At 35.6% G+C, this 72,089-nt stretch overlaps 1 pseudogene; it reads left to right on the plus strand.

Annotated features, from left to right (window-relative positions):
• The first annotated feature begins 18,528 nt into the window (after positions 1 to 18,528).
• LOC116665536 lies at positions 18,529 to 24,309 on the plus strand (annotated as a pseudogene).
• The last annotated feature ends 47,780 nt before the right edge of the window (positions 24,310 to 72,089 follow it).

Below are 72,089 nucleotides of genomic sequence, written 5' to 3' on the forward strand. Positions count from 1 at the left end.
TTCTTGTTTGTTTGTACAAACCCCTAAAGTGAAATAGAAGAATGATACTGGAAGTCGGGGGATTTGCAAAGAAAATTGGTTAATATGCAGGGTGCACTGGAAAACCTGGTCAGTTACAGCTGTCAGTGATTATTAACCCCAGCGTTTTTCTCCTCAGTGGGCTTTTACCCCAAACATATTTTCCATTAACATGCACACCCCTCAGATTGACACACAATGAAAGCAATTATCACAGACTCTTCTCTCATTGCTGAATCCTTATCTAGGTCCCTCATGCATAGTGTCTGCAAAGAAGCTCATTGATTTTTTTCCCATTACAAAGAATTAGGTTCCACCCCATTCTTATAAACTAGGTCTCTATATATTGATCATGATAAACAATTAATAATCATAGAATCCTAAACTCCAAATGGCAAATGCCTTCATTTCTCCCTAGTTGTAGTTCTAGGGAGCATGTGATCTAAATTCTCTCCAGGAAAAAACAAAAAACAAAAAAACAAAAAAAGTGTTTCTTTCTTTCTTTCCTTTCTTTCTTTCTTCCTTTCTTGCTTGCTTGCTTGCTTGCTTGCTTGCTTTCTTTCTTTCTTTCTTTCTTTCTTTCTTTCTTTCTTTCTTTCTTTCTTTCTTCTTTCTTTTTCTTTCCTTCCATCTTTTATTGATTTTCATTGAAGCATGGTTGATTTACAAAAAAGATATTATAGTTTCTCAAACTCTGACACTTTTTCTAATCTTTCTTTTAAACTTTAATATTGTTTGCTATCAGAGACCATGAACTTTAGACAATGAATTTTCTCATATCCATGAAGTTATTTACTATTATAACCTAAACTCAAGACAAATAAAAGGGGTTTCAAAACTGATACCAGTTTCATAAGCATGAAGCTGACCAACTTCAAAGTATGTATTTATGATAAAGGAATGCACATTTTTTAGATATTCACTTCCAAATTTGACAATTTTTTAAACTGCTGAAAATTTCCCATAGGCTTATCATTAATTCTTAATAAATATTAAAATATTTAGCAGGCTGCTAAGTCTATACTCTACTGACATTTGCAGATCATCTCACACCTGTATCCTTCTTGCTCCCTAGGTTCTAACTACTAGACTCTTTGTTTCCAAACCATAATCTCTGTTGATACATGATCTTTGGACTTGGTATTCTTTTTGCCAAGAATGATCTTCCCACTCATCTTCTATTTAACTTTTCCTTTCAGATTTAAAATACTCATAAATTAGGATGTCGCCTCTTTAAATTGTTTATAAAAGTTGCATGTATATGTAGATGTATTTTTAAATATATATGTATACATACCAAACTAATTTGCTTACTAATATCCTATTGAGTATTCTGCACGATGTTAGATGTAAAGACACACTGATGTCCAAAGACAGCCTGATACCTCTTTTCCTGATGGTTATGTATTAGGAACAATAGTTTTCTCTAATTTTTTTTTAATAAAATCTGAATTGGAAAGATTGCAGATCACTTCTCTATGAAGCACAGCTATACTTTGACCTTCTGTAAAAAAGAAATTCTCCCTTAAGTAAAGTAATCAACTAAGAAATTTAAAAATTTACATTTACAAATGTTTTAAAGATTGCCATGGGTTAAGCATGGAAGTGGGGAGTGTAATTCTATGAAAGAGTTTGAGATTCAAAGTTAAAATTTATAGTTTTAGTTTTATTTCTGGTATATTGTAAGTATGTAACTGTATTTAGCCAATTAATCATTCTGTACTTAAGTAAAGTGGAATTAATTATAATGCTCACCTAATACAATGTATTTCCAGTTATTTCACAAAATATACATTGAATATCTACTATGTGTCAGATGCTGTACTTGGAGGTTAAAAAAAAAGACAAAATCTTTGCATTCATGGAGTTTTCTTTATTGCTGTGTTGACTGAAATAAATGCACAGCCTAAAAGTTAAGAGTTATGTTTTATTTGGTGGGAAGACTCGAGCCAAGATGACAGCCTCTCAGATCGCTCTGAGGGACTGCTCCAAAGGGAGGGGGGCGCTAGGATATACAGGAGCTTTACAACAAAGACCAGGTAGTTGGAACAATCAAAGATTACTTGTTATCTAAAGAAAGGCAGGCATCTCAAGTTAAAGAATTTAGCACTTTTCTGTGTATGAGAGGAAGAAAACACTTGGGCTCATTAAATTCATCCCTTTGACAAGCACCTAGCTACCTAGGGCCAGGATCCTGTCCTTTCTTATTCTGGGTCCCCTCAGGGTGCACCATTGTGAGTGGCTGCAGAGGCCGGGCTGCAGGCTTGTCTTCACTGGGGGGTGGGGGCAGCCGCTAAGGACTTGGTGACTTCAGCATTCTTTGTTTACTGGTATGGTTTGCAGCATTTTTCATTCACAGTAACCACAGAGCCTATTCGATACAGGAAAAAGTGTGGGAAATGAGAGGATGGCCATGTCCTAGGTCTCAGTTGAGCCCCTGGGATGTATCCTGCCAAGTGAGGGCCCTTGGCTTCACTCAGGAAAGAATTTAATAGTGAGCCACAGTTGAGTAAAAGCAGATTCATTTTGAGAGATGCGAACTCCACAGAGTGCAGGCCATCTCAGAAGGCAAGAGAGAGTGACTGTGAGGCGTGGTGGTGCTAGTTTTTACCTGCTAACAAGTGACAGGATTATTCCAAATACTTTGTAGGAGGGAGGAGGATTCCCAGGAACTGGGCTACTGCCCTCTCTTTGACCTTCCATGGTCAGCTTCAGAACTGTCATGGTGCTTGTGGGTGTGTCATTCACCGTGCTAGTACATTACAATGTGCATAATGAAACTCAAGGTCCCTGGGGGTTGAATCTCCCTCATCTTGAGCCTTCAGGTCTATGGGGGGTCAGCTTTCCCACCATCTTGGTGCTAACTGCTGTGTCACTCCTTTAATGGCTGTGTTCTACCCCGTTCCTTCCTGTCTCACATTGAACTCCCCGCTTTCTTGCTGACTGGGAAGTTCAAAAGTAAGCTTTTTCTCCTCTACCTGAGGTTCATTCTTTGAATTTTGAGCTCTCTGACTTTACTTAATATGTGTTTCTATGAAGCTTCAGTAAGTCACCCATTTTGTTCAAGAGAGAGGAAAACGTGGTTCCTGGTGTCTTAGGACTGTCACTGGGCCTTTCATAATTAAAACGTCACAGAAAAGCCAAATGCAAGGTAGGTCCTACTTGGCCCTTGCACCAGAATCTTTTGTCTTTCTGAGGAAAAAAAAAAAAAAAAAAGGTGAACATCTAGATAATTTGAAATTATAATGGCCATTCTGGGAAACCTTGTTTTATATAAGTCCACTTTAAGGGACACACTTAAAAGAGAATACCCAAAGTCTCACAGATAGGGAATCCATTATGTGATTGATATGCAAGGGCTTCTAAAAGACAAAATGACCTCAAAATAAACCAACACAAGCAGCTCCTAAAGAATTCTTATAGTATGCCAATAAAAAAAAAAAATCCATTTACTGGAAAAACAGTATGGATCTAACTATTTCTCTGAATTTTGTACCTGAGACATAGAAACATTTTTAAAAACAAAAACTGTAAGATCTTGATGCCTGCCTGTGTGTAGTGTATGTCTATGTGTGTATGTCAGGACTATGATATTTCTCTACCTCTAGATGGTATTGCCAAATTTAATTTGTAAAGAGCTCTACTTCACTGGCTTAAAGAAATCCTAAATGTTTATATAAATCTGGTACACTCTTAGAAATAACCCACCATAACTCAGAAACTAACCCAAATGGTTTGTAGAAGAGAATAACCTTTGTTTTGCTGGAGAGTTACAGGGACACCATGACCTGGCCCACGGGGACCATTGCAAGAACAAAGAATGCCTGCAGCAAGATTACAGCAATCAACTACACCTCCTTCCTTATTTTCCCTCCCCCTCCCTTATTTTTTGTATAAGAGGAGCCTGTGTTCTGACTAGAGCAGGATGGTTCTCCAGGACTTTAGTCTGCCATCCTCTTGGTCTGCTGGCTCTCCAAAAAAAGTCGCTATTTCTTGCCCCGACACCTCATCTCCTCATTTACTGGCCTGTTGTGCAGCGAGCAGAAAGAGTTTGGACTTGTCAACAGTTTTTCAAGTTCACATAATCTGAGATAATCTTTGATACACAAAATCTAGTTTAAATTTATTGGTTTAATGAAAATAAGCATATCTTTATGTTGTGGAAAGACCACCGCATCCTTGACGAGCCAAATAACCCGGAGACAAGGCCTTGGAGCTGAGAAGAGAGGAGGCAATTTTATTGCTTTGCTGGGCAAAGGGGACTCACAGCAGGCTGGTGCCGTCAAAACTGTGAGCCCGCCTTGGGGGTGGGGTGGGGTGGGGTGGGGTGGGTATACAGCCATATCTCAAACAATACAGCACCGATAACCATCAACAGAATCATTTTCTCATCAGAAGACTTAGAATGGTGACATGATGTCTCCAGGCAGCCAGTTCCACAAAGGCCAGCAGTTAGATCTCTTTGTCTTGTAAGCACTCAGGGTGTGGTCTTCTTGGCAAGTCAGGCTATTTTGTAAGGTTACAGTCCTGTGACTTGGAGAAGGACCCAGAGACCAAGCTTATTACTTTCAATGACTGGAATAAAGTAGAAACAGTGAGATAAATAGCTTTAGTTTTAGTAATGGGCCTGGAACTGTGAGTAGCAACCGGTCAGTCCAGTCATTTGACTGTTTTAAGGGCAAGCATAAGAATAAACAATCTGTTAGCCTACATGCGGCCATTTTATAAATCCACCTTCATTTAGAGTTACCAATACTGAATGTTTTGCAAAATAGAATGCAAATATAGAACTTTTTATACCTGAGTTTAGTGATCAAATGAGCTCATGATATTTCTAATAGGGAATTTGTCAATAAGAAAAACAACTTAAGATGATGGTTAGCTGTTTAATGTCTAATCCAAGCATAACTGTTAAAAAGAAGTGTTTTAAATAAGTGAAAATAAGATAAAAGTTTATTCTAAGTTAAACTAAATAATGAATATTCATGGAATAGCTAAATCATTTCCAAATAAGATACACATAAATGCTAAATGTAAGTTTATCTACTTTTAGCTTTTTAATTTTTACAGAGACAAAAAAAATTTTGCATCTATTAATAAACATGTTTATACTGGATCAAAAATTTATTATGGGAAAATATACTGCTAAAAATGTTTGATATCTTTATAAGTTTGTTAATCTGCTGCAGGATGCTAATATAGGATAGACAATTCTTAGTAGAAAGCAAACATTACAAACAGTTAAAAATGTAAAAAGAGCTGAGAATATGAAATAAACCCAGAGAAAATGTCAAGACATTTAGAGTCATAAATATAAATTAACTCCGCATGAACTGTGTGCTTTTGTTAGATAGTTATGTAAGTGGGGGCACCAGGTAGATAAGGCGGAGGAGAGGGAGGATGGTCCGGAAGATGGTGATATGCCTGCCTTGAGCATAAAGTGGCTTTACTTCCTCTAAATGAGTGCAGAAAGAAACTGGCTGGACCCCGAGGGCTGTAACTGTGCAGTAGTGACAAGGACCTAATCAGACATGACCCAGGCTCATTATAATATAATTAGCATTGCAGTTTAGCCCCTCCCCCAGGTTTTTCTGTGTGCATCATAGGTAAGGACATGTGCAAAAGGGGACAAACATGACTAAGCACTCCAGGGGCAAGAGCCGTCAATCAATCAAAACATCACCCCTAAGTGAGGATATGAGAGAAGAGGGTAAACAAAGACCACTGCTAACCTTCCTTGGATCAGCCCACCTCCCAGTCTTGAAGGTGTACTTTCCCTTTGCTAAATAAATCCTTTAAAATCTTTTACTACACAGTGCTTTGTCTCTTGTCTGAATTCTTATGTTTTGATATGACAAGAACTGCGGTCTTTTCCCTTCACTTTTTGGGGTAAAACTTGATGCTGAGAGGTTGCAGGGAAAGCAGCAAATGCCTCTTTGGAAGATAAGAAGAAATGGGGAAAAAAAAAAAACAAAAAGGAAGCAATTGAACATCCATGAAAGACTTCTACTCTGGGAACTCTGGGAGGATTTACTGTAACTTCTTGTTTTTCAAACTGTGGTCACAGGCTACTGGTGAGTTATTGTTAACCTTTATTTAAATAGAAAATGTACATATTATGTATATTTTACACAGAGATGTGAATACTATATATCTCATCTTTATCTATAATTTAGAGGTAGATTATAGATATTTATTATCTATATGTAAATAAAAAAGAATAGTTTCATAAAGTGCAAAATAGAATTTATGCATGATACACACTGAAAAGAAAAATATGTGTCAGTTTATTAAATTTGTATTTCAGTTATTTATATGGTTTTACATGTGTAGGTGTGTGCTGGGCCATAATATACACTATATTTCTTACTTTGGAATGTTCTAAATGTTTGAAATCCACTGTTCTCATACCACACAAAGTTGAGCACCAAAAGCGTCTACGAGGCCGGCCAGCTGAAAAGGCCAGTACAGGAATAACCACTCATTCTGTCCTGCACACACACACACACACACACACACACACACAATGGTAATTCCTCAAGGCCTGGGTATAATCTCTCTCTGATAGGCTCATAGTTTGTTGCCTGGTCTTTCCAGATCTGCAGCCAGGAAGCCATCTTGGATTAAAAGAACTGAATACACAGTAATTCTCAGCACTTAAGAAGAAAAAGTTGTCCAGATTAGAAATGTATTTTCCATAGATTATGTGCTGTTTAAATTTGAAGATGAATGATGGCTTCTGCCTCGGAGGCAAAAAGTTGGAAAGAGCATTGAATAAAGTTTGAATAAAGACCAAGCATACCTTTACTTAAACCCATCAGGGAGCTGAGGTTACAGATTACGTATAAAGGATTCTTGTGTAATACAAACCCCACATGACATATTAACAGAACAAAACATATAAATAAAATATCCAGACCCATCACTGACTCCCATTTAAATCAGTGCAGTTTAAATTATTAAATCCCATTTAAATTATTGTTTTGCTTTATTTTGTTTTGTTTTAATTGAAGTATAGTCAGTTTATAATGTTGAGTCAATTCCTGGTGTAAAGCATCATGTTTCAGTCATACATATACATACATATATTTTTCTTCATATTCTTTTTCATGATAGGTTACTACAAGATATTGAATAAAGTTCCCTGTGCCATACAATAGAAACTTGTTGTTTTTCTATTTATATATACAGTTAGTTTTGATTTACTTATGGTTCTACCATCTAATACACTTTTAAATAACAGATATATTAGCATGTGAGTGCATCTCTACCTGCTGAGGTCTTAAAAATATTTTTGATCTGCCACATTCCTGAAATGTAGCAGACAGGCATCACTACAGCCTTCAGGGCCCTTTATTTCATTATGTAGATTTGAATTATGGGCAATGGTAAGTGCAATGTAAGTGATACACTTTTAAAATCAGAGAATAAACATTAAGCTCAAATATTCATCTAAAACATAACAGATATGCTCGTGTGAAATGTCTAGTTCTAAAGATACATATCAGTGTAGAACTATACAAACAAAATGAGAGTACGCCCAGTTTATGATCATTAAGTCAGGCAATGGGGTGTAAAAAGCAGAGAGAAAGCCTATGATTTCATGTGGAGATGTTAGAATTGTCTTCTCTGTTTACAAAAATAAAGCCGAGGATTAGGTCATATCAGCTTTCAGGCTGGTTTCCTTAGGGAAGAAACAGAGTGTACCTCTTATCTCGGTTTACTCAGAAGTGGCAAAGCTTAGAGCCACATAATGTGTCCTTCTGTCAGTGAAACTCCCACCCCCTGAAGTAAGCAGAGACCCTTGACTCCAAAACAAAACTGTCAGAATTGTGGAGGGGGCGGGCAGGCTTTGGGCTCTCTTAGCCCTGGGCTTGCCAACGTGTGAGTTCTTCAGCATAAATTGGGGAATAAAGCTGGCATTTATGAAGGAATATCTTTCCAGGTAAGTTGAAATATCTTGTATCTCTAGATCCCCTTTCCCTTAAGTATGTCACAACAGTGAACCTGCCAAGCTGGTTCTGAAACTGCTTTTGGACTGTTCATTACTGAAAAATACTATGACAGCACAGAAGACAACCCTACGTCACCTTTTTATTTAAAATAATTATTCAAACTCCATTAATATAAATGTTAGTTTTTTTTAATTTGATCATTTGATGTGTTCATTTTAAGAAAGGCATTTCACAAAGTATTATTCTTTGATAAGCAAAACTGTTTCATAAAATAAAAAGTAAACGTCTTTGCCAAAACCCTGCAATGATTAGTTCTAATAAAGTTTTGGAGAGACCAATTATGCCTTGTAAGGACGAGATAAAGGTATAAGAATATTTAAAAACTAACCTCCTTCATTAAAAGGAAGAAGATAGTGTCAATAATTCATAGCCACTTTCTTCCTACAAATGGGCGTATTCACACAAAACGTGTGAAAGGGTAATTGTTCCACCTTATTCTGAAAGCAATGGAGTCCATTTAGTCTGCGGGCTGGGGTGTGGGAGGGAGGGTGTCTTCAGCTATTCAGAGTCCCTTGGTGTGGAATGGGGTCCACTGAATTTGTCACAAATGTCCCGTCTCCTCCCTATATCCTATATACCATCACACCGGCTCCCACAAATGATGCTTCCCACTGACTGAAATGTATCAGCAATGAATGCCTATTTAGTTACAACTGCAGGATACAGAGACATTGACGAACGTTCCTTGTCTACTTTTGAAGATTATTTCCTGTCAATAAACTGGAAAAAGTAAAATCTGATGGCTAATGGGGCAATTTACAAGATCACTGAAACATCCACTATTCTCAATAAGGTCTGTTCTACACCATATAACTCTCTGAGATCTATTCTTCAGTGATTCTTTACAGCCAAATTGTTTCCCAAGAACACCTGACTTATATATTGATTCGTGTAGTCCTCATTAACATGTCAGCGATGCAAAGAGAACATATTAAGCTTCCTATTTTATAGATGGAGAGACAGAGCAATATAAAGTTTAGCCAATATCAGAACTCACGCCCTCACAGAGTTGGACTTAAATTCCATGACAGGTTCCTGTTCTAACTTCCATTACTGGTTCCTACAAAGGTTCTAAAGTGTTATACAGACTATTAAATCTTCTAAGGTTTCTATTGAAGTTCTTAGTATTGTATTAATTCCAGTGTAGTAATTTTGTAAAGTATTGTTCTTATATAAAGATGCCACATACAATACTGTAAAAATGACTGTGAATACAGAGTTTAATAAACTGGGATTAGAAATAACTGATATATAATGCCACTGCATCTTAGTTCCCAACTTTATTTTGGCTACATTTTAAAATATGAGTTAGATAACAGTAAACACTTTAAAAATAGATATTCAGGCATATCTGCATGCACTTGCAGGTGCTCGTTAAGTAAACGTGATATTTAACAGATTTAGCTTTTTTGCTGATTGATGAATTAGCTACATAGATAGATATGAACTGCAAGTTCCATTAAAAAATGCTTTGCAAACACCGCCTTACTGAGACCTGCATCAGTAAGTCCCAGCCCCATGAGTCAGGCTTAAGGGAATGGGGACTCAGGACAGGGAGTGGGAAGTTAGAGTGGAGGGTTTAAGAAAAAAAAAAAACAGAAAAGTAGGTTCAGACTTTCTCACCTGCCTTCACAAATTTCCCTTGACTGCATGTTTCATGGAAAATGCAAAATTTCCCATGTACTCAGGAGGTATATTCCTGTAGCTCTGCGCAGAAAACCAAAGTATCTGCTGAGAATTTGCAGCTGAAATAAAGAACTCACAGAAGGATGTGGTGGAGAATCCCCGCTGTGCCAAGGAAGCCAGGCTGGAGACAATCCAGTTGAGACAAGGAGCTACCGCCAAGTTTTAATTAGGCTAAGATCACAGATGTAAACAGATCAATGCTGTAGATGTAAAATATTGGCAGTAGGCAGTTTATAACTCCATGATGACTGGCATGGCCCAGAGAACAGGACAATAACCTGTAATCAGATGATGGTCTATGGCCAAATCTTTAGTTGTAGGTTATTTTCTGCTAGTCTTCTTCAAGGCATTCCCATCGATATTTGCTTCATAAATAGTTGTAACTTTCGGATGCCCGCAGGAGGAAGCGAGCTCAAGGTCTTCCTTCTCTATCATTTGGCCACTTCTTTGGTAATTTTCAAAATTTAAATTTCTAATTGTTAATTACTACTAATATTGTGTAGAAATATAAGCAAAATACATATTAACTTCCATTTTTGTCTTTTTTTTCAATAAACCAATACTTACACATTTTTCATTAGCTTTACTCTTTAAATTTTGTAATTAATTCTTCATTTCTGCTATTATTTGTATTCTGTTCTTTAGTTTTCTTTTTATAATTTGTTGATTTATAGGCTTTATTCGTTAATTTTCATTTTTGCTTACTAATGCAAATGAATACAAATATTTAGGTCAATGAAATTTTTATGAGCAATGAATTTTCTAAATCCTTAAGGTTGTTATCTGTAGTCTATTCATTTAATTGTTTATCAAATATTCTGTAATGTCTTCTTTGAGATTTTGCAAAGTATTCTGTTAGTACATTAAAATTGGGTTGATTTTTTTACATGTTTGTTTCTGATTTAATATTTGGCAAGATTTAATTTTAATAGTAGCAGTTTAGAGGGATGCTGGTTTAGAATATCTGCTTTTATTATCTAATATATGTTAACTTTTTTAATGGTTCTGTAGACACTTGAAAATATTTGTACTATATGTCTCAGTGACATAATGATGGTATATAAATACATATATGTAAGTTATATTTAACTTTTACAGTATATTATTTGTTGCCTCTATTTTCTTAATACTGTTGACCAATATTTGAGAGGGATGAATGTGTTTGTCTCAGTTTCTTTCTGAAATATCTCTCTTCTCAATTTATGAATGTAGATACCCATGTTATTTTGTGCACAAATTATCCATTGCTGATTCCAACTTTTATCATTTTAAAACACTCTTCTTTCTCTTGTTTAAAGATTTTGGGCACTTAATTCAAATCCATGTAATAGGAAGATAGAAACAATGGTCTCTCTGTGTTCCTGCTTTCAAATTCCTATTGATCAGCTCAGTCAGAGCAGATAAATTTCTTTAGTTAGAAAACATGATAATTTCTAGAACCTTATTTCTAAAGAGCATGAAAAATTAGAGACAGCAATAGGGAGACTTTAAAAATAGTCCAGTTAGCATCTAGTGTTTGAAAATGAGTTTTCCAGTTTTTCAATCAACAGAAAATTATAGTTTGACTGCTGTAGGGACTCAAGTATCCTCTCTAGACTCAAACTAACAGACTTGATGGCCCAACAAGTTCCCTAAAAGTAAAAATGTATTTGGGCTTAAACAACTCACCTGCACAGAGCTGCATTGCTTCCAACCAACCCTCAACTGACAAGCTGAGACTTGAATAAACTGATCAATCTCGTATACTTTTGTAATGGTGATGCGTTGAACACTCTTAAGGTTTACCCTTGTCCTTATGTACTGTTCTCCCAGGGCCACGCCCCTTCACATATACCTTTAAGAATAGATCTTCCACAGTCTACATTCTCATTTGTGACTTCTTTACCACTTAATCTGAAGACAGTCTCCTTTAGGAAGGGCCTAAATCTCGTGTTTCATCTGCCTTCTGCTGTCTTGCCAGGCCATAGACCCCACAAGATTCTCACTCTACCTGTGCCTAGAGTTTGGCTAACTAGAACAAGTCCCATACAAAGGGAAACAGATGAAAGGTAAACCTTCCTTTCCCCAAAATTATAAAAAGGAATGCCTCACACAAGTATTAAAATCAAAATATCACCAAGAAGAAATGCATTGAGAGTTGTTTATATTTTCTCAAAGTAAAATTTCAAAACACAGAGTGGATCACTTTTCGGCAAGGTCAATTTAAAAAGAAGGTATAAGTCAGTAAAGATGAGTGAAGAGTAGAATTTGAAAAACCTATTTTCTTCCTGGTCCCCTCCTGACTTCATACAGTAAGGGAAAATGAAAATCAGTGTTGCCCTTTTTTTTTTTCCCCTTGTATAACTCAATGTCATTTCTATCTGATTAAAATGGAAGACAAATGTTATACATACATCAACATTTGAAAAATATCACTATCTTATATTCTAATAATCATTAAAAGTGTGTCATCAGAAAACACTTTTGAAAGGTTTAAGTTAGTAAATTATTATTTATCGTGACTTCTAATATTTTTATGACTATCAGTACAGACTATTTCAAATATGTATCTCCCTGTTTTAAAACCCCCAAATGTATGATTATTCCGTAATTTTTAAATTACTTTGAAAGTATTGTAGAAAGTCTTTTTGTTCAACTTGCCACAAAATATTGAGATTTTTCAAATATAAATCCACTTATTTCTTAAAGATGCTACTTTATACTTATACCTGCTCCAGAAGTGATTTAATTTAAATTTAGTCTAATATAAAGTTCAAACCAGAAAAATATTCACTAACTTCATTGTGGAACTTATACTTAGCATTCTCTGACAACCTCTGAGAATCTAGATGTAAAATAATAAATGAAGGTCTATGAAGAGATTAATTCTCCAAACTCCCCTTGTAAGCATCACAGCAATTTACTAAATTAAGAATTCTGACCTGTAGTAATAAAGTTATTAATGTATTTATAAAACTCTTTATGAAATATTAATATCAAAAAATTCTAGCAGACTGGCCTTGAACTACAGGGTTAAAATTATAATGAAGCCACTGGACTGAATGACACCTGAAAGAGATGTCAATTACTTTTATTACATCAAAGGGAAAGATATTATTGATTTACTTTAAAAGTTGCTGATTTTTTTGTACACTTTTTGACCTGCAAAATGGCAATGTTATGTGGTTCAAATGTGTGACTCTATGAGGGCGTTCACATAGGTTGAGTTGAGTCATGGGAGCCTTCTCTTTGGGATTGGTCAGGTTCCCATGTGTCAGGGGGGATGTGAGTTGCAGTGCCTCCCACCCAGAGTCAGACAGCCCCACACAATACACGCCAGGGCTGTCTCTTAACTGACCTGTCCAGCGTGGAGAGATTCCCTGCTGACTGTCTGATTACCCTGATTATGACGCTCATGTGAACAATGAAAGCATCTCAGAGAGTAATTCCTGTTGTTCCACTGGCCTGCATTGACTTCTCACCTTTCCTCTTCAAGTTTAATTCTGAGATACTGTTGGGCCTGACAAAAGATTTGCATCTAGATGGAGGGAGAGATAAAAGGGCATGCGTTCTGCCAAGGTGAAAGTCAAACTGTGAGGGCAGCTCCACACTTGAACTAAACGTTTTCTCCCAGAGGAGTCCTAGCAGATTACTTTCTCCTGTATCTTGAGATGCATTAAGCACTAAACAATGCTGACTGGCATAATGATTACCTTAAGTGCCCCAAGTGTTAGATCCTCCATATTTTAAGTAAGAATTCTATTTACTACAAAGTTAGGTGATGTGTGTTGACCTTCAAACCTTCTTTCAGACATTATTTCATCTTTTAAGGTATTTTGTGAGCTTCCCACATTTACACTGGAGCAGTGTTGCCAGAATATAGCACCAACTGTATTATTACTGAAGTCATAAACTTGACCCTAAGAAACTACTTCAGGCAGATGTCTTTTAAATGTAAGAGTTTATCTGAGATAGTTTCAGCAATGCATTTCATCAAATTAAAAAGTCGAGCCCTTCACCATAATCATGGAGCCATAAGAATAAACCAGATTGAATTAAATCCACAGTTCTGTGTTATGCTGCCACACTCCCCTGTTGAATTATTCACAATAGTTTTAAAACTATAAACCAAATATTAAAAGTAATGCAAGTGTTATTTTCTTGTTTTCTTTACCTGTTTCCTAGTTTTTTTGAAACTTAACATAATTTTCCTCCCCAAATCATATTCCATTTTACATTTGAACTGAAATCCCAATTTCTCCAAAAATGCACATATACTGCATACTTTCTAAATATGCAAAAACAAAACAAAACAAAAAAAATAAAAATAAATAAAAGGGCAATTAATTTTCAATTTATAATCACTTAAAATATAATTTTCTCATTTAATAATGTATAATATTGAGTGATTCATTATAAGAAAAGAAATTGTAAGGAAAATAAGTTATAATTCTCCACGTATTTTCTTTCAATATAAATATTTTTTCCAAGTATTAGTCAAAATCTTTCTTATTTTTTTAAAAATATGTAGATGTTTTATTTTATTATCAATTCTTTGTGATAAAATCTACTTATATTCCACTTAACATATAAAAATATAGTATTTACATCTAGAATCGGCAATCATCTAAATATAACTTTATCAAAATATATCTGAAGTATGAAATCATGGCTACTTTGTTAATCAAAATCACTAACATGCTTTGTCTTTTAAAGTCAACCTATGTAGTTAATGTTAAATTAAATTTTTTCTTGCTCAGAAGCCTATTCATTTTATTCAATTTTCTCATATACTCTGCATTCTAAACCTCAGTGAAAATGATTATGTATATAATAGGCTGTCTTTTATAAAACTAGCTATTTTTGATGAAGCAACTTATTTTATTTAACAAACACAGTGTGGTGAAATTTGTTTAGCTTATTTTTTCCCTCCTTTTGAATAGTAATTGCAAAATATCTTAGTAAAATTAAAATCAGTAAAGCTTATGGAATTCTTTCAATAGTTAGATTTGAGACAAGTGATAATCTACAGTACTATATTTATCTGTGGATAGTAGTCAATAAAATTTTTAAAACATCAAATTTATGGATATATTTCAGGAAAGTATATTTAAGAGATAAATTTCCCTTGCTAAATTAAGGCCCCCTTTGACAATGACAGAGTTGTATGTTTTCATTCATGTCCAGTTCCTGCTTTGTTGGACATTTTTAAGGAGAGAATTTCCTGGAATTTAGTTTCTTCATGAATTCTAAGAGCAACACCTGTGTCATATATATCTTTGATTTTTACCATATAATTGAAGATAAGGAATTATATTTGAATATGGAAGAAAATGAGAAGACAATGTTAAGTGCATTTTCTTTGAATTGGTCAAATATCCTGGGTTGAGCTGAAGGTTGGGTAGCATATCAGGTATATAAATGCATATTCTTAATCTTAGCCGCCTTACATAGATATTAGTGGATGCATTTCTAGTAAAACATCTGTATGTCATCTTAATTTCCATCTTCACTCTTTGTTCCCCTTATACCCACCATTTTACTAAATTAATTTCACAGAAATAGAACCAAAAAAAGTCTACAATTTATATGGAATCACACACACACACACACACACAACCAACATATACAAAGCAATCTTGAGAGAAAAAGAACAAAGCTGGAGGTAACACACTCCTTGATTTCAAACCATATAACAAAGCCATAGAAATCACAACAGCATGGCATTGACAGAAAACCAGATACACAGATTAATGAAACATAATTGAGATTCCAGAAATATAGCCAAGCCTATACAGACAATTAATTTAGGACAAGGCAGCAAAGAATGTACAATGGAAGAATGATAGTCTCTTCAATAAAGAGGATAGCTGCGTGCAAAAACTATAGAAGACTGTATCACATCATACAGAAAAAAAAATAATAATTCAAAATGGAAGGTTTGAATGTAAGAACTGAAACCATAATACTCTTAGAAGAAAACATAGGCAGGGCAGTCTTTCACATGGGTCTTAGCAATATTATTTCTAGATATGTCTCCTCAGGTAAGGGAAACAAAAGCAAAAATAAATAGACCTGACTACTTCAAACTAAAAAGCTTCTGCACAGCCAAGGAAACCATCAATAAAACCAGAAGACATCCTACTGAATAAGAGATGTTTTTTGCAAATTATATATCCCATAAAGGTTTAATGTGAAAAACATCCATAAAACTCATACAAATCAACATCAAGAAAAGCTTAACAACCATATTAAAATATGGGGAGAGGACCTGAATAGACTTTTTCCCAAAGAAGTCATAAAGATAGCTAACAGGCACATGAAAAGATGCTCAATATCACTAATCATCACGGAAATGCAAATCAAAAACACAATGAAAAAAAAAAAAGCATAAATACAAAACAGAAATAGACTCATAGACATAGAATACAAACTTGTGGTTGCCAAGGGGGCGGGGGTGGGAAGAGACAGACTGGGATTTCAAAATTGTAGAATAGATAAATAAGATTATACTGTATAGCACAGGGAAATATATACAAGATCTTATGGTTGCTCATAGAGAAAAAAATGTGACAATGAATATACATATGTTCATGTATAATTGAAAAATTTTGCTCTACACTGGAATTTGATACAACATTGTAAAATGATTATAAATCAATAAAAAATGTTAAAAAAAAATAAAAAAAAACACAATGAGGTATCACCTTACACCTGTCAGAATTATTATTATCAAACAGGCAAGAAATAATGTGCTGGTGAGGATGTGAAGAAAAAGGAACCTTCATACACTGTTGGTAGCAATGTGAATTGGTGCAGCCACTATGGAAGATAGCATGGAGATTTTTCAAAATATTAAGAATAGAAATACCATATAATCTAGCTATATCACTCATGGGTATTTATCGAAAGAATGTGAACATATTAATCTGAAAAGGTATCCGCACCCCCATGATCATGGTGGCATTATTTACAATACCCAAGCATGGAAATAGCCTAAGTGTCCATTAACAGCTGGATGGGTCAAGATTATGTTTTATGTGTGTATGGTTTATTACACACACACACATACACACACAAAATAGATTCACTGTTTAGCCATTAAAAAAATGAAATTGTGCCACTTGCAACAGCACAAATGGACCTTGAGGATATTATACTACGTGAACTAAGTCAGAAGGAGAAAGACGAATACTGCGTGATTTCACTTATATGTGAAATATAAAAAGTAAACAAAGAAACTAAAAACAAAATGAGTAATCCAAGCAGAATGAAAACAAACACATAGATACTGAGAACAGAGTAGTAGTTACCAGAAGGGAAGGGGCGAGGTGAGAGAGCCAAATGGGTAAAGGGGATCACCTGCATGGTGATGGATAAATTTATGGTGGTGAGCACACGGTAGTGTAGACAGAAGTAGAAATAGGAGGTTGCACATGTGAAGTGTGTATAGTGTTATAAAACAACGCTATTTCAATTAAGAAATAAATTAGTCCCTATCAATACTAAAAATGAGGGTCCATATCTCTGTAGGACACATATTTTAAAGAAATACACAAAAATGTAAACATTATTTTCACTCCAAATAAACCCAAATGCAAAACGATAGTTATCCCTGAATGACACTCACACCCCCCCCCCCCACACACACACATAAAAAATCAGTTCTTAAAACATCTTAGTTACATCTTTTTATTCATTTCTTGGCCACTTTGGCTCAGGCCCTATATTTCCCTTATTTGAATTTACTCCCACATTTACTGCTACCAAAGTAATCTCCCCAAACTACAACTTTGAACTCAACATTTCCTTACCTCATAATTTCTTTTTTTTTCTTATCTCATTTTTCTTATCTCATTTCATTCATACTCTTTTCATTCTCTTTTTTTCTCCTTTTTTACATGTCTACACTGCAGCCAAGTTTTTTTGGGTTTTTTTGTTTGTTTGATTTGTTTGTTTGACTATGCATGCCCTCAGTTTATTGACAAGGGTTTTCTTTATCTATAATTTCTCCTCCTCTATGATTTTTCAAAAAATTACTAATATTTCATCACCTAAAATTTAGGCTTTGAATCAATGAGTTCTCCCTCATAATTTTTTTTTTCAGATTCTCTGATGGAAATGATGTTCCTCAAGACTCAAGTTTAGCATTTCTTTGCATATCTGTTTTAAAAGGCTTTTTGTTAAATTACTGATTTATTTATGCATATGAGTTTTCTTCTACTCATTACTTAGCATACTTTTTTGTAGTAAATCCATGACTTTACCCCGATTATACTCAGGCATACAGTGTTCTCAGTACATATTTTTGATTGATTGAATTAAGGATAGGAAATGGTTTATAATTTTATTGTACTCCATTTAATTTTACATTTATCTCCTTGTGTAGCAAAGTGGAGTCTCTACATCAGAGCTGAGTGTAAATGTATACTTTTCTCATTGAAAATTTAATAAAATATTTATTTTATCTGAAACTTGAGAGTAAAGACATTTCATTTGGATTTTTCTCATTTTACTGGTAATCATATGACATATAACTTAAATCTCTCCATTAAGAACAAATCACACATTTTTGAAGAAAAATAAAGTTATTAATTTGTAAGCATATACATGGCTTTTGGGAATCATAGTTGTCAATCTTTAAGAGATTGTACTAAAATAAACAAAAGACTGGTATTCTCAGTACTCTTTAGAATAATCTCAATTCTTATTTACACATAATCTTCAAAGTGTTAAATGTTAAAAGAAATTTCTTCTTAACTAAGCATGACTCGAAGAGTTTAAACCATTTAATCAATATATATTTCAGTATTACTAAACCTGATTAACAATGAGCAGAAACAAAAGTGTTAGGCAGTTAGATAAGTGGGAGATCCTGACAGATAAGGTGGAGGAGAGGGAGGATGGTCCAGAAGATGGCGGTCAGTATGCTTGCCTCAGCATAAGGAGCATTACTTCCTCTAAACGAGTGCCAGCAAGAAACTGGTTGAGACCAGATGGCTGCGACTGTGCAGCAGTGATAAAGACCTAACTGGAGATGACCCAGTGCTCATTGTAATATAATTATGATTGTGGTTTAGGCCCCCTCTCTGTGGGCTTTTCTGTGTGCATCATGAGTAAGGACATGCGCAAAAGAGGACGAGCATGACTAAGCGCTCCAGAGGCAAGAGCCGTCAGTCAATCAAGAGACCACCTCTAAGTGAGGGTGTAAGAGAAGGGGGCAAACAAAGACCACTGCTATCTGCCCTTGGGTCACCCTGCCTCCCTTGCTTACAGGTGTGCCTTCCCTTTGCGAATAAAATCTTTAAAGTCTTTGGCTACACAACACTTTTGTCTCCCATATTAATTCTTCTCTTTTGAGTGAGACAAGAACCAATGATTTCCCCTTTCTGGGTAAAAAATATAATCTCAATGCGTAATTAGACCATTATAAAAATATGCAGGTACATTGGTAGATTTCCCTAAATACATTGTAGATAATACCTTTCAGAAAAATCAGCAAATAAAATCTTTTATTTTGATTTCTTCCAGAAAACATTCAGAAAATAAAGACAATCTTATACATAATTGCATAATCTTAGTTTTGCTGTTATATTTATGAAAATATCTTGTTTATGCAGCCTTGTTCTACAGACTCTCTTTTAAATTCTGGTGAAGTTCACATGAGTTTTCAAGAACTCTCTGTTTTCTCTGGATTTTTAAAAAAAAATTACCAGTATTAACCTTATAAGGAAGTCAAAAAGGCAGTCATCATTGATTTGTTATGTTGAAAGTGGAGCTCCCAAGATTAACTCTTGTGATCTAAAAGAGCTTTCTTCTTAACCTCCCACAGAGCCTAAAACCTGGCTTTTAGAGAATTACATTGTGGCAGGGCTCTTCTTTTATCCCGCATCGTGTTATTTCAACAAGTCTGTGTGTGTGTAACAGCAGGCGAAGTGAAGGCCTCTGAGGAAAAGCCTTGTTAAACTCTGCGTATCTTTCAGGGAAGTGGTGGGCGCCCCATTAGGGGCCACTGCCCACTTGCCTGGTTACTGTGTGGACCTGATCCCTGCGGTCCCTGCTCCCATCTGTGTCACATGCCTCTTTAAACTGGTGAAGAGCTAATTAGACCTTTGTAAAAAGGTTATGAATAAGTATCCCCAAAGGACTACAAAATAAGAGAATCAGGTTTTGTGTGTGTTTAAATGTTTATGTTTATAACCTTGCTAAATCTTGTTTTGGGCACAGGTAGGCAAAAAGTATACTAACTGAGTAAATTTATAGGGCGTATTCCGTTTCCCCTAATGTGCCTTGGTGTTCTTAGTCCATTGGGAGTTATACTTTAACCTTATTTTATTCATTCTGTTACTCGCCCAAAAAAGTAAATACCCCAGTTCTTGTCATACTCGAAAGATGAGTTTATAGTGGAGAGATGGTGAATTGCGTGGTGAAAGATTTTAAAAGATTTATTCAACAAAGGAAAAGTACACCTCCAAGAATGGGAGGTGGGCTCACCCACGGGAGGAAAAGTGGTGGTCTCTGTTTGCCCCTTCTTTTATACCTCACTTAGAGGTGGTCTTTTGATTGATTGATGGCTCTTGCCCCAGAATGCCCAATCATGTTTCTCCTCTTTGGGCATGTCCTCACCCATGGTGCACACAGAAAAACGTATGGGAGGGGGCCCAAACCACAATGCTAATTACATTATAATGAGCATTGGGTCATGTCTGGTTAGGTCCTTGTCACGACCTCACAGTTGTAGCTGTCAGGTTCTAACCAGTTTCTTGCTGGCACTCATTTAGAAGTAAATTCTCTTTATGCTGGAGGTGAGCATAACATTATCTTCCAGACCATCCTTTGTCTCCTCCACTTATCTGCCTGGTGTCCCCCGCTTATTTAACTACCTAACAGGTCCATCTCATGTTCCTCTCCTTCTGAAGGACTCACCTTCTGGAGAATTAGTAAGAGTCAAGAAACAAAATCCTCTTCATTCTCAGATTTCACCAAATTTCCCTAGAAGTTGTGTCATATCCTTGCCCCTTTGACAATAAGGCTTAAAGGAAACCAGTCACAAAGACTCTCAAACCCTCCAACAGCATCTACATCTATTATATATGGTTTTTAATTTCCTTTTTCCCTTCACAGTCTTACAGATTGTCCTAATCCTTAGCTAAGAGAAATGAGAATTACACCAACATGCATTTTTATAAACCCAAATTAGAGAATATATTTGATCTATTGATATAGAAGAGCTAAAATTAAGAGATGCAAAATATTATCCCACAAATAATCATTAAAACCATCAGGAAGTTCTTCAGGGAGTTTATAAAGACAGAAATGACTATTTTTTCACCATTTTTCTCATGCTTCTGTGACAGTAAACCCAGAGTGCCTTCATTGCTGCTTGATATAAGACTTATGAGGAAAAAATTAGTAAGAAATAAAATCACATCTATTCATAACTGCAGTTAAAGCTGGTTACTAAAATAGCATGTGTTTGTCTCCATTCTATTTTCAAATCCTACTATTATGATTATTATAGAATAAAACTAGTATAAATGGATAAAGACACGGAGAATTTTGAGATGACCACAATAGATGAGTGATGTCAAATTAACTGTTTATGATGCTCTGCAGATGGATGTGTAATAGCTGACTTAGGATTAAAGCTTGTTCTTTTTTTCTAATGAGAATATCAAGAAAGTCAAAGTATATAAAATTATGTCAGAAAATTCAAGAATGTCTTAAGTATTTAAGCAATGGTGTCTTTGGAAATGCATCATTTAATGGGACTAAAAAGATGAGAATTGGTGGGAAGATAATTTAAGTTATATTTGGATTCCAAATGCACTTTCTCCAACCTGAATGCTTAGTGATGGCCCACTCCACAGTAACAGAAGACAGAATGTATTATTGTCAGTGGAGCTTCAACAAAAGAAGTCCTGAACTACAGGAAAGCATGCCGAGCTGAAAGAAGGGAAGAAAAAAATGTTGAGCCTGTAAATTGAAAGGTAAGAACCCAATGGTCTTTCTTAATTAGCTTCCAAATTGCTATCTGTAAACTTCAAACTCCTCTTAATAAAACCCCGCTTAATAAAAGAATTCCTTCTGGAAAAACTGGCAGCCCTAAAAGACAGACACTACCAACCCTAATATTTGAGAATTCTTTAACGAAATGGTCGATTCCCACTAAATCACCTTAATATTAGACACCATTAACAAACCCTATGAAAGCAAAGACTCTCTCTTAAATATATATTAAAAAAATGAGCATTCCAAAAGATGTTGCAAACGACAGAGACAAAAATACAAATAAACTAATATATAGCTGAGAAATATAGAGAGCAAGATAAAATGAAAACATGTTTATGTCATACAGCCAATATCCTCAACTATGAGACATTATACCTGTTAAACAAGAGTAGGGTGTCTTGCAAAATAAAACACAAAGCCTCAGAAGTGAAAATTATATACATAAATAATAGTAAAAGTAGGTATATTATAACACTGTTAAAATATGATAGAAAAGTTGAGTTTCATTGATGGTAACATTGGGGCCATTTCCTAAAAGAAAAAAAAAAAAAAAGAAGAGAAAGGAAAAAAATGTAAAATTGAAGACTAGAGAAGCAATAAATTAGCAGATCTGCTGGGAGGTACAATATTGAAATAATATAATCCCTGGATGAAAGAAACAGAGGGAATTATCAAAGTAATAATAAAAGACCGAAGTGCTGAAGGAGCCCACTGAGTCCACAGCAATGTGAACAAAAAGACCTCTGACAAAGCATATCATCATAACAGTTCAAAACACTGAGCATAAAAAGAGAATAAGAAATTGTCATTCCAGATTTCCAGTCTCTACAATATAATATTTTGAGAGGATCTATTCATTGTTTGCGTGGATAATCACTTGTCTTCCCTGACTGATAGTCTTGTGCCAGAGGGCTCTACTGGAAACCGATCCAATATGCAGGATAAATTAATTCTTACCTTGTGCTTTGGGGTCACCACTTTGGTGGTTGTTTAGATAAAATGCTCTGCTAGCTATGTTTTCTCGGGCTAGATTTTCGTCCTGAAATTTCTCATTCATTTGCATAGTGTCACAAAGCAATTTTGATTCACAAAGCTACTTTTATCTAAAGTTTATGCCACAGTTTACTATTTTTCAATATTTACTGAGCATCTCATCAAGACTAACCCATTGGTAATGTGTATCTGTCAGTTCCAAACTCCTAATTTATCCCTTCCTCACCCTTTCCCCTTTGGTCACCACAGTTTGTTTTCTATGTCTGTGAGCCTATTTTTGGTTCGTAAGTAAAATTTGTATCATTTTTTTTAGATTCCACATATAAGTGATATCATATGGTGTTTGTCTTTCTCTGTCTCACTTCACTTAATATGACAATTTCTAGGTCCATCCATGTTACTGCAAATGACATTATTTTATTTCTTTTTATGCTTGAATAATATTTAAGTATGTGTGTGTATATATATATATACCACATCTTCTTTATCCAGTCATCTGTTAGTGGACTTTTAGGCTGTTTCCATGTCTTGGCTACTGTAAATAGTGCTGCTCTGAACACTGGGGGCTGCGGGAGGAGATCTGTCAACTTCAACTGCCGGAAGCTGGTGGCCTCAATGCCACTGTTTACCAACGCCGACCCCAACTTTGTCACAGCCATGCTGACCAAACTCAAGTTCGAAGTCTTTAGGGGGACTACATCATCCGCGGGGGCACCGTCGGCAAGAAGATGTACTTCATCCAGCACGGTGTGGTCAGGGTGCTCACCAAGGGCAACAAGGAGATGAAGCTGTCCAACGGCTCCTACTTCGGGGAGACCTGCCCGCTGACGCGGGGCCGGAGCACTGCGAGGTGCGGGCGGACACCTACTGCCGCCTCTAATCGCTGAGTGTGGACAACTTCAACGAAGTGCTGGAGAAGTAGGATACCCCATGATGCGGCAGGCCTTCGAGACTGTCGCCACTGGCCGCCTAGACCGCATCGGCAAGAAGAACTCGGTTCTTCTGCACAAAGTGCAGCACGACCTCAACTCGGGCTTGTTCAACAACCAGGAGAACGCCATCATCCAGGAGCTCGTCAAGTACGACCAGGAGATGGTGCAGCAGGCCGAGCTGGGCCAGCGCGTCGGCCTCTTCCCGCCGCCGCCACCGCCGCAGGTCACCTCGGCCACCGGCACCCTGCAGCAGGCGGTGGCCATGAGCTTCTGCCCGCAGGTGGCGCGCCCGCTCGTGGGGCCTCTGGCGCTTGGCTCGCCGCGCCTCGTGCGCCGCCTGCCCTCCGGGCCCGCGCCTACCGCCAGTCCACCGGGCGCAGCGGACCGCACCCTACGGCGCGCCGGGCTCCCCTGCTGCGCCCCGTGCCGGGCCCGCGCTGCCTGCGCGCTGCCTGAGCCGCGCCTCGGGGCCACTGGCCCGCCTCACGGCCCTCGCTGCCCCATGGTGCGCCTGGCCCCGGGCCTGCGGCCTCGGCGCGCCCAGCCCGCAGCTCCACGCCGCGCCTGGGGCCCACGCCCACGGCCTACTGGGCCGCAGCGCCCAGCCCGGACCGCAGGGACTCGGCCTCGAGCCGCTGGACTCTGCGCGCTCACGCCTCTCGTCCAACTTGTGACCCTCGCGCGCCGCCCCCTGGGCCCGGGCGGGCCTGGCGGGGCTGCCATCCAGACCAAAGCCATGCCACTGCGCAGCCCAGGCCGCCCGCCCCCGAAGCCATAGAGGAGACGTAGGTAGTTGTAGTCGGACGGACGGACGGGCGGCCTGGGCCGGCGGACAGCCCCCTCCACCCCCTCGTCGCCCTGCGCCCACCCACATCGCCCGGCCCCCTGCGGCCTGCGTGCCTGCAAGGGGGCTCCCTGCACCTCGGTGCCTCAGTTTCCCCAACTGTGAAACCGGGACCGGGACCTGCCTGTGGCTGAGGAGATGGCTGTGGAACCCTGCCCACCTCGTCCCCGTAGGTGGACCGCGTCCGATGAGGACTGTTTTTTAAGTGCAATACTTGGCCCCCCGGCTTCCCACTGCCCCCGTCGCGCTCACGCAATAACCAGCCTGGTGCCTGTCCACACGCGTCCGCGGTGACCTCCCTGGAGCAGGCACACCTACTCCTTCAGCACCGGAGGACCGGCAGTCCTGGCCGTGCCCGGGGCCACGACATTCGTCGTGATGAATGTACTGGCGAGCCGAGGCAGCAGCACCCCCACAACCCACCATGCCCCTCTCACCCCCACACCCCCATTCCGTGCAATAAACAACAGCATTGGCGCCCGCCCAAAAAAAAGTGCGTCAGAGGGGAGCGTAGGAGGCGGTCCCGGTGCCGAGACGTGAGGGGAACCTGACGGAGGAGGAAGGGGCCCGGAGTCAAAACGTGAACCGACAATGGTGAAGCCCTCCCTGAATCCATCCCGTCAGCTCCTGGGACCCTGCCTCACTTCACAGAGGAGCCAGACAATGCTCATATCATCAAGAGCAACCCCATCGCACTGAGGGACAAAGCTAGGCCAGCCATGCAGATATTCTTCAAATGCAATGGCGAGTGGGTCCATCAAAATGAGCGTGTCTCTGAGGAGAGTCTGGAGGAGAGCTCAGGCCTCTCCATCCCACGACAGCGGAGCTCGGGCGCATCAAAGATACTCTACCCGCACCGGGATGTGTTGATGTGGTGTTCTCTCTCCTCCCTTACTCTGTTCAGAGTAGATCATCCATTATTTGTCTCAAATCAAAAATATAAAATATAAAACAAGTCCTTATCTCTATGGCCTAGTTCCTTATTTTTGTTTGTTCGGTCTTACTTTCAAACTCCCAATGTGGGCACCCCACTCCAGTCTGCTTTCTGTCCTAGCCTTTTTTCAATCTTTATTCTCTTTTTCTCTGATAGTCTCTTTTTAGCTGGGGTACAATGTACACGTTACTATATATAAAACAGATAGACAACAGGGATGCTCTAAATAGCTCAGGGAGCTATATATTGTTTCTTGTAATAGCATACAATGGAAAAGAATCTGAAAAAACAATATACGTATATGAATGGCCGAGTCATTTTGTGCTATACCCAAAACTAACACCATAAATCAACTACACTTCAATAAAAAATACAATTAAAACAAATGGAGCTGTTGGTACTTCAGGCCCCCGTAGTTGATATGGCCCTCTACCTTATTTAGTCAGTTACTACTAGGACTTCTAGTACTGTTACTGTGGGAAGAAACTCTAGCTGTGTCACCACTGTCATTCTCCCCTTCCTACTTAGTAACAAGATCCTTATTTCTGTGACAATGTGTCCAGCTAAAAGATGACATTTCCTAGCTGTCACTGCAGTTAGACAAGCTTATGAAACTTTTGCGCAATGAAATATAAACTGAGTTGGTTGTGTTGGATTTCTGAAAATGTTTCCTAAAATTGAGACAGACAGCCAAGAAACATTTTTGTTTGTTTGTTTCTGCTCTTCCTTCCGACTCTTGCCTAAAATATGTGTGTGACATACCTATTAAAGAAGTTTAATCTTTACTGAAGAACTTTCTCTCCAGGGAAACTTCAAGCCCAGAATATTTCACTGGTGAACTTTATCAACCAATTAAGAACAAAATAATATCAATTCTACCCAATTCTTCCAAATAGTAGAAGAAGAATGAACTTTCCAACTCATTTTGTTAACACGAGCATTCACTTAATAAAATAAACACAGGTACACATATGCATTAATGTGCATATGTATGAGTTATTGTCCATACTTTTATTTCCTAGCTCTACCCACTGAAGGCCCAGAAAAATTACACCAGAATAGCAATGATCATGGAACATGTAAAGATCCCAGATCTTGGCTTCTAAGTACCATTTTCCAATAAAAGGAAACATAGTTCCTTTTGAGAACTGGTTGGTTCCAGGACTGAGACAGGAAAAATACAGAGTGAGTCAGAAACATCTTGTAGCATAATAAAGGAAGTCTTCAAAAATATATGGAGGCATATTGAAAGTGCGTACTAGGCAACTTGAAAGTGAACTCAGTTGCTAAAGCCAGAATAGGTTTAGCAGCAAATTAAATAGCAATATCATCATATCCTAGCTTGCAAAATAATATCACTATCCATGGATTTGAATAATAAATAAATTAACATAGGGAGAAAAACCATCTCTCTCTTACAGAAGAATTTCAATTAATGAATAGAAGAGTAGGGAAAGTAGAAAATTACCATCAGAACACATCAGTAATCACTGTTGCAGGCAAGACCCACCAATGAATACTAAAATTAGTGAATGTGAGTTTGAGAAGAATACAATGTTCCATAAGATCAAAATATATCCCACAAGAGAAGTTTTTAATCACCAAGGGGAAATGATAACATTATGGTAGAGGAGTTGAGCAGACACCACCTTCGCAAGTGATCAAGGGTCACGTCAAAGGTAGTAAGACATCAGTAACGTGTAACATGGACCCTTTGACAGCTACGCTAGCAAGGATCACTTTGGGGACACTCTGGGAAAAAATGCATAATCTCAGTCTGATCATGAGAAAATATTTGACAAATCCAACTTGAGGGACATCTTACAAAATAACTGGCCTGAGATCTGCCAAAGTGTCCAGGTCGTGAAGGACATGGAAAGATGGAAGGACTGTTACAAATTAAATTGAACTGAGGAGACATGACAACACAATACAACATGAGATTTTGGATTGGATCATGGGACAGAAAAATTACATGAGTGGAAAAACTGTGCATCTTGGATAAAGTCTGTAGTTTAGCTAATAGTATTGTAACAATGTTATTTTTATGTGGCTTGTAGCTGCTGAGTAATTCACGGCCACCTTCCTTCCCATGGCACTAATCCCTTACCTGATCGCATGGCTTATACCACCTTGTTTATGGATTTATCCGATCTCTATCGGACACCTTGTATATGGATTCACTAGATTTCCTTTAACAGTAGGTATACAGAGTCTCAAAGATCTCCAAACCTTCACGACTGTGAAGAGTACGAGTATTCATAGGGATATGCAGATTGGCAAATCATATTAAAGAAAAAAAGTAAAGTTAAAATTGGATTAAACTCTCAATGCTTACAAATAAAAGCTTGAAAGAATAATATACTTATGCTATTTCAGGTACTAATAATTTATTTAAACCACATACATTAGTGAAATGAGCAGAATGAGTAATAACAAGACATGCAATTTTTGGAAATGTCCTATGCAAAATAAAATATGTGTGAGCAGAATATATTTTACAAGTTATATATATATCGCATTTCAAATAAGTAATGAACTCAAATTCAAATGCAGAAATTTAGTCACACTAAGTATACAAAGGTATCACTTCTCATTGACTCATTCAAAATATAGTATTTTGGTGACTCTATGTCACTAATCTGGCAGAGAGGAGGGTAGACAGAGGAATGGATTTCAAAGGGACACAAAGATGCTTTGGGAAGTGATGAAAAAGTCCTAATTATGGTGTTGGTGATGGTGTAGTGATGATTAATTCTCATCAGTCTATATACTTTAAATGTGTGCCATTTACCATACTTTCATATGCTTCAAATAAAGTTGTTAAACTAAAAAAAAAGTACTGAAATGTCTGACTATTTAAGAAGACATAAAGAAGAAAATGACTTAAATACTAGCCACAATAAATCATAGTCCAATTGGTGAGATAGACAAATATTATATATTTATGAAGTTAAGGGCAATGGAAGAGCAATGCATTTGGCAGTAGAGTGGTGCTTACCTTCCTGGAAGATTATAAATTGATTCTTAGGGGAGTAATTATCTGTGGAGACCTGTTGATGAGAAGGGCTTCCCTTGGCAGAGGAGGAGGAGCTGTTGGGAGAGTGGAGGGAGAGAATTGTAACAAAGGAAAAGCAAAATCAAAGGTATGCATGTAAAAACTACATTTTTTTGTGTATGAGAAACTATAAGAGTAATCTGGTTTTCTCACAGATTGAAGGGAGTGGCAGAATATTAGGGCAGAAGATGGATTTCAACCCTGGGCATGGTTGATGTTGCATGCCGTGTTAAATAGCTTTATGGAGTAAGTGTTGTGGTCCATTTGAGATTTTTAGACCTGGAAGAGACTTGCAAAATGCTTCCCTTAGATCCTCTTAGGGGCTACTAGAGGACGTGTATGAAGTGTCCAAGAATGGACGCAAAGAAAGACAATATTTAGAACCAGAATACTGACACTTGGGAAGAAGAAAAATGTGCTTCTTTAAAATAAAGTAAAAAACAAAATGAACACTATTGGCAGTTGGTTTAACGTGGTGTCTTGGGGAAAGAAAGGGAAGAGATTACTTCTAATAAGGTAACTAGCAAGGAGGATTTGACACTAACATATAGTAAAAAAAAAAAAAAAAGAATAATGTATTTGGAGAAAGGCAGGGAAATGAGTAAGTTTTAGACACTGAAAAAATGTGGATTTTTGTGAAAGAATCTGTGGGAAATATGTAGGAAAAAAATGATAACCAGGTCCTAAATTCAGAGAATGAGAGGGTCTGACTTGATCTAGGTGGAAAGAACTCATGCCAGGAAAGCAGGGACAGAGGGCAATGGGCCAAAGAGTTTACCTTCTGGAAACAGAAGTGCTTCATTCAAACAAAGACACTGAACCAAAAATCCTTCTATTTTCCTCATAGGTCTTGAGATGCAAGTTTTCTCTAAGCATTAAATACCAAGAAGCTTGACATCCAAATGACTGCTCAAGAATAACAGTTGTGTAATGTTTTATGGCTTAATTATCTCTACTGAAATTTTACAGTTGGTCAATATCGATCTAAAATTGTTATTTTTTTTTTACTGTCCCTATAATCTGTTAATATTAATTGTAAGTAACTTCTATAAAGATTGGTAAAATGCCTTGGGCAGTAAATTATGGATTATAAATAAGGTAAATTACTTAATAAATAAAATATAAATAAAAGAAAAAATGGTTAATAAACAAATATTCATTGCTGGATTTAGTTGACACATGCATAGTGTACTCTTGTCCGTGTTGAATTTTGCCAAACCTGCAAAATAAAACTGAATCAGCTTATACTTATTTTATTTTTTAATTTTTAATTATTTTTCATGGGAGGAAGGTAATTAGATTGATTGATTGGTTTAAAATTATTTATTTAATTACTTACTTACTTATTTACTTAATGGAGGCACTGGGGATTGAACCCAGGAACTCATGCATGCTAAGCATGCACTCTGCCACTGAGCTGTACCCTCCTCATATACTTATTTTAATAGAAGTCAAATCATCGTGCTGTTATTCATCAGTGACAAGTGGCAAAGATACAGGACTACATCTATAGTATGTGTTCAAGAAAAATCAGTATCTGTGAAATAAATAAACAGAATTCCCTCCATAGCCTCTTCTCCTTCCCACAATCCAGTGCCTGCCTCAAACTTGTTCGGGTGTCTCTGAGCATCTGGGTAATTAGAGAAGATGGTGAGTAGTTAAGCTTTCAGACACTTGACAATGGTTTTTGCTCTCAGGATGCCACCAGCCTCAGGCCAGCTGTGCTCCACCTGGCCTTTTCCCTCTTTATATTCTAATCAAGTCGAAGGCAGGACCAGCCCCAGGTAAAAGATTTTTTTTAAATGCTCAGTGTTTTAAGCACTATTTTTTTTAAATGAGAAAATACATTCAGAACAGTGTTTTGTTTTGTTTTATTTTTCCTCCCAGCATTAAAGTCTGAGAAAGTCACTTTTCCTTGGTGTTCTCTGGTTGAGTGAAGGTGAAGAGGTTTGCGTTTTTTTCGACATTAATTCTTTCATCTTGATATGAGATGGGTTCTCTGTAAGTCTGTACTTTTGGGAATGCTCTGAATTTTGTATTCTGTTGTTGACCTAAACTGAATAAGGTTTTAAACTTGAAATTGGCATCCCTTGGATGGGCATCCTCCAAATATTTGGGTAACTGGAGTTCCTCTCCTCAGAAGGTTTTCTCTGGAGAAAAGAACAACCTTAAACAGCTTAAGCACCTTCCAGCACAAACAACTCAATTCACACAGCTTGCACGCTAATATCACCAACTGTAAGGAAGCAGTGTGGTCTGAAAGGAGCCGGGCCAAAGGCTTTTTCAGCTAGTTTTCAGAGAATAGTCTATCCTAAAGGAAAAGGCCACAGCCTGAAAAACTGGCATAGCTTCAGTGAAGCAGCCTCTGTTCCCAAAGTCATGTCCAAAGGCATTTTCAGCCACTTTTGATTGAAAGAGTCTGATTTTGAAATCAGACCAAGGAGCCAAAGGAGGACTCACATACTGAACGAGATCTTAACCAAAAAGATGAAACCTTAAAACGGATTCCTAATAAAGCCTGGAGAGCTTCAAACACATGAGCGCATAAGCTCGGGTCCCAGAGAAAGACGTCCCTGTGAACATCAGAGCTGGCAGGGACAGCAGTGAGTGACATGGGCTCAGCTGTGGGTACCACATGTTCCTTCACCAGCCCCAGCACCTTTGGGGATCTTCTCTGGTTCTTGAAAAGGTGACCTCGAACAGACAGGCTGCAGATATTTCTCAGCAAAGATGACGTTATTTGGGATCAGCAGATAATTGCAATTGGGGGTTTGCAACCATGGAGAGCCACATGGAAGTCCCCACATATCAAGGGAAGTAGAAGACTTTTATTGTGGGGAGAAGGAAGTTGGGAGGGCTGGAGTAAAGAACCAGTCCACGGCTTTCCATTGGCTGAGTCCTTTCCAGGAAAGAGAGGAGTCTTTCTTCTTCCTGTTGGGCTCGGCTATCCTCACAGGGTGTGACAGCTCCCCCTGCTGGTCTCCTAACTCTGTTTAATTGAGGTTTCTGTTTATTAAATTTTTAGCATTCTTAGGTGCTGTGAGGCAATGAAAATCAAAAGTTGAGGTTCACCAAAATGGACAAATGCCTTCCATCTGAAATCTGTCTGTATTGTTATTTCTATGTCTCTCTAGCTACTCCACTTTCCTTAGTTTTTGGTAAGAGAACTACCTTACTTCTTCCATCTCACTCCTACTTTAGGAAGAGTTGTTTTCCATTATCACCAATACCAACAACAAAATGAAACTTTTTGCTGCTTCTTTGCAAAGGAGGTAATCCAGGTGCTTAAAGAGCCTTAATACAGAAATGAGCATTCTAGCAAATTATTTCCAATCATTCAAGTTCCAGTTCAAAGTAAACTCTTTTGTGGATATTTCACTAAGTCCCCAAATAAAATTTAATAAAATGCTCTCTGATATCTGACAATTTTTTAAAATTCTAGTTCATATGTTGCATATCATATTGTAAATTGTCTGTTCAAATATCTGAGCTTCTGTTAGATGTGTCAATTTTTTTATTCAACTTTGTGTCCCAGAGTCATGTGCTTTCTCTTCTATTTAATTTGACCATTGCTGTTCTGAAGAGACCTTGCATTATCACAAATTTTGAAATTAAGTAACAGTTTCAATGAAAAACAACATTACTTGTATCAATATAAAGAAGCTGTTGCTGCCTATCTTTTTAGATTCACAACACCACAATTACCTTTTTTTCTGTAGAAATGTCAAATTTTATAGCAATCTTTATTCTGTTATTTGTTGAATTTAAAATGAGAAATGATTTGATGGAAATCGAAAAAAAGTCTGATATTTTTCACTTGACCTTTTCTGCATACTCTCAGAGGTAACTTGGTCTTCTTAATCACCTTTGACCTTAACCTTGCATTTGCTTTTCAGGAGAGTTTATAACTGTAATATGTAAATGAAAAAAGAGACAAAGGAAATAGAAGAACCCCCTTTCACTAGAGCAGTCTGTGGCTCAAATTCAGTAGTGAGTTGTTACGCTTTGTAAGTTACAGCTTTAGTTATAGTTGTATTGTCCTCATTATAACCAATAGCAGGTCTTGTAATGCAAGCCCTCCCCCCTTAGCAATAAATCATGCTCTCTCCACTTTGTGCAATGAAACATCACAATTTGAAGAAATAATTCTACAGTGCTACGCTAGTAGTGGTTGCTTAATTTATGACTGTTCAGTGAATGATGATCTTAAAAGGATTCGTGAAACTGCATTTCAGCCAATTAGAAGTCAAAGGCAACTATTGTTATTGTACAATAATAACATTTATGGTGTACTTTTATAGTTTAGGGAACATTTGTGGATTCACACAGGACACATTGTCATTTTCAATCAACTAAGTATGAACAGATGTAATAAAATGACGAGGCCTAAGGGATCTCTGTACATGACATGGAAAAAGAGGAACTCATTGGCAAAGGTATGAGAGTCTTACTATGCACAGATGATATGTCCAAGGATTCTGGATTCCCGTGTTTTGGGGGTTATATCAGATTTGGAGACATGATGATTTTTAAGCAGAAAGAGCAATGTTGGAGCATGGGATATATTTATATATCAAAAATAGTATGTTCTGGCTTAGTTGTCAACTGTTAAGGTAAATATTACACTGATTTTGATCCAAAAATAGTAAATACAATGTTAATTTATAATCAAATGTCTTAACCTTCTGGAGTCATAATAATCTAAGACAAATACAGGTGCAATAAATCTACAAACATCAGGAAAGATCTGTGAATTGGATATGTCATTTTATATACAGTGCTCAAATGCTCACAGACATATTACCATGTGATTTCTACTTAGGAACTAATTAAATTCTCAATCTGAATTCCTTGGTAGTTCAATTTTTATTTTTGATATTTTTCCATTGGATTATAACTCTTTCTACCAATAACAGCTTGAGTTTGTTTTTTGTTTTTGTTTTTTTTTGGAATTGCACCTGATGCTACAGGTACAATTATATAAAATATAAAGTTACCATGTGCTAAAAACTTATAATCTAAAGGAAATCCTGGCTAAATCAGTTCCGGTTTTCTCATTATGACTTATTTCAACAAACTAAAGGTTGTGATTTTCTAAAACTTAATTATAAACATATATGCATTTAGAATTATATCCATATATTTATCTTTAAAGCACATATTTATTTTTATCATATGGTTAATCTTTTTATCAATATCCATTAGAAAGTAAGTTTTATAAGGGGAAGTAATCCTTGCTAAGGACATTATAGGCACATAGATATTTCTTGAATGGATATCTTTATAACTATCAATATTTTAGTGTAATACTTTTATATATTCATTATAGATTTCAAAATACTTATTCTGTTAGAGTTCAAGATACAAAATCTTTCTCCAAATATTATATTTCATACATTCTGAATATCTCTGCATTTGATTTTTTCTTGAGCTCCTATCCACATATGTGTCAGTACTTATATAAAAGCATCATGTATTTTAACTTCTTTTAGAATCACATTCCTTAGATAATACCTCCTTTATAATTTTAAACACTCATAATTCATCATGGAAATTCATCCATCATTTACATGGAAATGTTTAAACCTTACATTTATTTGCAGTTTTAGTTCTTAATAGAATCTGCAGCCATCCTTGGTCCTTCCCACTCCACTAAGATTTTTATGCTTTTAACTCTGTTTCTAATATTATCTTCCATCTGAAATAAATAATGTATTTATTCTTCCAACAATCACTGAATGTCTTCCGTGTGACAGATAACAGGTATGCTTTGGGCATAGAATGATGCATTAGATAAATTCTCTGACCTCAACCACTCATTCTACTTGGAAAAAAATAATTCCTAGGTTTCTACACGATTGCATGAAGCAAACCCCACAAAGCAGAAATGACTATGTAACATTGACAAACAACAAATCTTAATAGGGTAAGCTACTGGTATGTGGCTATATAAAGTAATTTATTCTAATACAAAATCTTTTCCATTTCTCTTCTAAATTTACCATTTTTATTTCAAATACCTAATTTCCAGTACCATCATCCCATTAATGAGTACAAAGATTGATATAATGCTACTGAGTGCCAGGATCCAAAGATGAAACAAGCATCTTATTATAGTACAGAAGATTTGGGTCATACATTGGAAACATAATTGCCAGTTTTATCTGAAGCTGATTATCCTCAGATGTGGAGCCCCCAGATATGGAAGCCCGACTGTACTACACCATTTTATACAGGGGACTTGAACATCTGTAGGTTTTGGTACCCGTGGTGGGTCCTGGAATCAATATCCTATGGATATGAAAGATGACTCTATACCTATTCTATAATACCGTAAGTACTTGAATGTTAAAGATTATGGTGGACTTGTAGGATAAATGGGAAATTGGTGGTGATGAAAACAGGATTATATGGCTGAAAACTAGCAGGAAGTATATCCACCTTAATGACTATTATGCGGCAGAATTTAAATCAGCTTCCCTGGCAACACCAAGGGGATTGTCCAGAAAAATCCCTCTCAACTGTTTTCTTCTTCTCTTTTCAGAATCTTAAACACAACTGAAAAATTAATTGTATCACCTTTTCCTAAAATTGATCAATCTAGCACCTAAATTTCTAGCAGTAAGCAAAACAAACAACTAAGTAAAACAAACAAATGAAAATTGCTACTCAGATAAATACCTAAAATGGCATAAACTCTCAAAGCAAGAGTAACTCCTGAATTAATTAGGCTTCTACTAGCTTCAAGTGAGGGAAGTTCAACCTTCAGTAAGATATGTATTTACTTACAGAATTGGAGAGCACATGCATGAGGTTTAATTCAGAAATAATAAAGGATTCCAATAATTAATTCAGAATTATTTTTTATATCCATTTTTTAACACTGCTTCTGTTTGTTATCTACAACCTCTTGTACTGCTGACATGAAGGAGAAGGCAAACTGTGCTGAAATGTGTACTGATCTTGAAATCTGGTATTAAAATTTTAAAAGTAGAGGGAGTATTTTAATACAGATTGGAACATAGAAAATATATAGTTTTTATTTGCATAATGAAAAAAGCCTATAAAAAATCAATGCTTTATTAATTGTCTAGGCTCATCTAATGCTTCTAAAAAAGTATAATATTTTTATTAGTGTTACAGGACAGAAGTCATGTACAAACTGGTATATTTGTGTGTGACATCTTTCTCTTAACATTTAATAAAGACGTGGTATTTTCCAACATGTGTAATAACGTATAACGTAAAAAATAATACGCTATTTTTATATAGTTATATAGTATGATTATAACTGTTGATATTTTTAAAGCTAATATTTATTGTATACTTACTATGTGCCAGCTCATCTACCAAGCACTTTATAGCTACCATCAGCTCTTTTATTCCTCATAACACTCTGAGGGAGACATTATTATGCCCATTTTACCCGTGGGGAAAACAAGACTTATAGAGTTTAAATAATTTGCCTAAGTATACACAGCTGGGAAAAGGCACAACTGGGGTTTGAAGCTAGATGGTGTAATTCAAGAGATATTACTTGTTCTAATAGACACATGCACACACACTTTTCCTTGCACAAAAATCTCCTTATTAAAACAACAAGAATAACAGTAAAACTGATTTAGCCAACTTAGCTGTATTTATGTGTCTTTCAGTGGGTGGGGGAAGCTTAGAGATCATCATTTATTTTCCTTCTTTTGTTCATTACAGGACTAAAGTATTCTGAGGCTGGAATGCACTAGGCCAAGTGTCAATATGGTTTAAATTTTAAGTAAAGTTTTCCATTTTAATCAGGTGACAGATGTTGATATAGAGGAAGCAAAGCAAAAATTTTTCATCAAATGATACAGTCTTCTAGTGTACAGGACTCAAGTGTGATGATGGAAATGTTCTGCACTGTACAATATGGTAGCCAGGAGCCACCTGTGGCTATTAATATTTGGAATATGGTTAGTGTGACTGAAGAACTACATTTCAAATTTCTATTCAACTTTTATTAATTTAAATTTAAATGTTACAGTCACATGAAGCTCATGTCTACCATATAGAACAGTGTATCCTTGATATATCCAGTCCAAATGATGGCTCCCAAATTATATTCTTGGAATTTCTTAATCACATATCCAATGATTTGTTCGATATTTCAACATAGACCTCTAAAGGGCATTTCTATTTTAATATGTCCACATTTCTAAATTTCATTAAAAATCAGTGGATTCCCATGTTCAACAAGGCACACTTCTGTATAGATTTTAGCAGTCTTCCCTGACATCGCTCTCCTATGCCCTGAAAATTATTAATAAAAAAATGGCATGGAGCCTTTATCTTCAGAAATATGTAAGTTTCCAGTGAATTTAGAACTGCTCCCTAGACCAAGCCACATCCATTTCCTGTCTGGACTATAGCAGGTGCTTTTTAACGGGTCTCTCTTCTTGCACCCAGACCATTACAGACTGGTCATTCTTACTAGTCTCCTTTGTCTCTGTCTTCATATCAGACTCCAGCTTCATATGCTGACTATACCTTCTGAGAAGGAGCCAACCAGGCTTCTTTGTGAAACCTTATCCATTTGCTTGGAATCACCTCCATTTAGACCTCTGATTTTCCTTAGCTTTCTACTTAAATATTATCTTCTAAGGGAATCATTCCTGAACAGTCCTTTTAAATAGCACCTCTCTACCCTTACCTGACTTTATGTTTTATATTATTATGATTTCTGTTTTTTTTTTCTGTCTACTCCCTCTAGAATCTATGAACACTGTAGCCAAAAATCAAATATAAGAAGGACAACTGAGTTAAAAAATAAAAATCCTCAAATTAATATCTTAAAAAATAAACCCAGGTCCCTCATGTGCAAGGCAATGACTGAAATTAAGATATACAAAAATACTGTTTCAAATTTTTTTAAATAAGAGTACATTTTGAAATACCTGGGGTTTCATTTTTTAGCTTTTTTATTTAGTTGGGATCTCATTAACTATAACAATTCTGTAGCAAACTACATTTACTGTTTATTTATTGAAACATTAAAGATGATTCCTTGCACCAAATTCTGATGAGGACACAGAACAACAGAACTTTTTTTTTTTTTTTTTTTTTTTTTTTGCTGTTCAGAGTGCAAAATGGTACAGCCACTATGGGAAACTGGTTGGTGGTTTTCTTACAAAACTAAATGTACTCTTACCATAGGATCCCACAATCAGAGTCCTTGGTATTTATCCAAACGAGTTGAACATTTACATATACACAAAACCCTGCACACGAATGTTTATAGCAGCTTTATTCATAATTGCCAAAACATGAAAGCAACCAAGTTGTCTTTCAGTAAGTGAATGAAGAAACACGCTGTGGTAACCAATACAATGGAATATTATTGAGTGTAGAAACATATGAGTTATCAAGCCGTAAAAAGTCATGGAAGAACCTTCATTGTGTATTGGTAAGTGAAGGAAGCTGTTAATCTTAAAAGGCTATGCGTGTATAATTTCAAGTATATGACATTCTAGAAAAGGCAAAACTATGGAGATGCTGAAAAATTAGTAGCTGTCAGGGCTTGGAGCACGGAAGGAGGAATAAATAAAAGAAAATCCTGAGATTTTTTTAAGACAGTGAAACTACTGTCTGGTGCGCTACATAATGGCAGATACGCATCATTATTTATTTGTTAAAGTCAGTGGAATGAACCACATAGAGAGTAAACCCTAATGCAAACTATGCATTTTAGTTAATAATAATGAATTAACATTAGTTTATCAATTATAACAAATTACCACACTAATTAATGCAAGATGTTAAAAATAGGGAAAATTGGGGAGTATGGTAAGGGATATGTGGTAACACTATATTTTTTGCTCAGTTTTTTCTTTAAATCTGAAACTACTGTAAAGAATAAAGTTTATTAATTTAAAAATCATTTTCTAGGAAATTTTTAATGATATTTTTGAAAAATTTGGCCTTTATGTTTTAACCATCAATCTCAGTGTCAAGGAAACATAGCATTTTCTCTGGCGGTCTCAGTGAATCAATCTAATACTACACAGAATAGGGTTCAACAATTTTCCAAACAGAACCATTACAATTGCTATAGAATTATGTTTCATTTTTATGCCATGGATATATGAATATCCAATATATATTTCAATCAGCCAGATAGATTATCATTCCAGGCTGCATATAGAGCGTGACTGGTCCCACAAGATGGTAGAAAATATTAAAATGCTCATTTTTATATCCTTACCGATGATTAGAAATAATAAAGCATTTTTTAATGTGAATTACTCAAAAGGCAACACTGATTAGTTAGGTTTATCTCCACTGAACAGTCACAGTCATACCTAAAATTCTTGATTAATTTGTGTGAGTTACAAGCACCAAGATTCATACAAGTAATTCATTTGTTTAAGGATTATAGATAAGATAAATTTTCACTAGATCTAATAACTGCCAGGGTCTTTTGTATGTCGTAACTATTAGGTCGATGGTTAATTGGAACTCAGGATAATAGGATTTGCATATGCTTTAGCTATGAGATTAATAAAGTTTTAACTGCTTTTCTCTATTTTAGGTAATGCATTGGTAAGTTTTTATAGACCAATATTTGTTAGATCCTTAGGTAGAGAGGGTTACATTTTGGATTAAAAGTTTCCATGCAAAGTATATATATATAATTCATGGTCACAATTTTGTCATATAATCAATTAGTTACAGATAATCATGTCATCTTTTACAAATATATAGAAGATGGCTCTTCACCTTAGAAAAAAAAGAATTTGTAAATGAATTTTATTTTGAAATAATGTCTATGTGAATATACAAATTGTTTGGATGGCCAATATAAGGCTAGGATTCCACATCTATTGCTGATTTGGACAGAATTAAGAAAAACTGAGGTGTTTGATGTATTCCAGGGTGATAGTATTGTTTCAAAAGTATTTGTTCTAGCAATAAATTTTCCTGCTAGCTGGATAGATTTTGTTGTATACCAAACAGACACATATATACACATCAATTACTTGAGGTTGATAAAGAACAGCATATTTTGTGCCAAGTGCATTAAGGGAGACTGGGAGGCACTTCAGTGGCTTTTACTGACAGGTGTTTAATGAAAGGAACAAATACATGTAGAAGCTGGCTCTTATTCCCACTTTAACCCAGAAATCTCCAGGTCCATCAGGTGTGTATTTCACACTCTCAAAGACAGTTGCTCTTTGTAGCCAAATAAAGTTTTGAGATTTACTGCACTAAACAAAACCAGCAGGAAAATCCTCTACAGAAAAAAGGTAATCTATCCCAATGAATCATTTAATTAGATTAATACCATTTTTCAGAAATCTTTGCTCTGTATGCTAGTTTTATATTAGTCTAAAAACCTAGAGACAAACAAACAAAAAAATAATAGTTGATCATGATCTTATTTTACTTTGGAGGAAAATGTAGGAAACTAAAATATGTGAATGGAAATAGACACACTTTATAAAGGAAATAAAAACAAGAGGGCGAGAGGTATAGCTCAGTGGTAGACAGTGTGCTTAGCATGTGTGATCTCTGGGTTTAATACCCAGTACCTCCATGAAACTGTATGGGGATTGGGGTATAGCTAGCATGCATGAGCTCCTGGATTCCTTCCCCAATACCTCCACTAAAAGTAAAAAAAAAAATTTTTAAATACATGGGTAAAAACAACACTTAAGCCCTTTCTATGTTCTTTGTGTATATTGCCTTGTTTAAAATTTACAAAGTTTTTTTTTTATACGATAAATGACAGAAATTCAAGATCAAACAACACTAGTAGGAAGGGAACCACTTCACTTCTATTCCTGATGAGCACAGGAGTGGTGAGTTGAGACAGAGGTGGGTACAAGAGTGCATTGATGGTCTCAGAAATTTGTGCTATTTCTTTGGTGTGTTTTACTCTTTTGTTGAGTCAGGGTGTAATCAAGTGGTGAGAACAATGGTCTCCGGTTTTTGTTTTTTTTTTGAGATTTTATTGTCCTTTGAGAAACTATATTCTTAAAAATAGAGGACCACTCTCTCAAGAGTGTCCAAAAAAGATTCTGAATGGACTGGTATTTTCCCTATTTCTAGCTGAACTCATTAGAGATTGAGAAAAAGCCTATAGAAAATTTAAAAATCTCAAAATAAGGGATGCATGGATATACACAGAGATGCTAGCCAGAATAATACCATATCCTCTACATCAGTGTTACTATTCCCAATATAATAGTCCCTCGTGTCCTCAGAGGATAGATTCCAAGACCCTCAGTGGACACCTGAAACCACAGATGATACTGAACCCTATATGGTTGTGTGTGTGTGTATATATATATATACATATATATATACACACACACATACACATACACACATAATTATACTAAGGTTTAATTTATAAATTAGGCACAGTAAGAGACTATCAATAACTAATAACAAAATAGAACAACTATAACAATATACTGTAGTACGAGTTATGTGAATATGGTCTCTTTCTTTCAAAATATCTCATGGTACAAACTGAATGCCTTTTCCATCATAATGAAGCACTTATCACATACTGTGGTTGTAACTTTCACTGTTTGAGGTGCCAAAGCAAAACGAGCAGAGATTTCTTTTTTCCTTCTTATAATTTCAGGATTAGAAGACTTGTTCTTACTGTAGATCTCAGCAACCTCAGTGTACAATTTCTTTCTTTGTTAAGTCTAGAACTGTCACCTTTTCACTTGAAGCACTATACAACTTCTCTTTGGCATATCCGAATTGCCTGCATGATTACTCTTGTGCTTTGGGATTGTTATTCATTAAAATAATGGTTACTTGAATACAGACACTCTGATACCACCACAGTGGTTCTGATACCTGACAGATCTGCTAAATGACTGACAGGATACACTGGGCAAAGGGAGGACTCATGTCCAGAGCAGGAGGGCACACGTCTTCATCACAATACTCAGTAAGGAACACAATCTAAAACTGATGAATTGTTCATTCCTGGAATTTTTCGTTTAATATTTTCAGACTTTGGTTGATTAACGGTAACTGAAACCATAAACGTAAAACCTCAGATAAGGGGGATTACTGTATGTCAGCATAGTGGGTTGAATAGAGGCTCTCAAAAGATATCTCCACATTCTAACCCTCCAGAATATGTGACAGTTACCTAATTCGGACAAGGAAGTTTTTACAGATGTAATTAAGTTAAAGATCTCAGGATGAGGTGATCTTTAATTTTCTGATAAAATCCAATAATATAAATCCAATGACCTAGTACTTATATTAGTAATCACTAAATCCAATAAGGTATCCTTATAAATGGCAGAAGAAGACAAGACACAGAGGAAGAGGAGAAAGCCTTGCATAGATGGAGGCAGAGATTGGATTTACGCAGCCACACGCCGAAGAATGCCTGGAGCCACCAGAAGCTGGAAGAGACAAGGAAGGATTCTCCCTTAGAGCCTTCACAGAGACCAATGCCCTGTGGACATCTTGATTTAGGATTTGTGGTCTCTGGAATTGCAGAAGAATAATGTTGCTTAACCTAACAAGTTTGTGATAATTTGTTACAGCAACCACAGCGAACTAATGTGGCCACTGAGAAAATCAAGTTCAAAGCTCAAAGCAATTTGGCATTTTGTATACAACCAGGAAGAAGCCAGGTGGAGTTGGAGGAGCAGGGTAAGGGCTGGAAAGAAAGCCAACCCCTTTCTCTCTAATTCCAAATCCCCTGCCTTTTCTGCTGGTCGCACCCTATGAATATTTTATAAATTAATTAAGCCACAACTGTAATTTAAATGCTTTTCTCTTCCACTAAACTGTACATTCATTCAAGGAAGATTACTTTCTCATTCATGTGCATAGTAATTGCTTTTTTTATATTATCATAATAACAATAATCTCTTGGCCACCAAACTCTTCTCTACAAGTCACCTTGCTTTTTAGCAATTTTATTTTTCTAAATATTAACTTGGATAAAGACTCATCTTGTCTGTGTGCTCTAGATTTATTGAATTTTGAGGGTCTACTCTTTTTTTCTTTTGCATGGTACTTGAATATCCCTAGGTCCAAGGGTTATTGAATGATGAGACTGGCTTCTGCATTTCTCTATAGAACAAAGATTGGTACCAATGATGTTCAACATCAATCTTTTTAAGAGTTAAATTTTAAAAAATGTTTTCTTAATATAATTTTTCTTATGAATATTGAGTTTTAGAAACTTACTGGTGAATATAGTTAGATCTCCCACTCAAAGCATGATTATCCAACTCAAGTTCATGGCTGTATTTAATCTTTCATTCTCTTTGTGCCTCAAAGAGAAAAGGAATATGTTTGCCCCTCCCTTAGACCCTAAAATACCTGTGACTGTCTATTTCAGTTTCATTATTAACTAGAATACAAGGCAAAAGCTAAAAAGATAGATCAGGCTGGGACTGGGATTACTTGTGGAAAATTTTTCTTAAAATGCAACAAAATCCCTACATGTATTCACTACAAAAATTCAAGGATGCAAGTATTTGCCATTCCTTGAAATAGTCTCAGTGCTTTAGCAGACAATCACAAGGTCCAGAATTAGTTGCATTTTCTAAAAAATAAAAAAAAGTCATGATAAAAACCAGAGACAGTGTGTGTGTGTGTGTGTGTGTGTGTTTACACACACAGATATGTGCATATGTATTACAGCATTCATTTTAATTTTAATTTACCTGAATATGATACATAATGGTTGGAGGGTTTTATTCAGATTCTTCTATAAACAATGCTTTATTATTTGGAGTTTGAAGGAACAGAAGAATTTACTTGAGCTTCTTTGCAAAAGAGGAAGATGGTATAATACTCAGATAAAGACATCTTAATAGAAAATAGAACAAAAAATAGAAAAGGAAAAAATAAACCTAAGTTATGTAGGAAATGTTATTTTTGGAACTTCTCATTTTCAGTTATATATACAAAGACAAAAATACATATAAGACAAAAATAGATTTTAGTAACTTAGATGTCACCAGTTCTTATGAAATTGTTCAATATTTCAAAAAGTTATGACTTTCCTAAACAACTCTTTAAATATAGCCAGACATCTGTTGCCTGGATGAGATGTTAACAGTTTTTGGATAATGATATTTCTAGCATGCTATTTTCCTTCGAATGATTTGATTTTGAACAAGTTGAAATGGGTAACACACCAAACACTGTGCTTTCACCAAACCTCTGTTTGAAGACTCTCTTTGAGGAGACAGCTTCTTTAATGTTTTCCTACCATCTTAATTTTCTTCAAACAGGAGATTTTTTCCTTTTAGACAAGCATAGTTGAGAGGTGTCATCTGCTTTTTGTAGCACTCTGAATCAAGACGCTGCAAATTCTAGAGATATCTTCAAGAGAGATTAGCTTCCAATTTTACTTAGAAACTAAGTTTAAATAAAATTTGTGTCAAGTACATATTTTACCCCATCACCTACCAAAGATAATTTTCATACCTCCTAAACACTGACTGTAATTTATTTCCCAAAAGAAATATATATTATTTTACTAATAGTTTAAAAATATAAGTATGCAAGGTCATCTACTGCAAAATGCCATGCTTATTCTTTTTCCTCCTAAGTCCAATTTAAAAGCCTTAACTGTCTGCTCTTCTCAGTGGCCTAATCTAAACTTTCTTTCAGTAACAATCATATAGTATAAATTGCAGTTATTTAATTGTGCTATAAAATCTATATTTACATGAAATGACATTTGATAATGCATAGATCAGTTATCCCAAATCTCTTTATTCTCATGGTTTATATACACCCAAGAACTAGTCTCCATACAAATACACCATATAAACATACTTCTTAATCCATCCGGGATGCTATGACAAAATACATACAGATTGAGTAGTTTATAAGCAACAGATTTTTTTCCCCTGAAGTCCAGAGACTGCAAATTCCATGATCAAGCCATCTGTGGGGTCATTTTCCAGTGAGAGCCCTCTTCCTGGTTCATAGCCTGTCCCATTTTGCAGTGTCCTTACGTGGTGGAAGAAGTGAGGGAGCTCTGTGGGGACCTTTTTTATAAGGACACTAATTCCATTCATGCGGGCCCCACCCTCATGACTTAAGCACCTCCCATAGGCCTCGCCTTCTAACACCAACATATCAGTCATTAAGAATTCAACAGACGAATTTTGGGGGGAGAAAAACATTCAGATTATAGCAATATGCAATTTATGTGAACTCTTCATATGAATCTTCCATTAAGCCAAGAAAAAATTACTATAATCACAAAACTCTTATAATGAACGTACCAATGAACAGTTCCAAATAAAACTTATTTCTCTTACAGCTCTTTTGAGAACTCGATGTAATTCAAAGCGTGGATGATGTGCCTTCAAATTGCAAGGTACATCTATTACCCTGAGACATATTGTCTAATTTAGGGTATTTGTTTGTCAAAGCTTCATATTAGGCTTAAAGGAAAAAAAAAAAAACAGCATGTGAGGTATACTGCTATTAATAACCTGATATAATGAAATTTTATGTAAGAACACGATTTATGAAAATAGATTTCAATGTTGTGAGAAATTTTAGGAGCATAATCAGTACAATTTAAAGCACTAATTTTCTCTATTTAAATGGTAAAAGATTTTGTACTTGAGGGAAAATTAATCTATTTTGGAAAAATATGGTACTTAATGAGGCACAAAACTAAGTATGTTTTAAAAAACTATCAATGCATGAAAGCATTTTTGTCTGCACAACTTTTAATTTATTAGTTACAACTAGGCCTTTTAAGCTTTAATATTCAAATAAACACAGATATTTACATGGTCATTAATTTCCCTTTGGAAGTATCTTTTTGGTAAAAGAAAACTTATATAAGTTTTGAATTAATAAATAGAAATCATTAGACCATCATGGGTCATATTCTCCAAAAACTAAAGTTAAATCTTAGTGGTTTTTAGAAAATTCTAATGTATCAGTTTGCAGAAAACAATCAGGAAATTAATAAAACTTTAGCAAACATTATATAATTCTCGAAAACACTTATAAGCTAATTCAGTCTACAATTACTACACTGAAATATTGTATAGACTTTCTTAGCCATTTTACTGACTACTTAGTTTATGATTATGAATTATTGGCTTTCCATAGTATTTCTTTTCATGAAAATGAGAAATGTAAACTGTATCAGAGTATTTTTATTTTATAAAAGATCAAGTGAAACTAAGGTGAATGACCAAGATAAATAATCAATATTGAAAATTTACCAAAAAAAAAAAGTCTGATGTTACAAGCGCTTGACTCCGCGAATACCCCAAAATGAAAGTGTGGTTTACGTTACACAACAGCTCCATCACTAACACTTACTGTGTGTTATCACCCAGCGAGTTCCACTGTAAGTGTCGTACATATATTTGCAAGTTGTATGTTCAAAACAACTCTTATGAGGTAGACACTATTATAACCTCATTGTTTTAGACTAGAAAACTGAGGCAGGCAGGAACTAAGTAATCCGTCAAAGATTACAAGCCGTTAAATGTTGGAACTGAGATTCAAGTTGAATAGTCTGCTGTCCTGTCTGCAAAAAGTGCGGTTCTGGTCACATTACCAGGAGGCTGTCCGATTGACAAACCCAATCTCTTTTTTTGAGAAAGAGATGGCTTAAAAGGAGTGCGTAGTCCACATTTCTCTAAAATTCTTCAACAAGTTTTATTTTCTTACAACTTCCATCAACCTTTTGCCTTCTCACTTCTACTTTGTGAAGCAGGCTTAGACCTTGTTCTTTATCACATTCTGTTCCCAAAAACTAACTCCAAATGACCCAGGCTTTCTCTCCACTGTACCGCGCAGAGAACCAAAAGTCCTTGCAGACCTTTTAACTTTTCTATATTTCAGCTATCATTGAACCAACACAGTGGAAGCAAAAAGACAAGTGAGAATTTATGTTATCATTATAATCATTTGTCACCTTTTGAAAACATCTGAAAAAGCATTTAGAGATGTCATGAGGAGATGTTACTTCTGAAAAGATGAAAATGGTGCCAAATAGCCCAAGGGTAGATTCACAGCTCAGTAAGGACACAGGTAATCTGCTTCAGACACTTTGAATTATATTTTACACCTGTGAGAGACTAGAATTTTTGACATACATTTAATGAAATCTCTGTTTTGTGAGTGAACTTAATAATTGTTCAAAATAATCTTAAAGTATTGGTTTTAAAGGTGGAGATGCTGACTTATCATTTAAATTTACTTCCAATGCTGCAATATACTTTCCTTTCATGTAACCCCACAGTATGTTCAGTCACGTGTAATAAACTAAGAGATGATAAATTTAAAGGTAAATCAAAAGAAGAGAAATATTCCACACATTATGCTGCCATGTTACCCAGCAACTAAACTCAGGGCAGCTGTAGACACAATTTAAAGGTGACCACAGGAATAGACTTCTTAAGCTGAAATTCAGCATATGGGACAAGTAATGATGCAACCCAGTATGGTTTTAATTTCAAGGACAGAGGAGACTCCAGTTGACCTTTGAGATTTATGTACCTTTTCTCCATATGCGGCACCAAAAGACTGAATTTATACATATTGAAACCAAGTAAGCTTGATAATGCTGTTTCTCCTTCAGCATTTGTACAGTCTTAAGTGAAATTAAATTAAAGGATGGAAGGCATTAATAATTCAGTTTTCATTCTGCTTGTCGTATCTTCATTTTAAAACTTTTTGTCCTTGCTCATATGATATACTTAATTACCAAGGGAATTAAAAATGATTCTCCATTCCTCCATGCCCTCCTAACTGTATCTTCTCCTTTTCTGGATTTGTTCACCTCAGTGATAGGCAGACTTTCCAGTCATTGTATAAGAATCAAATATATAAAACAATCCTCCTTTTAAAATTGTGTTCTTTATATTCTAAAGTTTCCTGCCAACCCAGGTATACAGAGTTGAAAAATAAGAATAACCTTTCCTTGCTCTTCCATTTCACTATCCACATTCACTAAACTTCTAAACTATCTTAATGTATTTTGAATAGAGACAATTCTTATCACCTGCACTCTAGTCTCTGTGTGATTTTCCATGCCATTCTATCTCACAGATAAAAAGATATCACCCTAAATTAAAGTATTACCATATCTCTGCCCTTTGAAAATAATTCTGACTTAATATAGATATAGATATGTATACATAGAAATATTTATTGCTATGTATACATAGAAATATTTATTGCTATGTGCGTGTATACATGTATATGGGTTAGTGTGCACGCGTGCACACACACACAGACACACACACACACCACTTTTGCTCTGTAATCAGAGGTAGCCTGGAAGCAACTACACTTTGGTAGCAAGAAACACACCTAGCCCCCAGATCTTAATTTCTATTACTGTTCTTCAATAAAATGATTCAGAAATCCTTGAAGAACTGGCTGATTTTTTGACTGTGGCAAAGAATATACAAGATGACCCTGGAGTTTCTGTAATGTCAGAAAGTTAAAAAAAAAAAGTCAAAAACAAACAAAAAGCCACAATGACAGAGATATATCAAAAGGACAAGCCAAATGAAAGCTCCCAATGGCCAAAGCTGAAACAATTTGAAAAACAAAACAGATAAAAGTACAGAATACATATAGACAAGTCTATAATTCTATAACTAAATGATTAAATAAATAAGCCAGTGAGAGAATAGACAAATATCCCATACAGAAGAATCCCAAATTATTTATGTAGACATTCCACCCTCAAAGTGGTGAGGCATCGTTTCCCACTGCCTCACTATGGCTCTATATAATGACTTCCTTCCAAAGAAGACTGTGTGTAAAGGGGGAAAAAGATAACTTTACAGTAGAGAAATGTGAAACTCATTGCATCAGTCAGGCAGTAACCGTGAGGACCAGCAGTGACAATTCACAATGACGGCCTGTACCCTCGTTACAATGAGAATGACTCTACGTCTGTGGTCTTCCTCCCCCAAACTCAGAAGCCCAAACTAATCATGAGGGAAACATCAGACAAAGCCCCAGTTGAGGGGTATTTTATAAAACACCTATCACTCTTCAAGACTCTCAAGGTTACAGAGAGCAAGGAAAGTCTGAGAAACGGTTACTGCCAACAAGAACCTAAGGAGACATGAAGACTAAATGTAACGTAATACCCTAGGTGGGATCCTCGATCAGAAAAAGGTCATTTGATAAAAACTAAGGAAATATGGATAAAGTATATGCTTCAGTTGATAATAATGTGTCAATACCAATTCATTAAATGCATTAAATGTGACAAAGGTACTACACTAATGTAAGACAGTGATAATGATTTATATAGAAACTCTCTATTATTTTTGCAGTTTTTTTCTCTAAATATAATAGTATTCTTAAATTAAAAAATATATTAAAAAACACAATTCTCGAGTACTTCTAATTATAGATGATGACCTCTTGCTTGAAGCAAACTAAAAAAATAAGTTATGGAGGAAAATACATTCAAAAACATCATCTTTAACAGTGAAACAGCTACAAACTAAAACAAAAAGTCTTTAAAAGTACCCAGAAAATAGTGTTTCAAATGGATTGAAATAAGGAAAGTGGCTCTTAAAACCTCATGAGTTTCCCAAAATCCAGAGAAGAGGTTTTATCCTTGAGATATGATTAAATAAAAGATTAATTCAATGATCTTTGATAGCTAGAGCAAGAGAGAGACAGAGCAGCAAAGAGGAAAAGGGGAACATAAGTTAAAACCTTCTGAAAAACAAAAGCCCAGACCCAGATGTCTTAACTGGTGAACTGAAAAAAAAATGATAATAATAACAATTTTCCATTTAACCAGTGGGCTTTATCTCACAAATGCAAGATTTATTAAACATTTGAATATCAATTAACATAATATAAAAACATTCAACCAAGAAAGGGATAAGAGGAAAAATTTTCAAACTGAAAGAAGGACAGCAATATAAAACCTATAACTGATATTTAACTTTATGATAAAAGATTGAATGCTTTTTCCCTGAGTTCAGGAACAGTTGATAAAACTCTACCCAAAATAACTAAGAAAAAACAAGAGTGAAGGCAACTTGCCAATATGAGGAAAGAAGAGGGCTTGTTATACAGATTCCACAGGCATTGAAAGGATAATAAGTGACAACTACAAAATGTTTTCTCCAAATAAATTTGATAATTTCAATGAAATTGACCTATTCCTGAAAGAAAAATCTACCAAAATCATTCAAAAAGAAACAGATAACACAGTCTAATAAAGGAATTTCACTTGTATTAAAAACTTTCCCAAAAGGAAAACTCCATCCCTGATGGTTTCACTGGCAAATTCTCCCAGATATTTAAGAAAGGAATCATTGCAATTTGCACAGTTCCCAAAGCAGGAAGCAATGGCGATGTCTAGTTTCACTAGCCCCAACATGATATGAAAACAGGTTCTAACTTCATTTATTACCTGACATTCCTGAGTACATTCCTCAGTACACAGCATTTGGCCAGGATGGCCGAAATTATTGTTAGCTCCAGAATGTAATATTCCCTGAGATATTTGGAATTTTTTTTTTTTAGCTTTTCCTAGTTTACAGTTACCTCAGATACTGACCACAGATGGTTTTGGAAATGACTCTAGAGAAATTTCAACAATAACCATGTGTATGTACTGTTACAGCAGCTCTTCCTCAAAGGTACACAAAGATTCACACGAGGGGCTCTGTGTCTGTGACACAAACTTGGGTGAGATCCACAACCATCTTCAGGGTAGTTAAATTAGATTTCTTTATCAAAGGTGTGGATATTTTTCCTCCGTGTATATGAATGTTGTGAGTATTCTGTGAATGGGTTGCCTGGTTGATTTATTTTTTTCCTAAGAGCTCCATGATGAGTTAACCATATCGAAAGCTGACAGCACTGTGTACCACGTGCTGTGTACCTCTGTGAACCATGTGCAGCTCCACTTTCGGCTCTGTTAAATGTATACACGTTTGCACGATCAGTTAAGGGCAGCAGGTGAACTCTAGTGTCTCAGGCTCTTTTCATTTCTGCTGATGTCAGTGACTTTTTATGAAACAACCCTTCCCAACTTGACAAGACAAAATCTACAAAGATTATTTTATTTTATTTTTTTAAAGATTCTGGCATTTTTCTACCAATTCATTCTCCATGCCATGGGGAAAGGGGTATTTTCTGGGTCCAATGGAGTGTTGTTTAGGACAGATGTAACTCAAAATTCCAGTTGCTTAAAGATGAATCACCAAATACTTTATTAATCTGAGTAAAATAGCAGATACATTGACACTAGAGTTTTAATCTCAGTTAAGCACAAGGATGTATACTTGAAAATTAGAGGGTGTGGCTTAGTTTTTTTTTTTTTTTAATTTACTCTCTGAAAACCAAGTACTTCTAATTTTTTTTTTCACTCTATACTGTGAACAAGTATTTCATGGTCTTTTATAAGCATCTTAATACAATTACCAATTGCAAGTATTTTACATTTTTCTATTTTCTGCTGCCTGCCTTCCAAGATCAATTTCCTACTTCATGTCTTTCATTAGCAAACAATAGAAACAAGTTGTAAAAAACAAAATAATAATAACAATGCTGCATTAAAAGTTTCCTAAGAAATTCACAAAACTGAAAGAAAGACATGATCATCCTTGTTTTAGGCAAAAGTGTAATTAGAGTGGCTTCTGGACTTCCATAGTCAGGAAATGACTGTTTGGGGTATCATCTGGTCTACACAGTATCTTTGGAATTTTCTTCATTTTCCCTGAGATGTCTATATCACTTATTTATTCCATTTTTTGATCACGTATCAATGTATCTATCATGTAAGGGCATATGTAGTAATGTAGAATCAGCTGAATGAAGAATGGCTGTGTATTTGGTCGGCTGGACCTTCTAGGCAAGCCCAGGTCCATTCAGGACCACCTACATTATTGGCATTTCTGTGGTTCCAAACAGGCATGTGCAAATGTCTGGATCTGCCACAGGTCTTAGGCGAATCTATACCCCAACTCCAGTCCATTTCTCTAGATAGAGCCCTCTGCCAGCGCTGCTCCATCCTCCCCACACAGGAGACTGGCCAGGGTAGTGGAATGTCACGTTCTTACACACCAGCTCAGGTTCTTTAATAGTCTTTCTCATGGATATGTTACATCCATGATTTATAATAACTTTACCAAAGTCTGATCCCTTTAAAAATCCCCTTTACCAGCTCTTCCAAGTCTTGTAAGGCTTTTACTCCTTCCCATACCACACATTGTACCTTCTATTTCCCCTTTTCTAAGCAAGCTCTGATTACAGTGAAACTCTGTACCTGGTTATCATATAAGGGTGAAAGGTAATTCCCATCAAAGTTAATGATGTGATCTTACGAGCTAATTTAGCTACTTCAATTACATAAAATAAAGAAGTATTTTGTGATGTTCTACAGTCATTATGGACCTCTTTGGCTACCATTCCACTTTATTACAGTTGTTGAGATCACAGTCACATTAGCATCCTCGTATTATGTTCCATCCTCCCAGAACTGCAGGTGTGAAGTCGGGCACAGGCATACTCCTCACCGGTTGGAAACCTAACGTGCCTGGAGATTCATCGTACTTCCTGGGGCTCAGTTTTAAAGGAGCAAAATGTGTATCCTCTCTGAAGGGCACTCTGTTTCCCTTCCCTCTAATATATTCCATGGTCCAGGGAATTTTGATCAGGGGCAAAAGAAACTTTTATACAAGTTTTCTTAAAGATGTCACTACGTATACCAGAATCTTGGCTTTGGAAGCACAAATAGCAATAATAGGACATTGTTATTTTCTAATAGCCTCAACCTTATCCTGAAACAGTGCAAATCATGGGTATTATTAATTGTAGGAATGATAACTCCTTAAACATACACAACATTTGGCATAAATATCTATCTATATATAGGATATAATTTGCATAGTTCTAATTTCAGGTTATGAGTTGAGCATTTTCAAAAATACAATCTGTATTTTTAGTATTTTTGGCAAAAGCCTTAGTTAAATAATCCGTCTGGATATTGTATCTAGAAACCAGAACTGTGTGGGTCTATTCAAGGCAGGTTTCTGATGCCAAAATTGGTCACAACAGACAAAGTTTACCTTTAAAAATGCTATTCTTAAGAAAAGTGAATTATATTTTGGTGCAGCTCATGTTATAGTTTGAAATTGTTTACTCATATCTGCATCATAACATCAGACTCAAAAATATCATCCTTCCTCCCTTCCCAAGTTTTAATTTGAGAAATAAAATATTTGACTATAAAAATGTAGAAACAAAATGGAAACTTTTCTACTGAAGTAAAGTACATTGGAGAATTTGGCTTACATATGAAGGCCAATGGGCTTGCTAACCATCTACTCTCCAGTCTAGACTTTGGGACAGCCCTCTGAGGGATAGATTGCCAGCAAAGCAGGTATGTTCTTTTTGACCATTGCCTCCAATGGGTCAACATTTTTCCATGTCCCAGATTTACATAAGTTAGTGTCCCTAAATCAAGAAACATAAATAAATGCCACCACCATTATCAGGTCATTTGATTCACCTCCATGAGAAGAGTAAAGGAATTTATTTGGTCAGAAGCCAAGGCCAGAGTTCCTCATCTTCCAGAGGGGAGAGGGCAGTGTGGTGGATTTGTAACGTGTTAACTTGCTAGGCTGAACTGTACTTCCCAGATTTCCCTATTATGCTTCTGTTAAGAGTGAGACACAAGAGAAATTCTCAGGAGATTTGGAGGTGAAAGGAAGCAGCGCCATTCTGTAGCTCACTGAACACTGAGGACAAAGAATGCTGCCTGCCAGATCAGTAAGCCAAGGATGTCCTGGCCATCACGCAGTCAGCCAGTGCAGCTGCCCCCAGTGGGGCACCCTGAGGGGGCTCAGGATGGGAAAGAACAGGACACTGGTTCTAGATAGCTAGGGGCATATCAGGAACGATTTCAGTGAGCTCAGACTTGTGCCTATCCGTACATAGAGAAAAAGTGCTAAATTCATTAATTTGAGATGTCTAGTTTTCTTTAATTAACAGCAATTTTTTGAAGTTCCAACTACCTGGTTTTTGTGACAAAACCCCTATATATCCTGGCTCCTCCCTTACCTCCTAGAAGCAGTCCCTCAGAGCCATCTGAGAGGCTGTCTCCCTGGCTTGAGTCCTCAGAAAGTCCACCCGCTTAAAGCGTAATTCTCAATTTTTAGATCATGCATTTTTTTTTTTTCAGTTGACAACACATTGTTGCTAACCTGTTGACTCATCTCGTTGGCTCAAAGCAATTGGCTGAGCTTGTGGCAGTTCTGTCTTTTCCTAGATTCCCCATCAGCTTTTCCCACTTCTGAATCAAGAGTGAGTATTTAGTTCCGTGAGGAAGGGCTCTGACTTCTGTAAGATACAGTAGTCACCAAAGTCAGGAACAACAAACATTGTCACAAGTTTCACTCCCTTGTAGAGCTCCAGCCCATGCATGAGACAGTCATCCTGGCCTTCATCTACTATTTCATATTCATCCTCCCTTCCTGACTGCCTGCACTGTGAACTGGAAGATCCAACAACAGATGTAGCATCAAGAACCTTTCAGAGGGGATGGCTAAATCTCAGTGATGTAGTGCATGCTTAGCATGCATGAGGGACCAGGCTTGATCCCCAGTTCCCCCATTATAAAAAGATATAAAAAATTAAAAATTAAAAAAGGAACCTTTCAGAGATAGTTTAACAAGCTCTGTAGTGTCTTAAGACCAACTTTCAGTAAAGAATGGCCTTAAGGATTTTTCTTTTCCAATATTCCCAGATCTTTGTTTCTTCAATTCTTTGGCTTATACCTTGAACTAATAAAGTTCAACCAGGAATTTGGCTGTCATCCCTGGATAGGGGAACAGTGATCTATGACAGTTCCACCTTAATAAGTGTATTCACACTTTACACACTGTTCTCTCCTTGTGAATATTCACAGGGCTCTTCTGGAACAGTGGAATTTTTGTCCTCATGCATCAAACAACAAAAGAGGTATACCTACTGTAAGGGAATGTTTCATTCGAACTGGAAATTTCACTCCCTGTTTTATTTCACTTCCCAAAAGATACCTAACTTCATTGTCCACCACAGCTGGCCACATGTTCTATCCACAATGAAATCAAATGTAATCATAAATATACTCAAAAACCAAATGTTAAAGTCAAGTCAAAATTTAAAATGCCAGAAGCATTAGAGAGACCCCACATTTTAAAACATCTTGTTATCAGACTCCCAATGTCCACACATTAAACTCCCTTACAAATCAAGCTCCAAAGATGAAGAAATTAAAAGACAAAATCAAAATATTTTTATCTTGTGAGTTAAAATTCCAAAGGAATTAAAATCAGCCTCCCCCCTCCAACCAAATTCTGCTCAGTCTTGCCCTGCAGACTTTTCTTTTCCTGAGTGTATCAAAATTTCTTCAGCATTGCCCACCAAGTGCAGGAATGTGTATCCTTCAGGACCTCAGAAGGTGAATTAGTTCAATGCCATGTCTCTGAAGGGCCTCATTTAAATAAGCATGAAAGTGTGCTGGGAAACACAGTCATATCCCACTATTCTGCACACTTCTCTTTCTTACAGGGCAAGTTAATACTTAGTCTTTGAGAAGTTATTCCAGTTTAATTTACTTCTTATCATATATATGAAGGGTCTCCTATGATGACTGCACAGATGTCGTTGTGTCCTGGGACAGGACCTCAGTGGAGAGCTCAGTTTTACACTTGACAGATGACAGTCATTTTAATGATTGTTCACACTCCAGGTCTTGAGAAAATAATTTCAATTGGAGGAAATATTTCAGCAAAAATTAACTTTGGTTTTATGTGTTGATAGTAACTAGAAGAAAGCCTTCTCTCTAGAGTGTCTTCCATCTTAGAGAATGGAATTTGTAATATTCCATTCTTTAAAATTCTTTAATGGCATTTGTGATGATGACATCACCAGTCATCAGGCCTTCTTGAGATTTCTCTCTTTCCTAACCTCTTTTTTAAAGAATATTTTTATTGAGGTATAACCCATTTACAATGTAGTGTCAATTTCTGGTGTACAGCATCATGTTTTTATCTTGTGAGTTACATATACATATGTATATTTCTTTTCATATTCTTTTCCATTATAGGTTACTACAAGATATTGAATATCGAGTTCCCTGTGTTCTACAGTAGAAACTTGTTTATCTAAAATCAATTAGAGTCTTAACTAAAGAAATGACACATGTCTATACAGTTTTTTCTTCTTTTTTCACGACAATCTAATGAGGAAACTATTTTTATTTACATATTACACAGGAAGAAGTAGAGCCTTGATGAGGTTAAGTAACTTATCTAAGATTACACAGCCAGGAAATGCTAGAATCTGAAAATCGTTGTGGGTAATCTGCCTCCAGAGGGGGTGTGACCCTTAAATCAATATGCTAAACAGCCTCATGAATAAAAATATTTCCTTGAGAGATGGAATTTTTGTTCTCATGGATCCTTGAGAAAAGATAAAATCTTTCCTTAAAAAAAGATAAAATAAATTGGGACATTTCAACTTTGATAAGGACTATGACACATGTGTCTGTGAAAACTCTAAGCTGTGACATATCTTCTGACAAACCCTAGTGTCAGTTCTGAGAAGTTGCATTTACTATACTGTGCATCTGCATTGATTAAGGAAAATGTGTATTTTATTGACATTTTCAAATGGGACTGCTTAAAAACTCTATTGCAAATTGTTAAGCTAGAAATCAATGATGTACTAAGATTGTTAATGCAGGCAGTGTTACAAGCTCTTAGAAAGGACAGACACTATTGTTAGTAGATAAATTATGCAAGCTTGGTCATGTACATCTGTTGATTTGCCAGATAGCTAATTAAAATGCATTAAAGTCATTATGCTGTTTAAAGGCACATTTTGTGATTTCATAAAGTGTCATTTATCTAGTTTCAACCATACTTGTGATCTGCCACACAAAAATCACTAAAGACACAGATTTTGCATATAAATGCAGCTCTGAAAAAGGGGTATGTGATTCTTTTAACTTTAGTTTAAATGCAATATAATTTATTTTGATTGACATTATAGGGGACAAAAACTGGCCTGCCTGATATATTAACTTTGATTCTTTACTAGGACTAAATTTTTATATTCATATAAATAATTGGGTTTAATCTGACAAGTTCTCATAATAATATTATAAATTAACATTTAGTGAGTTTTAATATGTGCCAGGCAATTTTAGTTTATATACACACACACACATACATGTATATATGTTTATATAATCATTTAATACTCAAAACAACCTTTTGGAGTATGTATAACATTATCCTTATTCTACAGATGAAGCAAAACTACTAGTAGGTGAAAGATTCTGTTACCAAGTCCAAACTCGTTCTGCCTGCCGCACGACAGGCCAATAAATCAGGAGATGAGGTGTTGGGGCAAGGAATAGCGACTTTATTTGGAAAGCCAGCAGACAGAGAGGATGACAGACTAATGTCCTGAAGAACCATCTTACTCCAGTCAGAATAAAGGCTCCTTTCATACACAAAAAATCAAAAAACAAAAAGCAAAAAACAAAAAACAGGGGAGGGGATGTGGTTGGTTGTTGCAAACTTCTTGGTGTAGGAATTCTTTGTTCCTGCAGCTGTCCATGTGGGCCAGCTCATGGTGCTCCTGCAAAACCTCCAACAAAACAAATGTTATTCTCTATTCTGCAACTTGTTATCTTTACGTGAGTGCAGAGCTAGCAAGGCTAAGCCTAGGGAACAGGGCACAGGGTTAAAGCCAAAGGAACAGATCCAATATGGGATCAGATTTGTTTTCCTCTATTACAATTCAGATGACTAACAGAGGTAGCCTGACTCCAGCAACTTCACCCATTGTATGTCACTACTTCTCAGTTTTTTCAATAGGAATTATCTTTATTTAGTCAAGAAACAACAGCAGAATGAAATAGATTTTGTATTCCCACAGTAAAATCACCTACATTCTTCAAGTTTTTTTTTTGTAAGATATTTTAAAAGACTATTTTTCTAATCCTATTCTACTAAGGATGTTTCTACCAAAACCAGAAAAAAAAAAAAAATCTATGCAGCTCACTTCTATCTTGGGACCAGCTATGCTATGGATCAGGACAGAGATAGTTAGTTTGGCTCACAATCCTGGTCACACAAGAAATCCAGGTTGTTTTTTTTCCCCCCGTAACCATGTTATAGAAAGCAAAGTAGTCAGATTTTAACAATACTGAAGAGGCTTAAAATTAGAAGCAAATTAATTTGAACTTTGAAATATCCTTTTATTCCCTCCCCCTTTATTAACTTTTCAAGAGACTTTTTTGTTGTTGTTGTTGTTGTTAGAACATAAGAATGCATTATTTCACTCAGGAAGTATTATCTATATGTAATTGAGAAAAACAAACCTGACTCCATATTGGATCTATTCCTTTAGCTCTAACCTGTGTGCCCTGTTTCCTGTGCCTAGTCATGGTGGCTCTGCACCTTTTGCGAAATAATGCTGCCTATAGCTTAAAATGTACATAATAGCCCTTTCTCAAGTCTCTGCTTCCCAGGCTTGATCTTTAAATCTTTTCATTCACATAGAGATACATTTGCAGAATAGAAAGTAACAATTGTTTTTTTGGAGGTTTATAGGAACATTGTGACCAGACCTACATGGACAGCTGCAAGAACAAAGGATTTCTGCACCAAGAAGTTGGCAACAATCTGCCACAACCCTTCCTCCTTTAGTATAAAAGAAGCCTGAATTCTAACTCTGGTAAGATGGTTCTTTAAGACTTTAGTCTACCATCTTTTCAGTCTGTTGGTTTTCTGAATAAAGTCACTATTCCTTGCCCCAACAAATCATCTCAATTCATTGGCCTGTTGTTACAAGCAGTCCAAACTTGGACTTGGTAACATACATATAGCAAAATTTCCAAATTAATTAACTCAATCTTCACTTGGAAAGAAATGGCTTATCACAATATTAATTTCAATAAGAATTTTACATTGCACAATCTTGCACTGTTTTTGTGCTTTGAAAACCTAGCTAATCAGTCTTACTATAGATCAAAGATCTCAAATCTAAAGTCTCAGAGAAAAAAACTCATATCTGTTTTGTTTCTGTTTTGCACATGCACGCCCGCACACACAAGCACACACATACCCTTTTCCTCTGGAGAATTGACAAGACAAGAAGAAAACCATGGCTTGATTTATAATTGCTTTTTTTCCCAATATTTGACCCCTGGTAAAAAGTGACTATGAAAGTGTCATGTCCCACAGCATATATAGTCCTAAAAAGCAGTGAGGAAATGAAATTCTCTAATAAGCAGACATTTCAGCATTGCATCTGCCTGTCAAATTTGCCCAGAAAGCGACATAGCTAGAAGAATTTGCTCATAAGCAATTGCTAGTGGCTTGGCTTCATAATGAAGCATTAGGAAGGAACAGATGGAAAGATCACTTACAGGAAGTGTGGAGAAGAATTACATGAACAGACTCCCAGGAATAGGCCAAGAATGTGCCCCTAATTGTGTTTCATGAGAATGCTCACCCAAGTGACAGGAGAGATCTTCAATAATCAGATGGACAAGATGACCTGTTAGGTTAATAATGTCTATCAGACTCTTTTCCCAGCCACCCCAAAGGCTGCTTAATGGTCTCAAGAAAGATGAAGCTTATGCACGAGCATGCACATGTGGGCTTCACCTCACCAAAACCGATTTTACTACTGTTGACGGTCACCTACCTGCCAACAGCAGAGATCAAAGTTAAGGACTCAGTGTGAAACCTTTCCCATAGGGGCTGGTCAGCTTTCTAGGAGTAGGCTGACTAGAGATGCAGCTTTGTTGAATTTGTTTATCAGTTCTAGAAGCTTTCTTGTGCCTTCTTTGTGAAAATCTATAAGTAGTATCATGTCATTTGCAAATAGAGATTGTTTTGCTGCTGCTTTTCCAATTTGAATCTCTTTTATTTCTTGTTCTTGCCTAATTGGTCTGGTTAAAACTTCCAGGACAACGTTGAATAGCAGTGGTAAAACTGGACATCCTCTTCTTCTTCCTTATCTTAGTAGGAAAATTTTCAGTTTTCCTTCTCCCTAAGTATGATGTTAGCTGTAAGCTCTTCAGAAATGTCATTTACCATGTCAGTGAATTTCCTTTATTTTGCTAGTTTTCTGAGTGTTTTTATCATGAAAAAGTATTTGCATTTGTCACGTATCTTTCTTTTTTGCATCAATTGAAATGATCATGTGATTTTTTTCCTTCTGTTAATATGAGCACATTGACTGATTTGCTTATGTTGAACTGATATCAGGAGGAGGGGAATGACATTCTTAGTCACCCAGAAAAAAATGAATTTCTAATGGGAGACGGATAGTGTGATATAAACAGAAGATTTTTATCAGTGCAGTAAAAATGTAGTAAAATATAGTACACCCCTAAGAACTGTGGGCGGGCCAGTTCAAGGGAGGAAAAATGGCACCACTCCTTTGTTTTTCCTGTTCTTACATCCTAGCTTAGGGGTCGTTTTCATGATTGGTTGATTCACCGCTCAGGTTCTTTAAGAGTTCAGGCTGCTTCACAGCTCAGTTCCTTGTGCTCAGGCACACCCATCCCTTTTGTGCATGTTCTTATCCATGATGCACACAGAGAAATCTACAGGAGGGGGCTCAAGCTGCAATGTTAATTACATTACAACGAGCATTGGGTCAGGTTAAATTGGGCCCTTCTCTCTACCGTGCAGCCACAGCCTTCGATCCTAGCAGGCTTCTTTGCTGGCCCTCATTAACAGAAAGTAAGTTTTTGGAGCCCCTTATCCTGAGTGCAGCCTGTGCTGTTATTTTCTGGGTTGCTCTCTCCCTCTTCCTCTCCCCTTGGCCAGTGTTCATTTCTATCTAACTGCCTAACAGAACCGTTGCTGCATTGCTGGGGTAAAGTGCATTGCTCCACTTGTTCATGGTGTATAATCATTTTAATGTGTTGGGTTTAGTTTGCTAGTACTTTGGAGGAGTTTCTATGTCTATATGCATAAGGCATATTGATCTGGGATTTTATTTTCTTGTGATGTCTTTATCTAGCTTTGTTTTCAGGGTAATGATAGACTGAAAACATGAGTTAGGAGATGTTTCCTCTTCTTTATATATTTTTTGAAGAGTTTGAACAGAATTGGTATAAAGTCTTCTTTAAATATGTGATAGGGTTTATCAAGAAAGCTATTTCATTCTGAATTATTCTTTTTTGGAATGGCACATTTTTAATTGCCTAATTCCCACACTTATACCTTAAAACATGTGAGGTATTTTATTTTATTTTATTTTATTTTTCCAACTGATGCCTGAAGCAGTGGCTCCTACCTAACTAATATAATAAGTTGATGTGTTACACCTGTAGGAATTATTAAAAGATAAGAAAAAATAGTAGCAATATATTAAAATGAACTTAAACATTTCTTTTAAGAAGCCCTTCGACTTTTAGTTTCATACATGTAAAATTATGAGTAGAGTATTAAATTTATTAGAAAGAGAAGTCAATTACATTCTTACCTGAAAGTTTTAGAAGACCACAGCTACAGGTAGGGTCCCCATGTACCCTCTGAACATAAAAGTGAAATTTCATGTTACATCTAGTTGTTTAGTCATATTTATGGTCCCATCACCTAACATTTTGATGAAAAAAAGTCCACTAATGAATTTTGAGTGAATGACAACAATGCAAATAGTTCTCACAAAACTTACTCATTAATTAGTGAAATAGTGGGAGAATAAACAAAATCAGAATATTATTTATAAATTAGCAGGACTCCAACTGTTTCCATAATAACTTTTAAATGTCACCCATAATTATTTTTAAGTTTCAAAATATAACTAATTAATTCAACACATGTTCTTTAAAGATGTGCTACTGATGTATACGTAAAAAATAGATTTCAACCATATATGAAAGAAACTGTCTTTAATGTTTTTAAAGAGTCTATTTAAAACATTGATTCAAAAACAACTTAATCACAAACTGAAGCAACTTTTCAGCATTTTTGATTTATAATTTGTCCAGTGGTAGACAGGGTTGACCACAGCTGAGTGCAGAGTTTCAGTAGCAACATGGTATTTATTTTTGCTCTCTTAATTTTTGATTCTGTATTCTTCTATGTGTATTTCTCAATTAGTGGTTTCAATATGGTAGATCTGGTCAACCCAAATTAATATCCTTTTCATGTCTCCAGGTCTGGCACTTTTAAGAGATGAGAAAGAGTATAGGTGATGAGGCATTCTGGCCATGTGAAAAGAAGGTCCAAAAATGTATGATTTATCTGTCTGCAAGGTCAGAGGCTCTGGAAAGAAAGGCTGATATGAACAGCAATCCTTTAAATGCTCCATCCCTGTGGTACCATCAGAGGTATCAAGGAAGCCTCTGATTCTGAGGCTGGAGCAAGTGTGTCGGGGTCCCTGAATTCACAATATATGCTCTCCTGGGCCTCTGTGAATGCTGTGAATGTACTTGTGTTTGTGCCAAAGGCATCCTCCACCTCCAACTTTCCATATTAGCCAGCTGGGATAGGAAGAGTGCCACGTACAGCACAGGATCCTTATTCTTAGGATGGAAAAATCTAGGTTAAACAAAACAGCAGTATCTTAATAGATACCATAAATAAATACCAGATGTCCTGAGTGTCCCAAGTAACATTTGTCAGAAACTTTACTATTAACCACTTGGAGGAAAGAAAATAATGAACTTGAAAGTGTAGTTGTATATGTGAATTGCAGAAGTAGAATAATATTATAAAAATATTGTTTCTTTTAGACACTAATCCTATTATGGAGAAATCTGCATTTTAGTTTAACTATATTTAGCCCATGTTTTTGTTGAACATCTATTCAGGTGCTCCTTTGCCTTAAGGTTGACTAGAAATGAAGGTCTACAGGGATGGGACCTGGTTAAATTGATCTACACAAGGAAGGTGGATACGCTTTGAGTCCAGAAAAGAAAAGAAAAAAAAATCTGTGAAATTGTATGGATTTACCATGTGTCATTATAGAGAAGTTTGGAATAAGAGGAAAAATGAGTGATAGGGGATTTATTTAACTGTGCAATAGCAGATATCCCACACTATCCTCTTTACCATAAAATATCCAGTAAAATTAGTATGGATACCTAAACTCCGTAAAGTGAACTTAGTTTTAGAGAGTTTCAGTAAATGCATTTGTTCTTTTCTAACCTATTTATGAAAAATGAGGGGGTTACTTGTAATAACACCATTATATTTGTATTTATTTTAGCTATCCTGAAGAAAGAAGGTAGACTTCATCTCCAATTTAGATTGTATGCTATGACTGATGATCACCACCCCCACCACACACACACCCCAAGGATGTATGAAAAGATTCTTACTTATATAATGACTTCCTGGGAAGTCAGGGCATACCTTCCAGGCTGACCTGCAAATATCCTCAGACACAGCCATAAGTGACAACTGGTTTGAGGTTTTATGAAGGTTAGGCAGTGGGACCAGAGTTAGGGTTCTCATGAACAGGAAGGGGCTGGAGTGGTTTGTATCTCCTGGAGGCTTCAAAAGAGGGAATTCCAGGTCTTTCTTATCATCAACTGATATTTGGAGTGGAAAGGGTAGAAGAGGAAATGATGTTCAAAGCTGTACACAGTTAGACATAAAAAAATCAGAGTCTAGGGGAAAGTATAGCTCAGTGGTAGAGTGTGTGCTTAGCATGCACAAGGTCCTGGGTTCAATCCTCAATACCTCCACTGAAAAATAAATAAAATAAAATAAAATAAAAATTAATTGAAAAATACATAAAGAAACCTAATTACCTCTTACCCCCCAAAAAGCCAAAAACAAATTAAAAAAAAAATTGGAGTCATATTCTTTAGTACAGTGTTATTCTACAAATAGAGGGTACTACACCTAACAAAAGGATTCTTGTTTTATATATGCAAGATATTCACCTTATGAGGAAGGACTATGAGAATGTCTATATTATTGTAAAAATAATTAAAATGGAAACAGTTTCTATAAAATACAAGTTATCCAAGTAAATTCAAAAGCAGAAAATATATATAATCAACAATAGCTAAAATGAAAAAAGAATCTACCCCAGAAGAACACTATAATATTAGGTTAAGACAATATCCCGGGAAATTTCTACTAGATTTTAAAAAAGGGATTTTTACTATGCTATTAACTTTCTCTGTGACATACATTAAAAACTTCGTAATTAAAAAAAAATGTAGCACAAAAACAGAAATAGCCAATATTAAACTAGAACTAATTTAATGAAATAATGCTGATTAAACAATTGGGAGTGTTTTAAATTTTCTGAAGAAAAGAAGAAATTTTGGAGGTCAAGGAAGAAGAGGGCAATTTTTATTGAAAGTACTAGGTATGATCTGAAGTAATTTAATGCATTTTCTTGTTAGAGCCTTACAACATCAGTATGAGAAAATGCTATTATTCCCATTTCCCAGATTCCTGAACTTATTCTATGTTACGCAGATAATAAAGGACAGAGCCAAGACAAAACCCCATTTCTATATGATCTCCTAAACTGCATTTTGTACCATCTATTTACCATTGACTGAATAGTAGACCTTAAATAATTTCATAAAGTGTAATGGTTTACGAAGCATCATGCTATATCTGTATCTATACATTGTGTATAATTATCTAGGTAAACATGCCTACATGTATATTTAGAAATGTATGCAAGTACAGAATTAAAATATGGAGATTATATACCAAAATATTAACAATGTTTATGCTTGGATATGGAATTATTTAAATTATATAACTATCTTAAAACTGTTATTTTTATTCTCACTGATCTACATTTACTGATATTTTGTATTGAACACATAGATTAATGTCTTGTAACAAAACAAAATTAATACAAAATTGAAAGTGGACATGAGAGAAGAGAACAGATGCATAACACTTGAGTAGTTATCAAACTAGACTTTGTATTGTTGAATTATTAAGAAATAAGTTCATAACTATCTGGAATCTAGCTGACATATACTCATAATTTTCCAAACAAAATGGGCATGTGTAGTTTTAAATTTAACATTGTCCTCAGTTTCCAGTGGACAGAAGACCCTAAATTGTATGAAGACTCATGAGAATGCAAGTAATTACTTGTAACTCCTGAACACCTCATCAAATTAAATATCAGGATTTTTTTTTAATCCAATGATTTGAGTACTGTTCCTGTAGAACAATTAAAATACCAGTTACTTAAAGACATATTACTACAAAAAAATCTCCTTTTACTGATAAAACAGTTCTTTCCATATTATTTTTTCTTCATCCTTGCTAACATTTTCTATATCTGTTAAGGCTTTGACTTAATTAACTTAATTAACTGTATCTTCATTTTTAGGACCTCAGCAGTTTCTGTGCAACAAAAATGATAGAATATATTTGATGTGTTATTCTTACACTTATTCTAATTAACATTCACTTACTTCTTTTAAAAGAAAGTGCTTTTCATCCCTTCCCTAGCTTCTAGTAGGCCTATATTCTTTTGCTACAGGCACAGGTTTTAATGAGTTATTACAATTTGAAAGGGTTATTCATGTGCAATTTTAATTTAATCAATATGTCATGTGCTTCGGATTAACTACTAACCATTGGAAATGTCAGTACAAAATAATTATATGAAATTGGTTTAGATTTCCCCTGAAGTTTTAAATGTCAAATATAACTTAAATTTTGTGATAGTTTGCCAAGTCATTTACAATAATCCATGATCATTAATGACAGAGGGCCTAAATAAATGCTTTAAATTTGTCAGATGTTTTAGGTAAAAAAATAAAATAAAACCTGAAATATATTTTAATTGAATTTTTAAAAAATTTAAATGTCTATCCCACCTATATGTATTTCTCAGAAACTTAAAATTTGTACTCTGCATTTGTACTTAGGTGAAGAGAAAGAAATGTTTGAATAGATATGCTTTCTTAATATCATTATTGATAAGTAAAGGAAAGGCCAAATTTTCAAAGACAATGTAAGTTCTGATCAGAACATTAGACCAAAAACTATGTGACTGCATTTTTCTAAGTTATCTTTCTAAATAAATTATAAAGCTTTTTCAGAGTAGTATTTTGCTTAATCTTGCACTCACTTCTAGTGATGAACTGAATGACATGCATATACTAGGAAATGGAGGTTGAAATCAAAGACAAATACCATATGATATCACTTGTATGTGGAATCTAAAAAAAGACAAGTGAACTTACTTACAAAACAGAAATTGACTCACAGACATAGAAAACCAACTTATGGTTACAGGCGGAGGAGGGTTCAGGGGATGGGAAAGGATAAATTGGGAGTTTGAGATTTGCAGATACTAACTACTGTATATAAAATAGATAAACAACAAGTTTATACTGTATAGCACAGGGAACTATATTCAATACCATGTGGTAACCTAAAATGAAAAAGAAAGTGAAAACAAATATGTGTATGTATATGTATGACTGAATTATTATGCTGTACACCAGAAATTGACACAACGTTGTAAACTGACTATACATCAATTGAAAAAAAAAAAACAAATGGAAAAGATTTGTGGCATTTTAACTTACTCTTTTCCAGTCTCTCCCAGATCATCAGTACTCAAACATGGCAGTCACATTCTCGGTAGGACCATGGTCCCCAGTTCTGAAGGTAGCAAAACATACCTTATTCACAAAGGTTCTGGTTACACTTTCTAACTTGGCTTATTTCTTCATTCTGTTTTATTTTGTTTTTACTCAGTGTCCAAGAGAAGCTTTGTCTCTCACAGTTATCTGATGTAATCCATGGACAATGTCAAGAATTCTACACTAGAAGATGATTTCTTAAAGCACCTGGGATATGAGGAAAGAATGGTTCATTCTGACATTCGAGTTCTATGAAAACAAATCAACCTGTAACAACGGTGAATTCACCATTGTTAATATAAACACAAAAATTAGTTTCTGATCTTACTAATCTTCAGTCCCATCAGTGAAAATGAAGCAGTGAATCAAAGGAAACTAAGCTTCTGCTTCCAGTGTAACAAATTTGGGCAAAAAAGTTGGTCCTACCAATGAGGTAAACACTCTAGGAATTAGGACTGAGCTATATTTTCTCCAGGAATATTGAGCTTAATCTATACATTTAATACATTTTTTCTCTCCATATCAGCATAAACTTAACAATGGTGTTGTTAATGATGGTTCTCAAGTAAGTTCAGACAAGATAAGGTACATTTTACTTTAGTTCAAAAAATGGATCCTGTAATATTTGCAAAGTGTCTACTAATCAGATTTCTCCAAATTGCTTCAATTTACTGCTTAATGCTATAAAAGAACATGGTGGACCTTCCTATTAAATCTGCCTCAAATAAAATAAGACCATTAATATTGAGGTAATAATTGTCAAATACTTTTCCTCTATGAAAATTTCTAATAAATGATAAAAACTCCTCTCCTTTCTTGAAAGCTGATATTCCAATATTAAGAATCCCAGACAAAAAATAAACCAAAGTATATATAAAGGAAGAAATATATCTCACAAGCAATGTGTTGATTCGATATAATTAGTGTGTTATATTGCTTTGAATCCATAAATGAAAAGCAGCAGAATGACACTGATATCTATATAACCTAGAAAATGAAATTTGTCTTATTGCTTAATATAAAAATGTAAAATATCATTAGCCAGGAGGAAGGTGCTTTTATTGAGTTTTTTTTTTAATCTTTTAATGCAGTTTGTTGAGTGGTTATTCTTTCTCTTTAGTAACTCACTGAATCCCAACATGCCATTTTGATTTTATCTTTGTAAACAAGTACATTTATGGTAAGCCAAGTGTCCATCAAACCATTTAACAAGAATACTAAACGTAACATCTGTTACTGCCTACATTCTTCCTGAAGGAGACTGTCAGGGCCATGGCCAGACATCATCTTGGGAAAAGTAGATGAAGATTAAAGAGATAAGTGAGTGCTATCTCTACTCCTTCCTCTGTCCAACATACCTAACAAGTAGTTAGTATTTTTCTTTATGGACTTTGAGTTAAAGGCATTTAATTGGATTGCTTTATGTGAGTGGGTTATAGAGAATTCAGTTAAAATAATTTTCTCTTCCTGAGTCTTCTAGCTAACTCCCATGCTAGTAGTGGTAGGAGGTCTATTGAAACATGTATTCAAATGAGCCTTTGCAATCAAGCTCAAGTCTTGTCGTGACAAGATATATTCTTACTTCATTTTAAGCTGCCTAGGCTAGCAAAACAAAAAACTTTTCCTCTCATCACAGAGCATTATTTTATACTACAACTAAGATCAGTAGGAAGTATCTATCTAAGGATGTAGGGGGATTCATAGTCTTGTTATACTTCCATTTTTTTTCTCATATCTGTTATATATATATATATATATTTAATTTTCTCTAAAGTGCAACAAAACAAAGCAAAAGATAGAACATATAAGTTTCCTTCCAAATAATATTGTGATTATATATTCATTGGCTATGACATGAGACAAAATTAACTAACCAACATGATTCAAACATTTTTCAGAGCTGCCTAATCCCTGAAGAAAAATAAAAAGGAAATTGTCTAGGAAAAAAAAATCACAAGAGATAGTAGGATAACCAAATATTTTGAGTCTTTGAGTTTTCCTTAAATAGACTCTTCTGTAATGGCATTTTATCTGAATATTGAATTGATTCTACTTGATTATTGTCAGCTGGGAATGCTATTGACAAGTTTTTTTTTTTGGAGGGGGAGGGATTCATTTGTTATGCAAAATATTGGAAAGTCAAATTAAAGCATTCTTTCTTAAAATAGTCTAGTAGTATAATACTCTGGCTCAAAGTTCTCATTTACCAATATGGGTATAGCTATAAAAGTTTCCTGAATGATAAAGTCTTTGGAATTTATACTGGGAAAGAACATATAGAATTAGTAGAGATTTTCATTTCATATAAATATATCTCCTTTAGAGGTGTGGCCAAGATAGCTGAGTAGGAAGACCCTGAGCTCGCCTCCTCCCACAGGCACACCAAAATTACAATTATTACTAGTAGAGCAACTATATATGAGAGCAATCTGAAGACTAGCAGAAAAAAAATTTCCATAACAAAAGATACACAAAGGTAACCACAATGAGGTGGGTAGGAGGAGCAGAGAGAAGTGTAGTCAAGGTTCACACCTCTGGGTACCTGACCCACAGATGGGAAGGCAATCACACTGGCAGAAGTTCTCCTCAAGGAGTGAGAGATAAGAAATCTATCTGATAAAGGATTCAAGGTAATAATAATCATAAGGATGTTCAATGAACCAGGAGCAGAATGGATGAATACAGTGAGAATTTCAACAAAGAGTTTGAATATATAAAGATAAACAAACAGCTGAAGAACACAATAATTGAAATTTTAAAAATGACAGTAGAAGAAATCAACAATACTTTAACTGATATATTAAGGAACAAATCAGAAAACTGGAAAACAGAATAGTGAATATCATCCAAGTTAAAAAAGAAAAAAAAAGAAAAATGAAACAACAAAAAAAATGAGAAAAGTTTAAGAAATTTATGAGACAACATCATGGATACTAACAATCACATTGTAGGGGACCTAGAAGAAGAGAGAGAGAGAGAAAGGGGCACATAATTTATTTGAGAACCAATAGCTGAAAACTTACATAATGTGGGAGACGAAACAGAGTTTACTTCCAAATTCATTCTATATGGCTAGCATCAACCTGAAACCCAAACAAGACCAAGACATCACAAAAAATATAGATCAATATCTTTGATGAATACAGATGCAAACATTTTTCATTAATATAGTAGTATTGAATTCAACAATACTTTAAAATGATCATATACCATGATCAAGTGGGCTTTATCCCATTCATGCAAAAATGGTTCGATATCAACAAATCAATCAATGTAGTAAACCACACCAAAAAAGTGAAAGATAAAAATTATATCATCTAAATAGATGTTAAAAAAATACTTTGGCACAATTAAACATTCATTTCTGTTAAAAAAAACTTTCAACAATTGGTTATAGAGGGAACATACCTCAACAGAATAAAGGCCACATATGACAAAACTGCAGTCAACAATACTCAACAGTGAAAAGCTGAAAACATTTCCTCTAAAATCAAGAGCACCGCAAGGATGCCCATTCTGTTTTTTTTTTTTTCAACATAACATTGGAAAGCCTAGTCACATCAACAAGACAAGAAAACACATAGAAGGAATACAAATTGGAATGGAAAAAGTAAAACTGTGACTACTTGGAGATGACATGATACTATATACAGAAAAACCTAAAGATTCCATCAAAAAATATTAAACTAATAGAGGAATTCAGTAAAATTTCAGGTTACAAAATTAATATACATAAATCTGTTGTTTCTATACACTAACTTACTATAAGAAAGATAAATCAAGAAAACAATTTACAATTGCATCAAAAAGAAAAAAAAGTACCTAGGACTAAATCTAACTAATAAGGAAAAAGACTCGTTCTCTGAAAACAATGACACTGATGAAAGAATTTGAAGAAGACACAAACAAATGGAAACATATACTGTGATCATGGATTGAAAGAATTAATATTAAAAATGGTCATACTACTCAAGGCAATCTACAGATTAAATCAGTTCCCATTAAAATACTGGTGGCACTTTCATAGAATTAAAACAAAGAATTCTAAAATTTGTATGCAATCACAAATGATCTTGAATAGCCAAGCCAATCCTAAGAAAGAAAAACTAAGCTAGAGGTAGCACACTTCCTGGTTTCAAACTATACTACAAAGCTACAGTAATCAAAACAGCATGGCATTGGCACAAAAACAGACACATGGATCAATGGAATGGAACAGAGAGCCTAGAAATGAACCCACATTATATGGTCAGTTAATCTATGGCAAAGGAGGCAAGAATATAAAATGGAAGGGTGGGGAAGCACCTCTTCAATTAATGGTCCTGGGAGAACTGGACAACTGCATGCAAAAGAATCAACCCAAACTACTTTCTCACAACATCTTCAAAAATAAACTAAAATAGATTAAAGACTTAAATGTAAGTTCTGAAACCATAAAACCGCTAGAAGAAATAACAGGAAGTACACTCTTTGACATTGGTCAAGCAAAATTTTTTTTGTATCTGTTTCCTCCAGAAAACAAACAAACAAAACAAAAACAAAAATAAACAAATTGAACTATCTCAAACTAAGAAACTATTGCACAGCAAAGGAAACGATCAATAAAATGAAAAGTCATCCTACACAATGAGAGGAGATAGTTGTGAATAATATATCTAATAAGAGGTTAATATGAAAAATAGACAAAGAAGTCATACAACTCAATATAGAAAAATCTAACAACCCAACTAAAAAATGGGTAGAGGAAATGAATTGACATTTTTCCACAGAAGTCATACCGATAGCCAACAGGCACGTGAAAAATGGTCAACATCGCTAATCCTCAGGAAAATGAAAATCAAAAATCAAAATGAGATACTACCTCACACCTGTTAGAATGGCTATTAAAAAAATGACAAGTGGTGGCAAGAATGTGGAGAAAAATGAACCCTCTTGAACTTTTGGGGGGATTGTAAGTTAGTGCATCCACTATGGAACATATTCTGAGGTGCCTTAAAATATTAAAAGTAGAATTGCCCTTTAACCCAGCAATTTCACTTCTGAGTATTAATCCAAAGAAGACAAAAACACTAATTTTAAAAGATTTATGCAGTCCAATGCCAAATGCAGCATTATTTACAATAGCCAAGATATGGAAACAACCTAAGTGTCTGTCAACAGACAAATCGATAAAGATATGGTGTATATGTTCAACGAAATGATACCCAGCCACAAAAAGCAATGAAATCTTGCTATATGTGAGAACGTGGATGAACTTGAAGGGTATTATACTAAGTGAAATAAGTCAGGCAGAGAAAGACAAATACTGCATGATCTCACTTATAATGTGCAATCTAAAAGACACATTAAGCAAGAAAAACAGAATGAAAACAGACTCATAGATACAGAGAACAAACTGGTGGTTGTTAGAAGGCAGGGTGTCAGGGAGGTGGGTGAAATAGGTGAAGGGAATTAAGACATATAAATATCCAGTTATATAATAGAAAAGTCACAGGGAAATAACGTGTGTAATATGCAGCACAATGTAGTCAACAATGTTGTAACAGCTTTGTAATGGGAAAGAGGGTTATTAGATTTATCAGCGTAATCATTTTATAACGTATAAAACATAAATCACTAAACTGAAACTAACAATATTTTAAATCAATTTTATTTCAATAAAAATAAACTTATAAATATTAATTAGAAGAAATAAATTTATCTTCTCTATAGTATCTGTGGCAGCTTCTCAACCAGACTCTTCCTACACATTCTCATGGAAAACACTTATTTCATTCTGGGTATTGTGACATTTTTTAAGGCTAAAGTAATGCCTTTGCAAATGGAGTCTTGTTTGCCCTACTTTCATTTTAATGCAATTAAACATAAAAGTTTGGTGACCTTTCTGATATTTGAAGAAGGCTGTCCCAAATTTTCAGATATTTTCTTCTTTAAGTCAAACTACACGACCCCAGCTTCTTTAGCCAATTCATACAATTAGGTTTCCATATGCTG

The sequence above is a fragment of the Camelus ferus genome, chromosome 8 (assembly GCF_009834535.1).
Source record: "Camelus ferus isolate YT-003-E chromosome 8, BCGSAC_Cfer_1.0, whole genome shotgun sequence".
NCBI lineage: Eukaryota > Metazoa > Chordata > Mammalia > Artiodactyla > Camelidae > Camelus > Camelus ferus.